General features: G+C 42.3%; 1 protein-coding gene across 3 annotated transcripts; it reads right to left on the reverse strand.

Moving 5' to 3' along the window:
* Window positions 1–12,064: 12,064 nt before the first annotated feature.
* KCNJ16 (potassium inwardly rectifying channel subfamily J member 16) lies at window positions 12,065–46,064 on the reverse strand. Of its 3 annotated transcripts, XR_009820007.1 has the most exons (4): window positions 45,970–46,064; window positions 45,819–45,888; window positions 12,996–16,523; window positions 12,065–12,662 (listed from the first exon to the last, which is right to left on the reverse strand). XR_009820007.1 is itself a non-coding variant. In XM_062011050.1 (3 exons), exon 3 carries the CDS (start codon window positions 16,444–16,446, stop codon window positions 15,157–15,159), a length of 1,290 nt encoding a protein of 429 aa, XP_061867034.1. In that variant the 5' UTR covers window positions 16,447–16,523; window positions 45,819–45,888; window positions 45,970–46,064; the 3' UTR covers window positions 12,065–15,156. The 3 variants fall into 3 exon arrangements, 2 of the variants coding, with proteins under 2 accessions (XP_061867034.1, XP_061867033.1); XM_062011050.1 differs by having other exon boundaries at window positions 12,065–16,523; XM_062011049.1 differs by lacking the exons at window positions 45,819–45,888; window positions 45,970–46,064 and adding an exon at window positions 33,374–33,464 and having other exon boundaries at window positions 12,065–16,523.
* Between the last annotated feature and the right edge of the window lie 26,025 nt (window positions 46,065–72,089).

The raw sequence follows: 72,089 nt of genomic DNA on the forward strand, positions 1-72,089 counted from the left end.
TGAAATGTCTGGCTGGGAGCCTTGCAGGAACAAAACCAGCCTTGTAAGCACACTCTGAAGTTTGCCAGACTGCGGCTCTGATGGACAGTGCAAGGGTGGTGGTTTCCGAGGCAGGTGCCCACTGCTGCGAGGCTCTCCTGATCCCCAGACCCCCAGCACTAACAGCTGAGATGCACCAAGGAGCCCAGTGTGGTGTGCTGGCAAACTAGGAGCGACAGTGACGGCTGAGTGCAAGAGCTGCAGACCACACAAGGCTTCAAAAATTGACATGAACTCCTTGAATTGCACCCAGGACTGCAACTGCAGCCTCTGCAACACCCAGAGAACGGGTGCTGGGGATGCTTCTGGGAGAGGACAGTGTTAATGAGCCATCAGGTCTTCTACCTGTACCTGCTGAGGGATAGACTGGTCCAAGTAAGTCGACCTCTCTCCTCTGGGCTTCCTTCTCATCTCCAGACCAGGCTCTAAATGTGATTCCCTGCTTTCCTCAGCAATGCCAGTGCCTGCCGTCACTTGTAGCTGCTGAAACGCTCCTCCTCCTCCTCATTCGTTTTGTAAGTTTACACCTCTGACATTCGCTGCCTTTAAATACTCAGCGAAAATGCTTTGCCCAAATGCTTTCTCCTGGAGTACAGGCTTTAAGAACACGCTCCTCATATTGCTGCTGAACTATTTGCACCGACTGCTATTGCTGTCACTTACAGCATTTGACGAGTTCCCCATCCTCTGAATGAGGAAGCGCCGCATTGTTGCAGCAACAAACACAATGGCCACATGCAGCTGGTTTTAAAAGTGTTATGTGTGCAGGATACGCCAAATCGACACGATGGGGAGAGAGGAAGAGAAGACAAGTGCTTGTGTATATTGAGCAATCTGGTATGTTGGGCAATTGTAGTGTTTATGAGTTGTACTGGGGTGATTCTGTTCATTTTGGAGTGGAAGAAAAGCCCTGTAACAGGGAAGTTTCTTATGAATGATGAACCTGGGAAAAAGAAATCCCTAAGAGGGAATGACTGCAATTATTTTATTCATTCAGTAAGACAGAGATCATGAAACCCACAGGATCCAAAAGCCATAGGCACAAAATCTACACAGGTCATGTATATCAGAGAAAAAGAAATCCCTCGTTCCTCTGAGTGTGTGTGTGCTTCCTACAAAGAGCTAAAACAGCAACAATTCGACCCACCTTGTAGTGATTGCTGAGAGATGCTCTGCTGAGAATACACAGTGTGCTGCAGGCTGGGTCTGACAAATCTCTGCACAGTAACCACAAGATATTGCAGATCACAGCCTGACCTCGTAGACTCTTACTCAGCCTTTACTCATGCAAACCGATAGAGACTAAAGACCAGTAGACCCAGAGATCTGCTGATATGAGTAAGGCTTATTCACAGCAGCACAGACTTGCAAGTCAAGCCATTTAGCATTTCACACTGAGGAAGGGTAGAGTGTGCACATCACGACTGGTTAACAGCTTGCTTAAAGCCAGAGCAGCTCTGCCCAGAAAGCTCCCCTTAAAATGAAACATCAATTCTCATCTATCATACAGATAATGAAACCTGTAACAAAGCCACTTCTCATCTTTGGTAAGAGAAGTCCTTCCAAACTCCCCAAACAGGGAAGTTGAAGTTACAAGAAAAGTTTCTAAAAAACCCTTTCCTGTTGCAACAAACCAGGACAAAGAGGGTGAGAAACAGCTGAAAACTTAACCCTCGAGCGTGAGTGAGGGTTCCTTTCCCTCCTCTCAATGAATGCTTTTCTAATTTGACGTAGTTTAGCTGCAGAGGGCTCTCACTGTCTCACAACACAACCTCCTGGCTGAAATATTAGAAGAGTTGTGTGAAACAGACGTAGTCTGAGGAGTTTTCAAGACAAGGTCTGCTATCTGCAGAAGAAAGGGTGTCAAGAAGGGCTCTGGGCAGGCAGAACATTCATATTTCATACCAGTGTAGGAGGCAGAAGAAAAGGAGCCAACAATAAAGCAAGATGCTTTGCTCAGACAAATTTCAGCCAGGCCATATCAGTGAAAGAAAGAGCTTTTTCTCCTCATGATTTCTGTTCTCTGGCATCATCCCACCTTTGCCCACCACAGCCAACCTGTCCCTCAGTCTTGCAGAGATCTGCAGATGACCTGTGGAAGGAAATCTGAGAGGGATGTTGCAGGCACGGTGCTTGCCAGCTGGGAGCAGAGGCTTTAGCCCCTCTCACTGCACGGGGGATGTTATTAAATTGCTTTTTCTGTCTTGGCGGTGAAATGACCTAATTATCAGATTGCATTAGTCTTCATCTCTTAAAGTGGCCAAATCTGCTTTGGTTCTCAAGGATTTTCTTATTGCCAGATGAAAATAGCTTAATGGTATTGTACTTGCAAAGAAAACACGGTCTGGTAGAATCAAAGCAGTCGGTTTCCACCAGATGAAGAGAAATGCCATAAATAACACGTGGGGCTTTTTTTCTGCTGGGTCTCACCATTTCCATGCATGTAAACTGGCATAAGTTAGCCTTTCTTCTCTAACCGTTGAGTCAACTGGAAAAAATTCATCAGGAAAAGGTGGTTTCCCCATTCACAGCAAACCCCTGGGGTTTAGACATTAACTGGATCTTTATAGGTCTAATGCTTGGGATCTCCAAGGGAAAATGAAGCCACGTTGGTAAGAGAAGGAGTGGGTAAATCCAATGAGATTCCACAGAGAGACCATTACATGTTTGATAAGACTTGAGAGAGCAAATAAACGTGTTTTGTACTTTGCAAGCAAATAGGATACACAGATGTGCAGTCAGTGACACGGTTGTGTTGGATAATACCCTGTTTGTTCACAGAAAGGGTGAAAGATGACATAGGACATTGAATTGTTCTATATACCTGAGAAGAGTGGAGCTCGTGCCTCATTCACCATTTTTTCCTCTTCCATTCCCAAATACTTTGTGTCCAAAATCTTTGCTTAAGATTCCAGGCTGCCTCATTTAGTCTTATTCTGAAGACAGCCCCCCAGCCAGTGACCAAGTTCTGAAAGAACCTTCAGTACATGCTTTCAGTCTTTGCTACTGCAGATGATGGATGTGAGGAGCAAGGTGAAGAAATCCTGAAGCAATGAACTGCAAACAGCCATCCATAGCTAACAGGAACTGTGTATAACTAACAATCCAACGGCAACCCAAAAAGTTCTGCCAAAGAAAACTCATTTCCAGCACCATACTCCACGTGTCTCAACTCTCAGCAAATTAAGATGCCTAATTTAAAGGCTCTTTAATTTCCAGCTCGACTTTCAGATCCAACAAAATTGGCTGTGAGTGAAAGGTGAGCTCTCTCAGCTCTCAACCCATGCAGGGACAAAAGCCCTAAAATGATTAGGAGTCATTAATCTGTTTTTTAACATCCACCTTTCACATGTAGCAAGACATTTGTATCACCATGTTGTGATCTACTTTCACCATTTAGGATTGTGGATAACCTTTCAGAAATGCAGCAAACTTAAGAGGCATCTGTCATTGTGACATGGCAGTGTTCTGCTGTGGCAATTTGTCCTCAAAGGTGGCAGTGGGGACTGTGTGTTTGGGTTAATGAGGAAGACATCAGTGTAAGGGAGATAAAACTGACCAAGTAATTGCAGATTAATAAGGGTAATATTTTCTTATTGATCCCAAAGTTATCTAGTGATCTTCCACAGTTCCCATTCTTTGGATATCTCAAGGGAAAGGGAGTTAATGGTTAATAAAACTTGTCAGAGTGGTGAGAACATGCCCATGGAGTTGACATAGGGAACTTGACAATTCCTGGAAGGAAAAGGGTTAAGAGCCAGCAACTTACACATACAAAACTGTGTGACTACACTTTCATTCTCTTCCTTAGAGCTTCAGTTGTTAGTGTTACTAGCCTGCCAGATTTTCTAAGATGGGGATAGGCTCCCACTCAGCTGAACAGAGCAGGGTAAGAATGTCTTTGTATGTCTCTGGTTTGCAAACTTTTGGTTATGTAACTGTTGGATGTAAGCAGGAGGGCTCTCAGGGGAGCAGGTGTTCACAGGGTTTTCAATGAGTACCCTACTGTGGGCAGTCACTACTCAAGTCACCTACTTGTTGAAAAGCACACATGGTGCTCAGCCAACTTTGCAGCTTCCTTCTGCAGAGTCCACTGTGCTCAGAGACAGCAGCCACGTCCCTCCCCTTCAGGCAGGAATGAAACCTCAGCCTCCTTGCTTGGAGGTTAGCAGAGTCTGATGAGCTGATCTTTAGAAATGGTTGTTAGGCAAGGTGTGAAGGTGAGGAGAGCTGCAAATGATAAAGATGTGTTTCTGGTCTGCTTCTCTGCCCTTGGAGCATCTTGCCACCAGCCTTCCTGGCACAGCAGCATTCTGGCTATCAAGTAAGAAAGTGATAAGCTACCTTCTGGTGTTGTGTGCAGGATGAGGAAGGGGGTATCGATTACAGACTTGTGTTTCTTCTAATTTCACCATGGCTATAAGAGGGGAGATGAAGCAGAGACCTGCTTTGGCCTTTGACACAGCCCATGTTCCACCATGGGTAGCAATGTGGAAAACTCCCAATGGGAAAGGAAGTGGTAAGAAAGAGTAAAAAGTCAGTTGCAATAGGAAGAGCTAGAAAGCTTTCACCTTTTCTAAGCAAAATGAATACAAAGTACACAGCTCTTCAGCTTTCCTGCTGCCCTGTGTGTATTACACAACTTGGATCACCAAAGGGATTCAAATTGGGCAGCTTCACTTTCTCAGGTGATGTCTGGTAGTTCCTGAGAGGGAGATGATGTGAAATATGTGGGTACACTATGAAACCTCAGTCCAACAGCAGAATACTGTACCCAGAAGTGATTCAGAGAAGCTCTGTTAAAATCCTACATGGTTCTCCTGCATTGCACTGTGCATACTGCATTTCTGCCAGTCATCGTTTATTATCACTGTGCTTTGTTACCTATCAGTGTGTCTGCTACAGTGACAACTGCATTTATAAACTCAGAAGCATCTGATTCCCACTACCACCACACAAGCTACTGCTCTCCTTGCTTTCTCACAGTTTTTGCTTCACTGTGTTAGCTCAGATGAAAATGTCCTCAGTGCCTTCTATCAGCTTGTACCAGAACCTAAGAATTTGCCTGGAATCCATGCCCACAATGTAAAGGACAATATCAGAGTTTATTTTCTCTCCAGGAAAGCAAATAAACTTTGTTAAAAGCAGAGAGTTAGATCATTGACCATTGTGGAAGGAAAAACACGGTAGAAACCAAGTTTAAGCTTCCCAAGAAGCCAACACTGCCTGTTCACATCAATGGTGACCCTCTGTGTTGATGGCAGGGATGCAGACACTCCCTGATAGGAGACTGGCTCATTGTACCATGCTCACGCTGTTTCTCAGCACTCTCAGCAATGTTTGAACTCAGTAATTCCCATCCTGGATGTGTGGATGCACTAAAGAGGGTCCTTGAGCTGCTGGAGCTGGTGTCGTGCTGCCCCACCTTGACTGGGAGAGCCTCAAGACCTTTCATAGGGATCACAGCATCTCTTCTCCTCCATGCCTGCATTTCCTCAGTCAGGAAGCCAAGCTGAGCAAGGAGAGCCTGGCCCAGAGGCACGTTGCCCGGGCAATCAGAGGAGTAGATGGCTGGCACAGAATGGCAGCCCAGCCCCGCTCGTAACTCCTGTGGGCCTGGGGAGGAGGCAGACTAATTAAATTAGCTGGCACCTTCCTAAATTTCCCTCAAAACTAAAATTGAACAGATGAGTAAAACCAAACTGAGCTCAAATTGTTGGTTAAACTTCCTGATATTGTTTTTGACTGATTATTTGGAGCAGCCCTCCAAGGCCCACCCACTGAAACACCTCTGTGGCTTGAGAAATCTGTCGTCACAGAGGAAATAATCTCCAGCAAGCAAAAGCCACGGCTTCCTTTCTTCTGCTAGCATGATCTTGTGCTGCTTAGTTGCTTTTCTGATGCCATTTTGTGCCTCCAGGCTAAATTCTGCCTTTCATTTGTGCAGATGGAAAAGGGAAGAGGGACTCCTCACCCACCCTCAGGCATCCTGCATTAAAATTGAGGCCAAACTGCATGTCCTGTGCTCTGGTTTGGCCTGATTGAGATGCACAGAGGGAAAGGATGGCTGCAGAAGGAGGCTCTCCCCTGTTTTGCACTAGGAAATGTTGCACCTCAGTAGGCATGAGCCATGTGCTTCTTTGTAATCACCCTAATACTTCAAAAGTTGGCTTTGATCCTCTGATATTATTTGAGCTAATGCCCAAACCTTATTAAGCAACCTTGTGACAGAGATCCGAGGGGAAAGGATTGTGCCATTTCCCATCAAGCATTAAAAATAATCATCATGGAAAGTCATAAAGTACCAAAGTTGCTGCAGCCCACAGCATCTGTGAGACCTGGTGATACCCTGGGCTGTCAGTGACATCGTGGCTCCCTGCACACGGAGGTTTCCCAGGGCTGCTCTTGCTTTTCACAGCTGGGAGAGGGTGCTGCAGGGAGCAGGTTTCTGGTAGGAGGCAGGGCTGGCTGCTGGTCCCTTCCCTGCCTCAGATCAGGCTGGCATGGGGTCACATTTGCTGTTTTGCAGAGATGTGCTGCCAGCCTGTAGCTCCTGAGAAAGACAGGCTGGTTACGAGAAGTTCACATTCCTCCTCAGACCAGAAACCCTTTTCTTCAGGGCAGCACTTTGATATATATTTGACTTGAATCTAAACACACCCTGAATCTGGGAGCCAAATGCCTACTGAAGCCATCAGTAATAAGCTCTGGCAGAGAGAACATTCAGCACCCAGGTTCTGACTATCTTGGTTTGACAAAGGCCAGAGATCACATGTAGAGGCAATCAGTGGCAAAGAGTAAAGAGTGAGAGAGCCAGCATGAGAGACAAAGAGAGAAAGAGAATGAACAGAGGCTCATCATGTCGCTTGCTACTGTACTGGAAGGTGCTTGTGCTCTCTGATAGCAAAGGGGACATCAAAACCCTTTGCAGAACAGAGCAGAGCAGAGCACAACGGGTTGGCTTTCCTGAGGGGGGTGACTCCAGTGCTCAGCATCAAGTACCAGCAATGCCAATCACATCTGGGTCTTTTGTTGCCAAAAAAACCCCCACAAAACAACCCTCCAAATTTACAGAGCTTAGAAATCACCAACCAGCTCATCTTTCCTTAGTCACTCTCTGTGATGTTGGTCACTAGAACCTCCAGGTGAAGCCAAGATGGGTGCACAGCTAAGGTGAGCACACTTGAAAGCACAAGCAAATGCTGCAGTGAGCTGTTTGCTTTGCACTATTCACACTCTTCAAGCTCTGGCAAACTGCTTTTCCTATGAGTATGTCTCACTGTAATTTTTTCAAGATGAACTGGTTTGGATAGAGTAAGTGTCTGTTCTGAATCTTCATTAGAAATGTCAATTGACTTTGAATCTTTTTGGAAGGTCCAGAAAGAAATAGAAGACTTTCAAGCATCTTTGTGCTCTTGGTGTCTGGAAGTGGCTTCTCTCACAGGAGAGAAAAGAAAAGATGCAGATCTATCTGAGTAATTTAGTCTGTGTAAGGTAATTTACTACAAGGTAACACTACAGTACTCAAAGCTTTTGTTTTCCAGCACACAAGTATCCCTTGACCCCGCTCTTCTCCAGCCTCAGTTGTGCTTCAGCTAACTTTTGTAAGAAGAAGCCTCCCTAAGGAGCAAATCCTACAAGTCAAAGTCATGACTTCCTTTGCTCATAAAAAAAAGAGACCCAGAAGACTGGATCAGCTGTCTCTGTCTCCTCCCTTTATATGGTCAGGCTGTTCCAGTGCTTTCATCATCTCAGGTAAAATTAGCCCTGTAGTAATTACCCTGGGCCAAACACACAGCTGGTGAAAGTGCACATATTTCAGAGGGGTGAAACCAGAGATGGAATTGGCAGGCACCATCCCCTTTTATAAGGTTAATGTAAGGAAAGCGATGGGACCTATTTCAGTCTCACATCCACACCTGCAGACATACATGTGATGCTTCCACTGTGCTGGTGATTTTTCACTGCTAGAGCTTTGCACCCAACTTCCTGAGGATTGCTGATGCCAGTGTAAGGTTTTCCAAACCATTCCTCCACATCTTTGGAACACAGCAAGGTCTATGGGGTTTGGTCTTCTCTACTATCAAGCCATAGGTTTTGTGGGAGGGAGCTGGGAAACAGTTTGTGGCTGGTGGTGTGTAAAGGTGTGCAGGGCTGATGCTTTGTGTGATTGTGAAGAGCTGGATGGCTTTACCTGGCACTTCTCCAGAAAGAAAGATAAAATGGGAGGAAAGAGAAAGAAGATCCAATGAGACAAAGTGTTATGGGCCCTCTAACAGTTGCCAACTCAGGAGTGCCACTCTGCTCTACCCTCTCAGATGAAACAAGTGGCAAAAGAGAGGTGGGTTGGGTTTTTTCTTGGCCTATGGAAAAAGTGATCCCTGAAGAGGTGTTGATCAGAATATACAGTGAGTCATTCCGAGAACTGCTGTGAAGTACTTACCACATTTTGTTTCCCGACTCACATCCTACCTCAGGTCACTCTGGAAAGCTCCCATTGAAATTGGCGGGGTCACAGCTACTTGACATGAGTAAGGCCCTTGACCTGGGTGGGCAGGGAAGGTTTCCCCTTGGTACACTCACTGGGGTCTTTATGGATTTCAACTTGGAGACCTGAAGAGAGCCCTACCCATTTATGCCTAGTTGCTATTTGTCAAGACACATTTGTAGCATGACTACCACATGTATCAGTCAAAACTTGTTCTAAAGACACCCAATATGGACATTTAACCAAGAGAAGTGTTACTGGGGAGGCTTTGGGACAGTCTCCTCTCTTCTGCACAACAGTCCCATAAAGGCTGTCAGCTGATTTTGGCACCTAGACCAAGCAGGAATCGTGTCGAATGAACATCAGACCAAAAATAGCCCCTCCCCTGTCAGGCAAGTTTGAGAGACACCCTGTGATCAAAGATGGGGAAACACAAGGAACAAATACAATGCCCAGTAGTCGCAGCAGAGCAGCTGCCTGACAGTTGTGGAGCTTCCTACACACGCCTCTGCGAAGGAGAGGCTGAGAAAGGATGTGAAGAAGGATGATGATATAGATGGTTCAGCAGATGTTTCATTGGAGCTACTCTCGTGCGTGAGAGAACACACAAAGCTGCTCAACGGAAAACGTGCATTCGGAAGTGGACATGGCACTGAATGTGAGATAATTATTAAGGCATTTCTATTTTGGAGCCCTTCTGTGTGTAGTTTTACATAATAAACGTTGGAGTTGCCTTTCTACATGCACATATGTCCCCTGGCCCAAACAAACAAGCAGCTTTTTGCTTCTTGTCACTGATACCTCTTGAAGTAAGTATCTTTGGCTACAAATAGATCATTGCCCCATTTGAAAAGTTCCTGGTGGAGTGTAGCCAGCTTTGACTGGCTATATATACCTAAGCTGGCAAATCGAGTAACCTCTCAGCTTTTGCTTCTATATATAAAGAGGAATGATATAGAATAAATCAGCTGGGTGGAGCAAATGTCAAAGGAATTTTTATACCAAAATAATTTCCTTTCTGAGTTTGATTTACTCTACTGAGTCAGAAGAGGCAGCTACAGGAAGCCCTAAGCTCTGGTCCTGTTTGCCTAGGATGGTCAGAGTTTGCTGACAACGGGTTCTCTGCTTATGTCGTGGTTATAACACTGTGCTGCTTAAGAACGGCCGGAGAACCCCTCGAATCCGTCATCAGGGACAGCACATCGTTGCCTCCCCGACCACGGCGATGGCAAAGCTGACCGCTGAGAGCGAGAAGCAGAGATGGGGACTGGATGTAAGGGGGTCAGTCGAACGTATGGGGCTTTTCTCCCAACAGATGCTGTCGGGAAGGCTCTGGGAGCCCGGCGAGTGTCTGCAGAGCAGGGCAGCTCCCGGCCGGCGATGCGGGATGCTGGGGGCGGCGCGGCATCTCCGCGAGCGGCCACCAGGTGGCGCCAAAACGCGTCCGCGGCGGCGCGGCCGGGAGGCGGGAGCGTGCGGCGGGGCTGCGGGGGCGCGCCGGCGGGATGGGTATGTGCCGGACCCAGAACGACGCTGGGCTTCGGGGACACAGCTGAGGAGCAGGTTCTACGGCCTCCCGGGTGACTTTGTGCTGTGGGACATGGAGCAAACCTCGACTGACTGGTGGCAATGGAGCAAACTTCGACTGATGGGTGGCAATGGAGCAAACTTCGACTGATGGGTGGCAATGGAGCAAACCTCAACTGGTGGGTGGCAATGGAGCAAACCTCAACTGATGGGTGGCAATGGAGCAAACTCCGACTGATGGGTGGCAGTGGAGCAAACTTCGACTGATGGGTGGCAATAGAGCAAACTTCGACTGATGGGTGGCAATAGAGCAAACTTCAACTGATGGGTGGCAATAGAGCAAACCTCAACTGATGGGTGGCAATGGAGCAAACTTCGACTGATGGGTGGCAATGGAGCAAACTTCGACTGATGGGTGGCAGTGGAGCAAACTCCGACTGATGGGTGGCAGTGGAGCAAACTTCGACTGATGGGTGGCAGTGGAGCAAACTTCGACTGATGGGTGGCAATGGAGCAAACTTTGACTGATGGGTGGCAATTCCACAGCTTAAAAAAAATCCCATCTTTCTCAGGAGCAATGTGAACCCCAAACCACATTATCCAACTTCATACCGGTTTTACCTGATGTTTATCTGATTCCTCCATCATCTCCTCTGCCACACGGGGACTGAGCCCAAGAAAAGCTTTAAGTGATGTGTTGTGATTTTAAGCTCCATGAAACATTGATCCACGCTCCTCATCCCAGACTAAAGCTGTAACTACTCTTCGTTTCAGTCTGGTTTCATTTCTGTCACGCTTCCTCTTGTCTGCTTGGGAGTGAATTTGTTGTCAAATGCTTCCCTAAATGGGCCTCTTAGGCCCACCACAGAGACACCAGCTCATTCTGTTTGCAGGTTCCCAGCTCAAAACCAGCAAAGATTTAAGAGCTAAATAAAGCTTACGAGCAATTTTTTCTTCCCACGCAAACACTTCCGACGCCCTGAAAGGTACCTGTTTATTCCTGTTGAGAGTGTAACTGTGTAATGCCCCAGGTTCAGTAGGCAGCTGAGGTCAGACCTCCTGCACAGTGTGTGAGAAACACAGGGTAAACCGAGGGATAAATATGCCCCACATCTGAAAATCAGCTTCACAGAAAATATGCTCTAAATGACACATGATAACGGGGAAGGAGATGCCAGCTGCCCTAATGAACTGTGGTAGGCAAAGCTGGAAAAATAAGTTATATAATAATCTCTTATTATATTCCCTTTGCCATAAACTAATCATGACCCAGAACAATAGTGCTGCTCTCCAAGAGAAAATAACCAAGATGCAGCTATAATCATGATACAGGAGTCCAAAGCAGAGTGGTTTATATTTTCTCTTTGCTGCTAAACTTTTGCTTCATCTGGTAAATTCTGTGGAGAAGAGGGGAACAGGGGAAGCAAGTTCCATCTGAAGCATCAAGAAATGCCAGTTGCTGCTTCTTGGTGGCTGAGAAGCTGCTGAACTTCAACCCATTGGCTTGCTGAAGACTCAAGGAGCACGTGCGATGCTCTGGGAGAGTGTGAGGGTACTTGCATTTCACTTCAGCTCCCCGGACAGCCCAGAATGCAGCCAGCCAGTTACTTTTGGACTCATGTGTCCTTTCAGCCGTCTCACAAGGGCTGACTGATGGGTTAGGTCTGCATTTCTGCTGTGAGGATACCTGTGTTACTGCTTTTGTTGGGTTTCTGAGAGGTTTGCTAGCTTTTGCATGGCTCAGCTCTGCAAAGGGGATGAATAAATGAAAAAAGCCAAATGGAAGTCCTTGGGAAACATCCTCGTCTAGAAAAGAGCAGATGGGTGAGGAAGATTCTCCCTCCTACTTACCAAATCACTTGCTTGTGACTTAATATCTTCCAAAGTCCAATGACTACCCTGCACCTTATAAATCTTCATGTGACCTCTTAGTGCATAAGACATGGAAGCTGAATGTGGCTGGAGGGAACAAAAGTCAAATGTGCTGTCACAAGGTGTGTGGAGGGGGCATGTTCTTTATTGCTGTGTCTTTATCCATAAAAATGCAATGCATGCTTCACTCTACATTACTATACATAGTTTTTATACTGTGATAAATAGAATTAAAACATCAGAGAAACCCAGGAAAAAAAAGCCAGACTGGTTGAGACCTGTGGTTCCACCAGTATCCTGTCTCCAGCACTGGCTGGTATCAGATGCTGTAGATAAAAGTAGAAGAAACTGTATAGTAGCCTGTTATGAATTAACATGCCCAGGAGAGAAGTTTCTTCCTGACCCTCATCAGTTAGTGGTTGACTCCCATGCCAAAGCATACATTACTCTACATGCTCACGTGTTTTTATCTATCTATACCAAGAAGCACGTGACAAAAGGCTCAATCAGACTCCTGGTACTTTCACTTACAGGAAAGTCATTCCAAGGAAAGAATTTCTTCACCGCAAGAGGCTCACTCAGTACAGAACCGGGAGAGGGAAAGGCAGCTGAGATTCACAGCTTGATAGGGGAGACTCCTTTTACAAACAGCACCTGAAAGAAGCACCTTTGGAAAACATTTGTGGGGTTTTGATTACGTATGTCAGTAGCATCCCGTCTCTCTGAGTAGCTTTGCCTATGTGAATAAGCAAATAAACGCATGTAAGTACTTGTAAAGTGACCAGTTGAGGTTTTATGTCTGATATAAACCCTTTTTCTGAAAGTCATAGGATTACAGAAAAAAACAGGGTTGGAATGTTCACAGCAAGGTTGGCCACCACCTCCCAAGAGCCAGCACCACAGAGGTCACATACCCCATACCCCCCCACTTGTCAGTGCTTTGCCTGCCTTAGGGCAGTGTTTCCTAATACACTTCAATCTCTTTGGCTTCAGTTTAAGCCCGTGTTGTCCTGTCCTACCCACCAGATACACAAGAACTGTATTGTTTGAGAACTGCTTATTTCCTTACCTTTTTTTCCCCAGACTGAAACACCTTCAGTTATTTCCCTTCTTCCTCACTGACATGTTTTCTAGGTCTCCAGATTCTCTTCAAGTTGCTTATTCCCAAAGTGTGGCACCCAACATCGAACAGAGTAACCCAGCCAAGGTCTCTCAAAGACAGAGAAGTGTGGAAAGATACTTCACATGTCTTGGAGGTTATATTCTCCTTTATACAATCCGGATGGAGACTTTTCCAACACCACATAAGTACTGAGCCCCATATACATTTTCCTACATTCCTTCCCCTACATTCAGGGGTTTTTTCAAACTGTTTCCCCAATGCCTGCCAGTGCTCAAATCCAGGGTACAGTAAGATGTTTTCTACTGCAGTTATAGATGGATGCTGCTGATGATTCAGCATATAAAACAGGCTAATTAATGAGCTTCAGAATAACCACCTCCCTCCAGGCTTATTACTGGGCTGGGGTTTACCTAAAGGGATCACATACACCCAAAGACAAGTGCTAGCAAAATGGGAATGCAAGAGACATTAAAATAATGCAGCAATACTACTATAGAGAGTAAATTTCAGGAAATTAAGGTTCAGCACGCTGGTTTCTTCATTAAATGTGATGAGCTCATAAAAACTTGTAGTTAGTCAGAATGATGTGAATGACTCGTCAGACCTAATTTTAGCAGCCTAAAGTTAGCATTTCCACAACAGTCATCTCATCTCCTTCAACAGTAAGCGGGGAGGGATGAGCATTTCCAGGATAAACACATCTCGTTGCCTTCAGCCCCCTGAGAAGCCGGAGTAAGATGGGATCAACCTCCCACTGAAGAGTTCCAGTAACCACAGAGAGCCTTGACCAGTGGGCACACGCTGTATTTCTTGACGACTGAAGTCAGGTGAGATAAATCCCATTTCTGGCAACCACGAATTCAGAGATAATGATTTTTACATCAGCACAGCAATTAAACACAGTGCAAATCAACTGCAATCATCAGGGGGAAAAAAAAAAGCATGATGAGATGTGTTGAGTACCGACAGAGATGTGCAGAGCGTGGAACTTCCATGTCACAGGCACTTCAAAACCTTAACATTTTCCATCGTTCTTTTTCCCCCCCAAATCAAGCTGACAGCTGAGGATGTTGAATTTCTCTGTGAAGGATCATTTCTACACAGTCATTTCAGATGAATGAAAATATTTCATGTTGACAAAAATCACTCTGCTCGGTCTCCAATTGATTTTTGTCTTTTTAAAGCAGCATAATATGCTGAAAGGGAAAGTGAGGCTGACATTCTGCAATGAAAGGCGTTCTTATTTAAGATATCACAGTGCTCACTCTAAAAACATGATCTTCTCTCTGAGGCTCAACCTGATTTTGCTGATTTGGGTTGGAAACTTGAGGTCTCGTTTTGATTTCAGAGCAGCTCAACTGAGACAGTTTGGAGCCAGATTGAGCCAGTCAGAGCCACGTAACAAAACCTTCATGCAGCCCCAAACCAGCTGATATACCACATGGCACTTGGGAGAGTGAGAAAAGCTCTCCAGGAACCCACTGTGGATCCCACAGGACCAGGCAGAGTATAAATAGGTTTCCAAAGCTCCTCAGTAACACTGGGTACAGTAGCTCTTACCAGTTCACTCCCTTCTACAAAGGACAGCCCCATAGACTCGCCAGTGTTACCCTGGGGTGAAGGCTTCATTTGAACTGCTAGAGAGGTGCAAGGAAAGAGTCATTGCCTGTTGTGATGGTGGGGGAGTTTTAGAGCTTCCTAGGAAGACTGGGAACCAGCTTTCCAAATTAATTAGGCAGCTTTGAAAAGTCTGACCTAGAGGGCACACTACATTGGTTTTGCTCCCTGCCTGGATCATTATCTATCCCTGGCTATGTCCAGCATCGATCCCTGCAGGGTAATAAAGTTTACAATAAGTTTGCTTAAGTACAGTAGCTGTCTAGTCACCTCAAATCTAAACTGTGTTCTTGTGCCTGTGTTAATCTGTTATTGATACCCACACTAACCAGCATGAAGCTCCTTCTAACAGCTCAGCAATGTGTTACAATGTGGACATGCTGTCAGCAAGGTTTGCAATATAAATACTCGTGCAAATGAGTTCATTGTTTATATTCTAAAAGCTATGATGGGAGAATTTGTTGGAAGTGATTCTAATTGCAGTAAGAGGCTAGATTTGGGACTCTATTGAGAGCCTACTTAAGGTCACAGCTGCTTTCTGATAAGAAGCTTCTTCGGAAGGCTGATTGGCAGTTGTCACTGGGTCTTCTGGATCTTCACAGCTGGTGATGAGGGCAACTGCACTGAATGACTTTGGGCTAGTACTGAATGACTTGATCTCCAGCGCTGATGTCTCTGTTTCTTTTTCCCGTGTCTTCTCGGTTCGGTTCCACTCTTGCTCCTTCCGATCCAGTTGCATGGCACTGCAGTGAGGAGCATAAACTTCTGTGGTTTCCTCAAACTGCAAGCAATCCACCTTATAGTATTTTTTCTTTACATGTAAGACATCATTAAACCTATGTCCCCAAAGAATCTCTCTGGGGACATATGAGCTTCTTGACTGATGTGAAGTTCCCGTCGAATCACCCGTGTAGACAAACGTGACCAAGATTTCAAAGTTGTCCTTGGCCAGAGCTTTCCGGTCTAAACCATACAAGGGACTCTCGCTATCAATTTCATGTACGACTGTCACTGGTGTAACAAGTATGATCTGGTCGTTTAGCAGCTTCAGGTCCTTGTATTCCATCGTCATTCTCCCCTCCTTGTCTTCCTTGTAGCGCAGGAGCTGAGCTCGTACCGAGCCCTCGACCATGTGATTGGGGCGGAAATCACCGATGCGCCACATGAGGCAAAACTTGTCATCCCTTAAGCCAACGACAGCATAGTAGCTGAAACGAATGGTCTGAGCTCTTTTTCGAGCTGTGGCCATTTTAGCCAAAGCTGCTCCGATGATGAAGGTGTCAATAATGCAGCTTAATACTGACTGTAGGATAACCATGAGGATTGCAACGGAGCACTCCTCCGTCACGCAGCGGTAACCGTAACCGATGGTGGTTTGGGTTTCAAGGGAGAACAGGAATGCTCCCGTGAAGCTGTGGACATTTGCAACACAGGGTGTTATTTCTTCATCATTGAATAAATCTCCGTGCTGGATTGCTATCAGCCAGAAGATTAGTCCAAACAACAGCCACGAAAGGACATAAGACAAGGAGAATATCACAAACATATGGCGCCACTTGATGTCCACCAGTGTGGTGAATATGTCCACTACGTAGCTCTCCCACTCGCCAAAGATGTGTTTGAAGTACACATTGCAGCTGCCATCCTTGTGGAGAAATCGCTTCTGCAGTCTTTTCATCCCCTTCTCAGGGCTCTCTTGACAAGTGCCGTGGTAACTGATCTTATTTCCCTGTATGTTTACAGGCCTGTAGCAACCACTCTTTTCAGTCATCTTTCCCATATCTGCCTCGTGGCATCAGTTTTCAGAACACACTTGCAGTTCCAAGGGCTATTTCTTTTTCTTTGTTCGTTGGAAATCTATGAAATAAAAGAAAAGGTTTATTTTTGTTTTAATTTCGTGTGCCAGAACTGTGTAACACCAAATCTAAATACATTCGCTCTGGGGCCATCATGAGCAATTTTCTGAGGAGTGCAGACTCTGACATTCATTATACAACATGGCTCAAAAACTTAGGCCTGGAAATATGAGGCAGCAAGAAATCCAACTAGTTAGGAATGTCCATGTCAATGCTAAAATTTGATATCCAGATGAAAACAGAAGTGAAAAACCTTTGTGGTGACCCCACAGTGATTATCTCTTGAACATGAGCTTCATGTCCTGGCAAAATAACATTCATGAGCAGTCACTGGAATGACATGAACCCTCTTAGAGTTAGATAAATATTTGAGGTAGTTTATTATTTGTTTGTTAGATGTGTGTTTGTTGAAATTCCTGGGAAAACACCCTCATTTAGACCTAAGACTTCGGTAGCATGAGCAGGCGAGCTCGATGCTGGTGTGTTTTAACCAGAAAATGTAACAAACACACAATCATTCTTCATTATTTCTGTTACAGTAGTGCCCAGAAAAACCTGGTCTTGGAATTGAATTTTACTGGGCTAGTGCTACAGAGACATGGTTGTTCAATTTGTAGAAAAGCATTTACATTGCAGATGGAAAAGAAACCTCTCTGAGGTCCTGGAAACCCTCTCAAATCATTCCTTAAAGCAAACAAAAATCCAGCTGTCAAAAAGTGTTTACATTTTTATTAATGAGTTTGAAACAAACATGCAGTATGTTGGTAAAGTCTGTGGCTGACACAGATCTAGGAAATGATGTGAATTAGGAGATTCCTCTGTCAGAGCAGAGGAAAAAATGGGTGTCTGCAGGTTGCAACCATAAGAGCTTCAACAGTACAAAGGGCTAGGCTGTACATCTAGTGACTAATAACAAGAACTTCTGTTAGAAACTGAGGCCTCATCAACTGGGATCCAATAAAAAGGGAAAGACTTAGCTGAAGAAATCACAGGATGCTTCTGACTTGTAGGATACAGCACTGAAAAAGGCAAATGCCTTTTCCTGCAGGTCTCCAGCTCATTATATCACATCACTAACACAAAACCCGTTGCCAAGTCCAAAGTGGTAGGGTACAAGCTAGAACAATTCCATTTTTGTGCCACATGTCATGTTTCACTGATCTTTCTGAAGAAAAAATACCAAAAAAACGAATATTTTTGAGGTAAACCTGTCATTATTCTTCCAAAAATTGTAAGTTTTCGATGGAAAAGCGACAGGAGCTCTTCCCATTTTGAAGCATTCAGCTGACTGAAGTTCAGCTGTAGGTTTACAAGGAAGCCAACACACTCATGGAAACTTCAGTTAAAAAAAAAGGAGTTTCCTAGCAGTAGTCTTTTTCCTCAGCTCTTCATTCACTTTGCCTGAGTATAAATGACTGCACACACTTCAAGGCAGAAGAGAGTCAGTCAGAGTGTAATATATATTGGATGGACTAGATTAACAGACTGAGGACTCTTCTCTCATCCAAGGAACAATGACAAGCATGCACAGACACTATTCCAAAAACACTTAAAAGCCAAACATAGTTTCCATTTCTTTTTTCTTTTCTTTTTTTTTCTTCCTCCTCTTTTTACAGTACAGAAATGAATGTGACATATGGTGTCACAGCCTCAGAATGTGGCCTTCATTAAAAAACACAACATTAATGTTTCCAAAAATACTTCTTGGAATACAGTCTTTGGAAAGATTCATAGGAATCGCTTTACTCATGGCTTTAAACAAACAGTGCAGCCTAGTATGTTGAGGACTCTTGACCTAACGTTTGATAAGTCATCTTTAACAACAAACAAAAACTGGAAATGGTTATTTTTGTAAGAAGCTCATAACGTGAGGTGTGAAAATGAAGCAAATTGTAATCAGGACATAAAATAATCTCAAATAAAAACCATCCTTAGGCTTACACTGGTTTTTCTTATTGACTGATTCAAACTAGAGTTCCTTGAAAACACTCACGAACATCCTGAGATACTGAAAGGGACTAAACGGCTCATGAATCAAAGACTTCTGCATTGATTCCACCCTCTGCTGTTGCCATTAGGAAATCATCATATTTCAAAACTGGCAATTGCTGGCACCAGCTTTATATTTTGTTGGTGCTGGCAGGAGTCATGGACTGTCACACATGTAGCTATGTGGCAACATCCACTCTGATGTTACCGTGCTCTGTCATACACAGGAGATAGCTCTGATTGAGGCATCTTCATTAGATATTCTTGACTCTATTTAGGATCTCTCCTAAACCCAGGCTATAGCTATTTATACATATATGCTCATGGATGTCTGTGGTTTCTGACTGGTACAAATGAAGCCATGTTGTAAGATGCTAGATTGGATTCTGCAAAACAATCAAATGTATGTCTGTAAGAAGAATGGGAACATGATACGGAGCTTCCTAAACCAGAACCAAATCATCTAACCCTGAAGCTGGATGGAGTAAAAAAAGAGTCATTACAGAGCAACACTAACAGACATCTATTGCTCTCAGGATCTGAGTTAATCTTTGTCCGTTGTGTTGAAAATTGGATTGCTCAGAGCCATTTGGCATTGCACAGTGGAGACGTGCCCCAGATGACCTAGAATCCCAAATGTGCTTCAAAGACTTAGGAAACAGCCTCCTCAGACACTCAAAAACAGAGAAAAATATTGCCCAGTATTTTGGGTGTGCTTAAAGGTAAGCCAAGTCTGAACTTTTCCAGGCTACCTCTTAAAGTCTCTCGAGTGCAGTAATAGCCATGTGTCATAATTAATAAGCCTTTCACTTTGTGTGATGTTGCTCAGAGCATTTGAGGCTGAAAATAAACCCATCCTTCAAGGTTTCTGAATTATGCAAGTCTGTTACAATCTGTGCTTCATTCATGGGGACACTTTTAAACAGGCACGTGGTTTTCCCATTGCAAATGAGAGGCAGCAAGGCTGTGGATGTGTTCATCCCCCCCCTCTACTGAGACCCGCTGCCTTTCACACAACAGTCTGAAGACTGGTGTTTCTTACCAAGTTTTAAAGGGGAGAAGACCACAGACTCACAACCAACCTTATGAACTCCAGCCTTAGAGCCATTTCCGAAATCTTACTTTTCAAAATGGAAGTTTTTTGCCCATCTCTGAGAAGACCATAATTATGTTAAAGGTCCTACTACTTGCTAAAGATTAACAAAGCGGGTGGGAGAGGATTTAAAAACATTCTTTACTCAGTAAAGCTCATGGATCAGTTGCTGCAAATGATTCTCAGATGTTGCCAGGAAGCATTTTCACCTTCCTCTAATAGTAACATACAAGCCCTCGCCCTTTTTTTGCCTTGCTTTTACTTTCTGTGCATTCTTTTCCCTGTACTTCTGGGCGTGTTTGTGCACATCATGAGCCTCTTGTTCTGTTTGCCTACGGTTCTCTCCTTCAGAGGAGGAAGTGTGCTGAAATTTGCTAACCATTCTTATAAATGTATTTCCTCCCCAAATAAAACCTTATCAGAGATAAAAGTGGGACAATGAAGATAGACAGGATAGCAGGGAAACAGAAATAGTTTAATCTCAAAGACTTAATTAAAGCTAATGGCAGAGAGGGTTTGGAAGTTTGTCTAAGGCTTGTGTGTGTCAGACTCAGAGTTGTGGAAACCAGCATGTATTCTCAATTATCTAAGTCAAGGCTAGGATCTTACTGTGTTGGATACTGAAACATACTGAGAGAGATACAGAACAACTCTAGAGACCTGTGCTCATGGGAGCAGCATATTGATCCCTCCAACTGGTCTCTTTGGAAATTCCACCCCAATTAGATGTGGGAGAAAGGTAAGGAAATTCCTCTATTTCAAAGCTCATAAAGCAGCTCAGTGGCAGAAATAGGAACAAACCCAACAGTGAAGAACTACCACAAAGCAAACCCTAGCAGAAGCAAGCCTTTTGGTCGTGTTTATCATTTTCATCTAGTTCCTCTGGAACATCTGTACCAGATGAACTTAAACTCTTGATTTTCATCGACTCAGAATAACAGTAACATAAAAGTCATTACTAAAAGTAATTGCCAATTTAATCTTCTATTTTCACTTTAGAGCCCAGTGTTTTATGAGGATAATCCCTGTATTGCACCTTAACCTAATACCTAATGACTTGTTGCTATGACTATATTTTCCCATTATGTAAACAAGTAGGGGCAAATTTTTGTTCAGTGACAACTTCAGTCAACAGCCTGTGTGTAAAACATTAAGCAAAACAATGTGAAGATCTTGGTTCCAGAATAATTCTCTCCTGAGATTAAATCAAAAAGAAAACAACTCAAAACCTCCCAATGAAATTGGGTGCTCTCACTCTAACCCCACACACATGGAAGTGGATCTCTCACTACCATCAGTTTAGCAATCACCTCAGTTTCCTGATTCGCTTTGGAAACGGTCTGAAAGGTTTCCAGTTTTAGTCATTGTTGTGTAACCTTGGAAGACTTTCAGCTCAGAGACCAGAAATGTGACAAGTAGAAATCTTTTGAGCTGCTTTGTAATTGACTCAAATATTTGTTCCTTTAAAAAAAACCCTACCACCCACAAAACACAAATAAATGTGCTACAGGACAGCACTGAGGCTCTTCCTTCCTTCTTTCTTCCCTTCCCGCCTTCCTTCCTGTCACTCTTCTTTGCAAACCAGTCTTTCTGCTTCTTGTACATAATCCCTAGAGCAGGGTTGGCACACAACAATGTTCACCATTTGTCTGTCTCTTACCATACACCCTGTGCCGATGCCTGTGGGCAGACCCCAACAGATACGCTTCAGGACACATGAAACTGCTCATAAATCTGTGCCTGCTTGGCTCCTAAGTCTGATTACCCTTAGCCCACAAAGTAGACTTACCTTTATGGTGCAAAAGCTTTGACTCATTTCCTCTGCCAGAGCAAAAAGCTCAGTGATGTTTGCAGTTTCAGAAGGTGTCTGATGCTCTTGGTCTCTAACAGGCCAGGCCTGAGAGCTTGATCAGCAATGCTCAAAGTGAGTTTTTTAACGCTCTTCACCTCAGCTCAGATCCCCACAAATGACAAAAGGGCATCTCTGTAGGGGAAAGGGAAATGCAAAGTCCCCTAAACTGAACCCAGAGCCAGACCTCTAGGAAACAAGGCTGTAGGAGATGGTCACCACAGAGCATGACCCAGAGCACTCTCAGATCCATCTGTGCTTTGGTGCTGCTGACTGGAGCCCACTCCAGCTGCAGCTTTGATCACAGAACTTTCTTACACCCACACCAGTGTTTTTGAGGCCACTGGAATGAAGCTTTTATAAGGTTTAACTTTCCCTTTCAAAGCTTTGTTGTTCACATCACTTCAGCTCAGGTGACTGAGCACAGCAGAGATTGATAGAGTTGTGACTGACCAACTGGCAAAGGGACTCTGTCAAACTGTAACACACAGTTCTGCAAGCATCACCCTACAGGTAACACCTTTCCTCTCAGTCATTTTGTGTATAGAGGTCTTTCAACAGCAGTTGAGAAGATTGTAAACACAGAAATAAAGCTTTGGATAGGCTAAGCTCAGAGTTGGAGAAGAAGGTTATTTCTTAGGCTTCTTTTTCAATACCTCCACACAGACAGGACCTAATACCAGTATAAAAGTGCTCATTTCTTAAACATTTCAAAATAAGAGAGACATAAATAGCACAGGGCAGCAGACCTTTGCACAGATTGTAAAGTCATGCAATAGTGCTATAATCTACACTGGAACAACTCACAGGAACACATATATTACCATTTAATTCACCTAAGTGAAACCAGATCTCCTTCAAACAAAACACAAAACAACACCAAAAAAAAAGAAGTTTGACCCCTTAAGTTTGAGAGGACGGATTCTGAAAGCTGATGAAGGCTGGTTGCCTGTTTCAGAGCCACAGGACAGGTTAGAAGTGAACCAGCCCCTTGCTTACCACTTCAGAGCGATTCCCAAAATCTGTAGAGAGCTGAAAACGTCTGCTTTAATTTGTTTGCACTTTATGCACTGCATGGTTTTAGCCAGGAACAAGCAGTGGAAACACTGAAATACCATGAGAAATGGAAAGTGCTGGCAACTTGAAACTCTTGATTTTGGGCCTTGCTGCCATTCTTTGTCTCAGATAATTTGGCAGGGGTGAAACCTAAAACTGTTGACTCCCTGGACTCTCTTCCTCTTTTTAACCCTCAGCAGCCCCTGTAGAAGGTGACTGGACACAGACATCATGATCCCCACATCAGCATCCCCAATGCAAATGTGGGTGGCTACTCATGGCCCCACAGGCTGGCTGAGCAGCCCCAGGGCACCAGCAGCAGCTGGGACTGAGCTGGGATGGCCCAGGGCTGCCTTGATAAGCCGAGTTCCCAACCACAACAGTGAAGGAAGGTAATTGGTAGCACCTGAGCCAACCCTCAAAGATGACTTTTCTATGTGTGGAGCAAAGCAGTGGGGCAGCTGGATCCACACACTGCCATTGTCATCTCCTCCTTCCTGAAAATTCCTCCTTCTGGTTCTTTTCCCATCAGCTATGAGCCATTTTGGACCAGAGAGTCTCTGTTTCTGGTCAAACCAGAAACTGGTTCATATAACTGGTTCACATCCTAGACCTGAAAATCTACCAGACACAGAGCAGCTTAAAAGATGTATTTTACATCCAATCTTCTTCCTCTAGAAATCAGTAGCCAACCCATTCCTTACTTCAGCAGGCAGAATCCCCTGGGCTTTAACACAAGCTAGCTGTGAGGCAATCAAATACAAGTGTTAGCACTAATTACCATTTCCTCCTGCCCTGCCACACTGGTTGCTGCACTGATGCACAGTGAAGGTTCATTCCCATAGCTCTGCAGATGTGTGCAGTGGGATTTCTCCACACCTTGAACCTTATGGATTCCATTCTGCCTACAGAGGCACACAAAAATTCTTCGAGGAACTTTTCCACCAGACCTTGTTGGCAGAGAACAGTGGAACAGTTTGTTGCAGCTCTTAATAGACATGATGTAATATAATAATGTATTCAACAATAGGTAAGTGGCAGGTCATGAACAATGCTAGAATCAGATTAGATAATGCTGACCACTTTCATTTAACAGGGCCAACACCCTTGGCTCTGCTATGTGCTGCAGTTCAGTGCTGTTATATCTCTTCTCAAAACACAACAGGCTGTTAATAATGTAGAACTTTGGGGGTGGGCAAGAGCTGATATTCTCAAAGGGTTCTTGGAGTCTCAGGGGCCGTTTCCTTTACGTCACGCTGTGCAGTTCTGCACAGTCCCTCAGGCAGAACGTGTACTCCTTTTTTTCCTGTTTTTTGGAGTACAGGGTAAAGTGAATACCCAGGGAAGTGCACTGTGACATAAGAACATGGAGTCACAATCTTTCCAGTTGTGCTGTTTATTCAAATGTGTGTAAAATATGAAAGCTAAGGAGATAGAGGGCTGTGCCTCTTGCAGCACTGCAGTTAGCTCCTGCACTCCTACACACTTCAGTGCTCTCTGGCCCTGCAGCTCGCTGTGTGCACACATAGACCAAACAACTGAGAGAAGAGAAGGTTATGTGGCTTTAACCAAAGGGTGAAGTGAAGATCAGAAAACTCCTGACATCATCTGTGCAAGTTTTAATGCTGAAGACTCAAAAAGCTGCAGCTTTGACAATGCAAAACCTGGTGTTGGTGTCAGTGGAGCCTGGATCAGGTGCCTTGCTATTGTATTTCGTACCAAGACTAGAATAGAAGAAATCGGGGTCCCAAGTTAACAGCATGAGTGAGCTCTGTTCAGCAGATGAGAGAAGGAAGCCTGAAGATCTCTGACTTTCATTTTCTTGATTTTTTTTCCCAACTCTAGTAGGAAGTTCCCCAAGATACAGCTTGACACCAGTTATTCACTTCTAAGGGCTGTCCAAGGAAGATAGGAACAACTTTCTACTGATATCCACTTTGAGCTACTGACCTCAGCAGGATTTCCACTGCAATACTCCAAAGCTCCCTCATCCCACCTAATAAAATATCCCAAAAGCCAATTAAATCATCACAGCCTTTACATTTTAAAACTAAAGTAAGGTCTAACAGTGACTATATTATTTTGCTTTACTTCTTTGAGGAAATGGGAGAAGGAAAACCAACATGTAAATAAAATTAATCATGTCCACTATGACCTAGTTTTTTTAGGAAAAACACAAAAAACCCTGCTGTGTCAGCCTTCTAGGCTGATTCCCAAATCAAAGAGGCTGAGGTAAGTATTAGCTAAGGATCTGGTCAAATAATATAGCAGTGCTTTTTTCATTTTAGGAGAAGCACCAGAAAATTCTGTGACTGGCATTGACACAGACTCAAGCAAATACAGTGCTTTGAGATTACTAGGCTCAGGAATCACCATTTGCTTTTCTGAGTAGCTTTGAATGACTATCCTCTCATTTGTGAATATACATATAGCAGAAGTCCACTTCTGATATGCCTCAATATGATTTTCTCTGTAGTCTGGTGGAGGGTGTCATGCAGCTCTCATGACTGGAGCTCAGCCAAGATCCATAGTCCTACACAGCATCCCGAGTTTCAGGTTCTTTGTCCACACTTCCACATTTGTTGGACTACATATGTCACCACTTTTTAAAAGCCTGTGAAAGATATTAAATGGTTTCAGAGATTAGAGGCTTGATCCAAATCCTACTGAAGCCAGCAAAGGGTTTGCCTTTGATTTCTTGTTTTGGATCAGATCTAGCTGTTGGGTTTCTCAGTATCACCACAGGCAGTATCCCTCGTTGTTCTTCAGAATTGGCTTGGCTGGCTGGAATTCCAGCAGTACTTTCTAAGGAACCAGGGCTTTTTTAAACCTTCCTTTTCTTTGGTTCACAGGTTTTGGCAGAGTGTTGACTTTCTGTATGGTTACTTAACTCTACTGAGGTCTGTAGGAAATTTGGGAATGCAATGCTTCTTTTGGAGGTGACTTTCAACACCTCGTAGAGCAGATGGCTCAACCTCTGTGTGTACATCCTCATGAGCCTCTGCCTCAGCATGGCTGTGTGTGATCTGGAAAGGCAGGTTACTCTGAAACTCAGGAGATATATTTTCCAGGGCTTACACTTAGCATAGTGTTGGCCACTCTTGTTTTCAGCTGTCATTCTCTTCCTGACTTCAGCAGTCTAATTTACAGTACGTTGGTGCTTCACAAGTCAGATAATTAGAATAATGTGGAGGTGGAAGATCGTGTTTGTGTGTGTGTTTGTGTGTGTTTGGGTCATAAGCTTAAGAATTTTATTTTTACCTCACTGTGTGGGTTGCATAACTTCATTTCTGGTCTCTTGAAGCTGTCCCACAGTTTATTCCTGATCACTCAAACCAGATTCTGGACACAGTGATTACTATTTTAAGAAATATGAAGATAAGCACAATCTCTTTTTAAAGCTTGTCTCTTCTCCCCCACCTTTAAAACATCATTACATAAGTCACTCATTCCTCTAAAGATGGGAACATTCATCTTGAATCAGAGCTGAGTTTCATTTATGCCAGTGCCTACTCTTTAACAGTGGTCAAATATTCAATGGGGTAAACTTTATTCATCATTTACGACTCCTTACACAAAGTTTCTCCTCTCCACTACATCCAAAACCATGTCTAGCAGACAGATTTAGTGCTTAATTCTTAAGATCCTTTACAATACCTGCACCAGTACTAACTGTGACACCCTGATAAGTCATTACCCATAGCAGTCTCCCATTCTTTTGGATTAAGAGCTGATGTATTAGCTTTAAATCTAAGCAAACATTCATGCATATGTTTAACTATAAGCACATAATAAGAATGAACGTAAGTTTGCTTCAGCTCTTCCTGAGACTGGAGCCAGAGAGGTACAACACTTGTTGAAGGCTTTACAATGAACCACTGGAGGAATGTAACTGGTTTCATAGTCCCATCATCATTAATTTATTCAATCAGCAAATCCTTCAGCTTCTTCAGGGAAAGTTAATACAGTGGGTTTTGTTCAAAATATGCAACTGTTTCAGAAAATAAATATATAGGAGTTGCTTTTCATTAAAAAAGAAAGAAGGGAATTTAGGTTTGGGGGGTATTAATAAGATTGTTGTCTTCCAGTGATTTGCATAGAGGCTGTGTGTCTCTCACTGTGACCTGTGCTTCTATAGCTGCCCTCAGCATGCAAGATTTACACTCAGCAGCACCACCAACCAAACAAGCTGCTATGGGAGGTTCAGCTCATTTCAAGATGTTTGTCATGAACCTGTTCAGTCAGCCCTTTTTTTTTCCTGTTTTACTTTGCAAAGGCAAACACTGTGAACAAGCAAGCAGATCTTATCAAGAAGTTGTTAACAAAACTACATCAAATAAAAATCTGTTATATCACAGATGTCAACACTCACAAAATAAAAGCTATCTAAACTGCAGTAGAGTTCATTTTATTGCCAAAGCAATTCCTAAAAACTGTTTTGAGAAACAACTTTTCTGTTTTCCCTCACAGGTGCCACGGACCTGTAAAACAAATGTCTCCTTCATTTATTACACACTCACTTTACAGAGGCAGCAGCCTTCCTAAACAGAATCTCAGTCTCTGGTTTGAAATTCACCCCTGATCCACTCCAAATTAGTTGGGACTTAGATAAATTAGTCAGTGAGATTATATTCAAGATTGATATACTCAGCCTAAGTGGGAGATACTTTATCCCTTATCCTCCCTGGGTCATTTTTATTCCTATTTTACTGAGCAAAACTGAGTAAAAAGCAACACTTTCTCCTGCCACAGAGTCAACCAGAAGTCACACAAATCTTAAGGTGATTAATTAAACCCCAAATTGCTATAGAGGTCTGACAAGCTCCAAATCACATGAGCTTGGATTGGTGGCATTCTTCCTCAGGAACATTTTGTATAGTGCTAAGCTGTATTCACTTCATGCTGAAAAGATCTTCAGAGAGTGCAGTCTGTGAAAAACATAAAGCGGTGTTTCCCACAGAAAAAGCAAGCCACACCACTTGGGTGAATTAGTCTGGGAGCAACTGCAATGCTGATTATGCTCAAGAGAGAAAGTGGAGATTAAGGAGACTAAAAAGTAACCAAAAAAAAGGTTCTGGAAGGAAGCCAGAAGCACTGTAACAAAGGGAAAGAGATTTGAAAACAATAATGTCACAAAACATCCCACGGAAAGAAGCAAGGATGAATCTCCAGTCCATAAGAATGCCAGGTAGATGAAGTTATCTCCCAGCTGCTGCCAGCAACACAAACAGTATTTACAAGTTTGACAGCTGCCCAGCAATTAGGAGAGGAGCTGGTGTTTACTCGTGTTTAGAGGCAGAAGCAGCGAGTGGGTTCCAGCAGCGTTGTGACGCGTGTTGATAATTATGATATTATGCCATTGGTTTGGTCTTCGGGTGTTTTTCAAATCAGGACTCGAGATCTCTTTGTTCTCCTGTGTAAAACTCAGCTTTGAGGTCACTCTTCTCCTTACACACCCTTGGCTGTTTATGAATATTCTCACAAAACTCCAAGCTCATTTCCCATTGAGGAAGACAAGAAACAGGTTGTGTCATTGTCTGGCTCAATTGTTCTTCATAACTACATAATCATTCCAAAGAGAGAAATACTTGCTAGCTTGAAGTTTGATTGTTGTAAAAGCCTCGTACCAACAATGAAAGGATACATTTGGTGCTGGACAAATGACTGAGGAGAATCTGCTTTTCATATTAAAGGAAAATAAATGAGAATGACATCCATCAAAGGAAAACTGGTAAAAGGTTCAATGGGGTAATCTCATCCACAATGAGGGTTAGGGGCCATTTCTGCTATCTTGTCACCAAAGTAGATGACTATAGACACCTGTGTGTGACGGAGGTTCCCTGCTGACATCCCAAAGGATGCCACACCAAGCCTTTTAAGCTTTTGGCTTCCAGTCAGAGGAGCAGACTTTGGCACCCTAACCTGATATTTCCTTAAAGCTGCAGACAGCATACTCTCCTATCCTGATCTTATGCATTGTTGCTCCTAAATGTGGCTGCACTTTATTAGTTTAGACAGAACTCTGGGATCTTTTCGAATAAAAGGATCGTTATTGCAGAAGTTGGAAACATGTCAGCAGAAGGGATGAAATATTGCCCCATGCCCTTGCCATACTGAACAGGGAATCTTTTCTTCCAATGTTGGTTTAGGACTTAATCCTGCAAGGTCCATCTGTCAGCAAATACAATCAGGTTTAAGAGAATGAATAACCATCCTAGAAATCACTGGAAACTATTTTGTTAGTGTAAGATTTTCAAGTGCGGAAGTTCTCCAATAGACTTGGACCACAGCACTCAGCACCCTGCAGAAAGGAGCCTTTAGTTCTTAGAACCAGTTATTGTGTCCAGAACAGCCATTCATTAGGGCTTTGTGCAGAGAGGTTGAATTTCACTCACTTGGAAGATATTCTTTCTAACCCCGTGAGACACACAGACTCTTTGGTTGATTTGGAAAACAAAATGATTAATGGCATTTTACAAGTTTTTCCACTAAACAGATTTCAGTTGAAGTCTGTCACAAGCTAAAGAATTTGCAGGAATAGTGTCAATCTGATGATACAGTGGCAATAAATCCTATTGTACTGGATTACTTTTTTACCCATGAAAATGCTCTGACCTATTGTCATCCAAGTAGAACCACATTCCTCTGGCTGTTCAAAAGGTTCTGATTTCACTCTTGATTGTTACCAGGGCAACTAACTGCACCTCAATCCAAAATCCTGCCACACCAATCATTTAGCTCCATTTGAACAGACTTGTGGAGATAAAGCAAAGCACTAATTACTTATTCCCATTCAAAAAGCCTAAATCAAATCTTTCTGAGACCTGAATAATAGAAACTTAGAGAAGTTGTTTGAGGGTTACTTGGTGTTTTGCATGAGGCACCAATTGCCTCATTTCTTTGGGGAACAGCTAACTGTGGCAACAAAATACCATGAAAAGATTAATCTTAGTCTATCCAGTGCAAGAGTGCACTACAAATCTCACCACAGGCCACTCCTGGAAAGGCTTCTCTCTCAGTTGTGGAAAACTAAAAGGATTTTCATTAAGAGTCAAACAGCTGGTTAAGGCTTGTGAGTGGAAATAGAAATACTTGAATTCTCCCACTGAGATTTCTGGTGGAAAGTAGGCTACGTTTTATGGCATCTGCTTTCATATGTATTGTGAATATCATCCCAGTTGTTCAGGTTTGTCTTAGTTTGAGCCATCTTTGAGTGGGGAAATGCCAGTTAGAAAACTTGCACGTTCTTCCATAGCTCCTGAGGATCAGCATTTCCTGGAGAGCAAAATGGGCCAATTGGTCATGTCAGGAATCAGGTTGGTAAAATCAGTGCAGGTCTAACCACTGACAGGGTGCAGGCTTGCAAGGAGACAACAAAATGATGCTGCTACTGCAACACAGAGCGTTTAAGAAAGAACTGAAGAGCCTTCGTGTTTGAAGTTGTCTCAGGAATGGTACATGGAAATACCTACATGGAAAACACCTACATGGGAAATCCCCAGCTAGTTTTACTCTTTCACCCTGATAAGTCTTTATTTCACAGTGCCTAATGAATCCCTGTCTTGGTTCTCCTTTAGAGTGTGGAAAACCTTTGTCTGAAAATGGTTGTTGACTGAAATTACCTCTATTCAATTTGTTTCCCAGGCTGCTGATTTTTATTAAATGTCAATTCTTAGGTATTCTCAGGTTAGTATTGACCTACTATCCTCTACAATGTTGACAGCAAAGAGAAACCAAAAATTCCATGCTTCCTCAGCTGAATCTTTCCACAGGAAATTAAGGGCTGAAACACTCTCCACTCTTCCAGTTCTCCAACCCAGCATGTCACCACAAATAACATGTGACTTGTTGAAGCATATTCTCCCCTGTCTGCACTCTCAGAATACAAATTTAACTGCTTTAAAAACAGGAACCAGTGCTACTATCATGACTGCAAACTACAACAAAATGGAACAGCTTCTTGTGAAAAGCAGCACAGTGGCTTCTTGGGTTACAGCATTGTTTCCTGCCAGGCAGGACACACAGCTGGTCTGCTTTTACAATATCAGCTGAAAAGATGAAGAATCAAGTCTAGCACTTAGGTCAATTTAAAAAGCAAACAGAAAAGAAATCTGTATTTATCATAATGGCATTTTAATTCCACAATAGGCTCCTGGAAATGGATGTTCTGTAGCAAAGCTTTCTCACCAAAAGTTCATGGTGAGAATACTGGACAAGGAAGGTAATTCACAAAAGAAAGAAGGGCAAGGCATCAGTCAGTCTAAAGAATCTTAGTCATGGAGAACACAGAGCGAGGTGAATTAGAGTGTCCTGTTGAAAGGCAGAAAGGCTTCATACTTGTCAGTATAAAGTATTTTCCACCTGATCTTTCCAAAAACTATTCAGAACCTCTTCTGGCAGAAGCTTTTCTCAGACTGCAACCTTTTTCTCTGGTAACACTTTCTTTGCAAAAGCTGATGTCTTTAGAAACGATTTCCTGAACAAATCATGGATATATCAGTCCCTGCTCTTTGTGCCTCCAGAATGACAGGCATAGAAACCTTGGGCAGAACTTGAATTTCTGGCATTTCTTCCTTTCCATTGCAATGCCACACTAATGAAGTGCATCTAAAATATGGATTGCTTGGCCATTGTCTGAATTTAGCAAGTTTGCAGCTGGTTAGCTCTGATTGATCAACTGACATTTGCTAAGCAGCGCTAAACCATTTATCAACACTTACTATAACCTTGTGTTTGACAGTACCTAGATCAATTGCCTGAACCCTAGGGAGCTTGGCTGACTTAGTAGCGCCAATCTTGTCACTTTGGTACATTCACACCCTTTCAAGAGCAATAAGGCAACAAGTGCATCAGAATGTTTGCCCTCTTTTTAAAACTGCCTGTCAGCATTGTAGGACGTGTCAGGTGGATGTCCCAAGCCTTCCCTGCTTTGCTTTAAATCAGGTACAAAAATAAAGAGATGAGTAAAAAGAAGATATAAAAGTTGTAAGAGGCTAGTTAGCCAAGTCTTTGCACATAATGAAAGCTAAAGACTTTTCTTCCTTTCCTTCTTCCAGTGAGTAATTTCTGTTACTGTAACTAGCAGTAGGAATGTTTATCCCCACCAAAACTGAAGCATTCACTTCCTCTTCTCCATCTCCTACGGTCACTTGAAAAAGCACTTCCCTCTCCATTCTGCTTCTGGCAGGAAAGCTTATAATAGCACTACAAAGAACATAATCTATAAAATGATTTCTTTTGTGAATTAAAATCGTATAGTCTCATTCTGTATCACCATCCCCACGGGGAATGAGTCAGGGGTAATAAAAAACACCAGCTCAAAGTTCCCAGGAGACCACAGTACCAGAAGAAAGGAGAGTGATGTAATGCAAGGACATTGCAAACATTGTTAGTGGAACCTCTGTCCATATGGACAGACCATCTCTCTCTAATCTGGATCACCTCTGTCTTCTTCCCAGGCTCACAGCTCTGGTGTGGCCACAGCCATGGGAGGAGACCTTCAGTCGTAAACTGACACAGGAGCAGATATTCGAGGAATTTTAACAACAAGGAAGATGTAGAAGCCAGTACTATGTAATCAAACCCCTGGCAAGGGTGTTGCAACCCACACAGTGAGCAGCATGATGATTGTATTGTCTTTTTTCCTTCATCTTTCAACTTGTTCTGTCTGCCAGGTTAGTATCACTAGACAGATTATCTTCAGCAGGCACACCTTGGCAGTAGGAGTGAAAACCCTAAATATACAGCAAGGAAAGGAAATCCTGCTCACCAGTTTGCCTTCTGTATGACATTTCCAGAGCCTCAGCTTACTCAGAAAGACATTACAGAGTTTTCAGTACAGTTTAAGATATTTGTTCAGGATTCAGAAACGTAGAAATAGGGGTAACTGTAAGGAGGATTAACATAGTTCTTCCTTTCTTCCCTTTGTTTGTGGATTTTCATGGCTTACTAAGGTCAGAATCTCACAGCAGACTCTTTACACATATATTTTTGTGCATAAGTACATGTTCACACAGGTCCTCACACACAGACACCCAGATCTAACAGAACTGGCTCCATTCTTGCAATTTAGGCCTTCACTACCAGGTCCCCTCTACTACAATCATTCCAACAAACTAGTTGCCCAGATCAGACTCATAAGGCAAGCTCTGGGGCTGAATGATTCTTCTGACTCACACTTATTTCAGCCAACATTTCTCACAGTCTGTAACCTTCAATTTCCTCTGGTATGAGCTGAAAGTGCCTCTGCTGCTCTGCCCTCCTAGCTCAAGAATTCATGCAGGCAGTTTTGCTGCACCTTAGCTTTGTTCCTCCTCTGGTAATGACAAGTGGAATAAACCCCACCAGAAATGGACAGACAGGAATGGAGGAATGGAGGAACTGCCAAACTGGATCAGACCCACAGTCTGTCTAGTCTTGTATCCTGTCTCCACCAGCACCTAATACCAAATGCTCCAAGAGATGTAGGAGCCCTGCAATAGGCAGCTTTGGAAGAATTTCCCTCCTCTAACGAGCTCTTACCCTGATCTTCAGTAATTAGAGGCCAGCTTCAGCCCTGAAATTACACAGCTTAATAGCTTTCCCAAACATGTATTCATGCAAGCACTAAAGCTCTGCCTCCTTTTAATATTCAAATGAACACCAGCTCTCCTTCTGAATTTCAGTGAGAGAAACTCTGTTTCCAAACAACAACTAACAAGCTGCCAGGTTACATGCAAAACACACTTCCAGCTGAACAAGATAAACAGTTTATTCCCATGCAGGTTGTTTAGTTCCTTTAACACTCTCTAAGGTAACAGAATTTCTGTTTACATGTACACACACAGAGGCAAGCATGGGTAAGGAAATGAGAAATGGGCTTTACCTTAAAGTCTGCTGAGATCTGAAAGAATCTCTGCTTCACTCCCTCCTTTCTTTTTCTCTGTCTCTCTCCCTCTCTCTTGCATGGCTGGACTGACAGGTTGGCAGAACTGAGAACGACAGGTTGGGTTTGTTTTTTTAGGCACAACTCCTCCCCCTCTCAAAGAGAGAAAAAAATGCAAGACTGTTTGGGAAAAGTTCACAGAAAATCCCATCCTTTCAGCACATTAGAACTGACGAGAAATATGCTACATTTGGGAGCCTGGCAGTTTGCTGATTGTGGGTTTTTTTCTCCAAAAGGCTCAAGGTCTACTTTGCAGTAAGTGTGAAGCAACCAGAGGATTTACACCAGGAGCTAATGTGACCCCAAACCTTTCTCAGTTCTCTGATAAGCGATCCAACAGATAACTATAGCCCATTTAAGGCAACCTTGATGAGTTTGAAGTGGAGAAGGCTTTTTGCATGCAGCACAAATATCTTTGGGACTTGCATTTTACCCTTGCATCCCACCACCACTATGTGTAATAAAAGTCACCAGTAGATATCTGAAGTCTTCATTTTCCCCCCAGAAGCCTCTGCTGCTGCTAACCTGCCTGCACTCACAGCAGAAAGCAGGTTATTTTAAACTCCTCTTCTACTCCAGCCTCTGACTTGGTTACACAGAGACCAGCTCACCTTCTGTCAGAGGCATATGCTGTACAGCACAGTGCTCTCAGCTGTGTGCTTCCATTGGCCTGCCCAGTTGTGCTGGCTCACCTGGACAAAATGCATCCCTGGAAACTCCTGCTACCACAAAGTTTTTAAGCTCAGCCCATTAGAGAGTGTTGCAGACAAGATGCAGGCAGTGGCCTCATCTTGAGCCACTTAATAGGGTGTCTAGATTAAGGCTGTGTCTGCTTCTGCTGCCCTGCTGCTGCTTGTGCCTGTGCCCACCTGGCACAGAGCTTTGCTTCTGGGGACTCATGGGCAGAAACATTTGTTAATAAATACCAAGAAAGAGGAGCTGAGAGGTTGGTGATGAAACAGCTTTTACATCTCCACTTTCCTGCAATCTATCAAAAGCACTGAGGGACAGGTCTCTTGTGCTCTTACACTTGTCCTAAGATGGCACTTTGGGCACAAATCTGCTATTTGTCTGGTCTGTTCTCTGCAAAGCAGCAGTCTCTTCCTTACCCTGCTGTTTCAGGCAAACATATAGTAGACTAATGACAGTCATCTGCATAAATTTGCATCACAGGCTCCTTGAATAGAATCCATATCTCCTCTGGGGCAGGTTTGCAGCGGGTTTATAACAGCGGTGTTTCAGAGACTTCCTTTGCTTGCATCACTGCAGCTGAGGTGTGGTGTTCAGCATGCTGATAAGCCAACAGCTCTGCAAAGCCATCACTGTCCCAAGAACTTCTGGAAAAAACCCCAGCCAGTTGAAGTTAAAGCTGAACTAGATTAGAGGTGAGTTGAATGGGTATCACACAAAGTCAGTGTGACATCATACACGATGATGCCCAGTTCCACCTCTTGCTAGCTCAGCTGCTTCTCTCACACCAGGCCAGGGCCATGTCTGTCTACTCCAAGACCGATTTCCATTCCTCCCTAATCTCCTGCAGAATGCATTTTCTTTCTGTCTCTTCTATCAGGTGACTGTTCTCAATCATTTTGAGCTCCCTACTTAAGATTTCCAGAGAGATAATACAAATGCTCAGCAATCTTTCCTGCTAGTGGAACAAGTTATCTGAATCCAGCCAAAACTGGCCATGGCCAGCCCCAAAGTGATAATGAATCATGGCTGAATGCACTAGTGACTGCTGAGAGCCTCTATGAAGTGAGAAGTTGCTCTTAATGTTACAGTCTGGTAACAGCCTTCATCTTTCTGTCTTAATTTCTTATACAGATGGGATGGGGATGTATTATCATCAAGTTTATGCCAGTCTCAGCATCACAGTATCAGAGGTAGATTTACTAGCTGAGAGATCCAACTATAGCTTGCTTTGACACTGATATATAACAGACTTCTCAGTCTTCACTCCTCAGCATTATGAGGCTGGAGATCCAGAGCCCTCTAAAGATTTGCAACTTGCAGGATCCTTAAGGAGACAGAGTAGATCCAAAGGGATTTATTCTCTTTGCTGGCTTCTGTTACCTGGCCCAACACCAAGGAGCCAGGAATTAAAACATACTCAGTGCAACCCTCGTGCATTACCCCTGGCATAGTGACCTCACATGGGCTAGCTGGTCTGTGGGCTCCTGGAGGAGAGAAGCTGAGCAGTAGCAGTGAAACAAAGGCAAATGCACCAACCTCCAACTATAGCTTCCTGCTCAGTCCCAGACCAACCCTGTGGTGTAAGCCTGGACACATGTTTGTACGGCTGTGCCCACCCCAGAGCTGAGGGTCCATATGAGCCAAGAGCTGGCCCATAGTTCTTAGCAAACACAGTTGCTAAACTCTGATTTTAAAGCTTCAAATCAGTCAATAAATGCACTTCAATTAAGTACTACAGTGAGGTCAGATTTCTTGTTTTACCTGTTTAACTAGCAAGTTTCAAGAGGGTTTAATAACGAACTCTCGGAGCACAGCTTATTACAGCGTCAGAAAGGTTGCAAAATTGCATTCAACTTTGGTTTGTTACATTTCAATTAGTTACACTCCCTTTAAAAGAAAAAAAAATAGAGGAAGGAACATGTCATAATGTAGGAACTTGATCCAAAATGTCTTGATGCCAATGACAAGATTCCCATGGCTTTCAGTCGACTATGGATAAGTACAACTACCATGAATCTGGGATTTTCATGTGTTGTCATTGATGGTAGACCAGTGTTTCCCATCCATCTGCCCTTCCCCTGTCCTGCTTTGGAAACATCTTCAGTGAATACAAACGGTCCCTGGGCAGGGATAGCTGAGCAGGTACCAATCACAGGGGAGTCATCTGTGGATTGCAAAGGGAGAAAGGGGAAAAACACCCTAATCCACATCTCAGATCCCTGCTCTTAGCCTTTGGGATCCCACAAACAGCCTTGCAGTGGTCACTGATCCACACCCATTACCTCAAACTCCAGCAGCAACATGCACAGGCCAGGCTGTCATTTTTTAACTGTCTGGGTCTGTTGCTCTAAATTCCCACCCATTCAAAGTTCAAACTCTCTTTTTACTACCTATAAACTACAGGCACTTAAAAGTTTGATAGGGAGGTGAGAGGCCTCCTGCAGTGAAGAGCAGCAAATAGGATAAGCTGTGCTATCTTCAGTGCTTACAGATTGCTGGTGCCATGAAAATCAGCACAAAAGTTTCTGTTAACTTAGAGGGCACAGATGAGCCCTGTGGGTGTCACAGACCCTCTGGCATGTCTGACAAGATATTCAGACTTTCAGGAGCTACAGAAGGGCTCTAGCCCTTTCTCATGTGCTGTTGCACAGGGAGGATATTTCAGTCTGGGGACTGAATAATTCACCAAGAAATCAGCTGGCCAGTGTGGAAATAATTTCAAATGAAGTGAGCCCTTAGGTATTACATTAACTGGATCTCTAGGGAAGGATGTGGATTATTGCAGCTGAATAGAGCCCTTATTTATCAGATGGAAAAGGTTAATGTCATTTCCTTTCCTTTCCTCCATGGTTTTTCTTACCACATCACCATTTATGGATAGCATGAGGTGCAGACAGTGTAGAACATGTGCTTGATTGTTTAAATGACCAGAGCTGTTACTTTAATAGGGGGAAGGGGGGTAAGAAATTAAGGTTTCTTCTGGTTTCCTGGGGGGGAATTACAAGGCTAGGAAACATAAAACACTGAAGAAAGGAAATGGGCTTGTGGAGCACCTGGTCTTTGGTTTGACATCCAAGAGCATCTAACTGAATGAGGGAATTTTTTGCATTCTCATCTACTGTGTGTGCATAATAAGAACCAGGATCAAACTAATCTAATATCCTTATTTCATACTTTATAAAGAAGAAGTGCATTAAGAAAGGTCATTGTTTTTTGCTCCTTAATGAAGTTTAAATACAGTTAAACTAAGTTCTACTAATAAAGAGTCTATGCTTTTTCTTCTAATTTGCCTCTGGAGTCTCAACAGCTGTTGACCTAAAGATAACTACAGAGTAGTTCAGCTATCTATTGTATGCTTTACTAATGATGGCAACAAGGCAGTTCTAATACCAGCTATGGAGACAATTTCTATGACAATAAGACTGAGAGCAGTGAAAGCTGCAATTAAGAGAATAAAACTCTTTTTGTGGTAAAAGACTCAAGAGATCTACGTTTCTTTCCCTGTCTCTAGCACAGTACACCCTTAGGTAAGCCACTTGGTGATATCCTCATAATGTAGTAACAAAGATGGACCTAAACCACAGTTCAAGAGAAGGATGATCTCTTCTACCATTTGGGAATTTAAGGATCCCCTGAATCTGACTCCATGTTGGAGCAACTATCCCTGGAAAGAAATCCAGACTGAAGGGATGTTGAGTCTCAGGAACTCTGTGTACATGGTGGATGATTCTGAGCTAACCTTTCTGGCCCCAGATTCCCTTCTGTGTAACTGAGTCAGTAGCATTACCTTACCTTGCAAAGGTGTCTTGAGGACAAAAAAGTTAATATCTGGAGGCACTGCAGCAGGGATAGCTAATTCCACCTCTGAATGAAATGAGGAAAGAGATGCCCATTGACTTATGTGGGATTTAGAATGAGCCCTTATTCATTTAACATTAGGCACTGAACAGCAATCTGAGGATAGCAGTGAATAACTATTAATACTTGTGCAGTTAAACAATCAGCATCTAAGTTATAATGGAGTAAATTAATGTATATGTCTGTCATGGTTTAACCTCAGCCAGTAACTAAGCACCAGGCAGCTGCTCACTCAGTTCTGGTGGGATGAGGAGGAGAGCTGGGAAAAAAAGTAGAACTCACAGGTTGAGATAAGGACAGATTCATAATTGAAATAAAATGTAATAATAATATTCATAGAAATAATAATAATTGTAATGGAAAGGAAGATAACAAAAAGAGGAGAAACAAAACCCAAGAAAGGCAAGTGATGTCTAATGCAATTGCTCACCAGCTGCTGACCAAGGCTCAGCCAGTCCCTGGGCAGTGATCAGCCTCTCCTGGCTAACTCTCCCCAGTTTATATACTGGGCATGATGCCCTAGGGTATGCAATAGCCCTTTGGCTAGTTTCAGTCAGCTGTCTTGGCCATACTCCCTGCCAGCTTCTTGTGTACTTTCTGACAGAGCATGGGAAACTGAAAAATCCTTGACTCAGGATGAGCTCTAAGCAACTAAAGCAACTTTAGCAGCAACTAAAACATCGGTATGCTACCAACACTATTCTCGTGCTAAATACAAAACCAAGCCCTGTGCCAGCTACTAGGAAGAAAGTTAATTCTGCCCCAGATGAAACCAGGACAGTAACTAAGGCAACCATAATGTGGCTACTGAGTTGGCTTCATGAAAGGAGTATTTGCAGAATAAGAAAAGAGGTACATGTAAAAGCTGACTGTTCTGATGGTTTTTTCCCTTGGCTGTAAAGGAACAACTTTTCTGGACAACCAAGCAGCAAGGTATTACAGCAAATAGTCTTTCACTTAAAGCCAACCTTGAGTTTGTTATAATTGCTATGTAAATATAATCCTACTCATCAATTAAATGTAACTCTCCTGAGCTGGAACATTATACATGTTCATTGAGATGGAATCCCTGTCAATTCAGTTTGCTAACTCAGTATTCATGTGCATTAGCCTTGGAAAAGAGAATGTGATTGCTTGAATAAATGCAGCCACTACCTCCTGCATCCCTGTATCAGTTGACACCGTCAGTCTGACTGTAATGTGGGTTCAGAAACTGGTTGCCATGGAAATCCTAAATATTCAGTTCTTGGAAGGGCAATTCAAATGGGATACTTGATAAATAGAAATAGCCCAGGCCTTGGCAGCTACATAGCTAACCCCTAGGTCCTAAGATACTACCAACAATCAGGAAATCATTTGTTTCCAAAGTACCTGAAGAACTTTTACTTTTCTCTAACATTTGTACTTCCAGGTTCCAGATTCCTTAGTAAAAAAACTCCCAGAACTTCCCTTTGAGTAAGTGCAGTCTCTCCAGGGGAGCTACATTATTTTTGAGCTGTCTGGATCCAGACAGTTCCACAGGCCAGAGGCTAATTGTTAATGGTCTCTGACTGCTTAGATATTGCCACTCAGTAGTAGCCCTTGCACTCAGATGACCTATGCTTCCCGTCCCTGTACACCACCCACGTGGGGCCAGCCAGTGTCTGACCCCTGGTTATTGTTCTGTGTGACTGAACATTCCTAATAATTCAGCATGGTTCTATAGCTTTGCTGTTTCCTAAGCATAGTTGCAAATTTTACAACCCATAAATAGACTTCCCTCTCGGGCAGAATCCAGCAGCTGTTTAACAACACACAACATCCCCCTGCAGCAGTTTAGCACAAGAAGTAATGTGTGTCATACCTAATTAAGCCGTAGGCAATTCAGGCTGGAGACAAATTCTTTCACTCTGTGTTGATAAAACAGCACAACAGACCATTACTGGGGGCATTAAGCCCTACTGTGGTATTTGAAATCTCAGTAATTGTTACTAGGGAGAAGAAATTAAGTTCCATGGACAGTCATGGACATTATCCATAGACACTGATGTGCTGGAGTGTGTACAAAGAAGAGCCACAAAGTTGATCAAGAGGTTTAGAGAACAAGTCTTATGAAGTGTGGCTGAGGCAACTGGGGGTGTTCAGCCTGGAGAAAACGAGGCTGAGGGGACACCTCTCTCTCTACAACTACTTGAAAGGAGGTTGTAGCAAGGTGGAGGTTGATCTCTTCTCCCAAGTAACAAGTGATATGGTGACAGGAAATGGACTCAAGTTGTTCCAGGAGGATTTAAATTGGATATTAGGAAAAATTTCTTCACTGAAAGGGTTGTCAAGCATTGGAATAGGCTGTCCAGAGAAGTGGTGAAGTCCACATCCCTGAAAGTATTTAAAAGGTGTGTAGATGTTGCACTGGAGGACATAGTTTAATAGTGAACTTGGCAGTGTGAGGTTTATGGTTGGACTCCATGATCTTAAAGATCTTTTCCAACCTCAATAATTCTACGAGTCTATCATAAAGCAAGCTTCGAGCCGGAACACCGCTGCCAACAACTTTCTTCCAGACAGTGCTGCAGAAGCAGTTCGACGCCACTTGCCTTTGTACCAAATGCCCACAGAGCAGGGCAGAGAGGGGCCGTGCGGGGCAGCCGCGGCGGGCGGCGGGGGCGGGCGCTATCCCTTCAGCACCACGGCGGCGGCGCAGCCCCGGGGCGCGGGGGCGGCTCCCGCCAGCCCGGGACGGAGAAGCCGGGAGCGGGACGGCTGAGAAATGAAGCCACTCCGCAAACTACCGAGCAGCTTTACACTCGGCCCCTTCCAGCTACGGTCTGAACGCTTCCACGCGAGAGCCCTTCGCGGGGCGGGATCGGCCGCATGATGCGTGAGTGGGATCCTCCCGCCCTGCGGTGGGGAGGGAGGAGGGAAATGCCTTTCTCGAGTTTTAGGTTTCATACGATCTTTTTTTTTTTCGCTGGAAAACAAATTCAACCTAGGAGGATTTTCTGAATTTGAGCTAGGAACAAAATACAAAGTGATAGTGTCTGAATTTTGGAAACGTTCCCAAGTCCCACATGGGCAAATCCTTATTCTGAATGTTGTCTGAGACCTTCCACCTGCACTAAAAGAATGTAAAGAAAAGGTGCTTTTTCATTCTAGTTAACAGAAAAGAATATAAAAAACTAGTCTCAGTAAAACATTGGTTGTCTTTCCTCCTCAAAAACTGTTTTCTCTACTTAGAATTATGCTCAAAGAAGACTGGGTAGCCATGCAATCTGCAGGTCTGATCTGGCTGTTTGAATAAAGCTGTCACTGGGTTAGAACTTCTTTTGTCTAGGACATATGTCTCTGCCATTATCTGAAACATTAGTAATTACATTTTTGGCTGAAGCTGTTTTATACTCCACCACTGCAAAATAAACTGCCTACCAACTAAATCAACTTGGTTCACTGGATGCTTGTTCACCACGTCCCGTTGGGTCTGGAGGGGGGAAACCACTGTTTTCAGAACAAATACTTGGGAATTTTATAGCTTCCCATGACCCAAAAACTATTTGCTACACTTATTTTTGGGTGAGAATTTTTCCTTTGAAGACAGATAATTTTAAGTTTTGGTTCAAAACCAGTACCCCCATAGCATCCCAGGTGTCTGTGGTGTTTATTTAAAACGTAGTCATAGGTGGCCAGAAGAAATAATGAGAAGAAATGTTTCAGCTTCTCTTGAGAGAGCAAATTTCTAAACACTGGTGGAAAAGTTTGCTTAAAGGACTGGATTTGTCATTTACATTTGGCAACTTTCATGCCTTTGTGCTGAACAAAGCAAAGAGTTGTGCAGAGCAGAATGTAAAGAAAAATCTACATCAAAACAGGAGCAGGGAAATATTCTTGTCAGACAAACCGCTCTCACATCATGCACACACACAAGCTAAGCATGGCTGATACAAGCCTCCAACCCTCCTGCACGTTACAAAGTGTGATGTTGAAGATCTGTTAACGTGTGACACTGCAGAGCACGGGCTGCCCCAGTGCTGTCTGTTCTGTAAACGGCAGTGGCTTTCAAAAGCGTGTGAAAGTACCTTATCTGCAGCCACTGGTTTGGATGTTATTTATTTTGTGTTTCAACATACAAGAACAATATAATGCTTTGTTGGCTTAATGGTGGAAATTGATTTGGGTTATCAAATGAAGAATGGTAAAAGCCTAAGGTGCCCTTACTGCATGTTTGCTCCTGATGTTTGAACCAGGAACATTCTCTTCCTGACCCCGTGTTACCAATCACACTCTGTGTGCTTGGTTCCAGTTACTGTAACAAGTTAAGATTGCAGAATCTACCTGCCCTTCCCTAGCAGCTATTACTTCAGTTTTCCACTGCTCCAGTGTTTTCTTAGGTGCTTCACCCTTTGACTCATAGGACAAGTGCTGCTGTATTGCCTTCTTAGAGGACTTATTGCAAAGCTCAGGGATCCTATGCAGCTCTGACAGCAAGAACCGAATTGCCAGCAGAGGGGGAGAGTTACAGGGACACTGTGATTTGATCTAACATCCACTGAAGTCAGTGGAAGCTCACAGACTGTGTCAATAAGAAGGAAAAACCTTCCACCAGAGATTTTTGTGTGATATTTTCTATAATTCATGTTTTTAAGGTCCTATCCATAGTAACAATTTTCCTTGCTGTTTATAGTAAAGGGAGTTCTTTGCTGGGTTTTTTCTGTGCAATTAAAAAGCTGAGGAAAATACAAGGCCACATATGGTCTCATGAATAATGATTAAGAAGAAAGAAACAATCCTCCCAGATCAGAATGAAAAGGCACTGAGCAGCTTTGAGCAGAGAATGCCATATGCCAACCCCTCATGCCCCTAATAAATCTGCATTTGATCGTGCTCTCTGAGTCCTTAAGCACATTGTAGAAATGGGGCAAATCCTCTTTCGGAATTTACTGACTTAAAAAAATGAAAAGCAACATAATTCCATTTATTTTAACATTGTTAGATTCTGAAAAAGAAACCCTGATTATATCATGGGATAGTGTTATTGTTATTTCTATGATTAGCACTACATTTTAACACTTGACACTGTGTATTGCTGCTGGCCAATTGAGCCTTTTGCTGTGGAGTTACACAGGAGACAGGAAGCAGAGTAAGAGCCTGAGTGAGACATAAAAAGCAGTTATTACTTTGCACAGTGGTGCTCAAAAGTGATGCTTTTCTGCTTTCTGTTCATATGTCTCTGAAGCGTGATAAGGTGGTATCCTGTAATGTGGAACTCACTCCTAGCAGTGCACTAAAACCCCAACGAAACAACCACCAACAACAAAAAGGAAACCACAAAAAAACCCACCAAAAAAACCCAAAACTAAAAAGCAATCAGCCAATGAACCAAAACCCCTTCAGGGCTCACAGTCAGTCCTCTTGGGCTGGGAATCTCACTGGTGGCTCTGTCACACTAGAGGAGCCAAAAGTTAACTCAGGTGCAAGAACTTCTCCAGCTTTAATACAGTCCATATAGAATTTAGCCACTTCTCATTTCCAACCACCTCCTCTGGAACAGCTCTCAACTAAGTTCCTTATTCACTTCTTTGTTTAACCACTTCAGTTGTGAAGCAGAGTTAAGACAGCTCTACTGGCCTCAGCAATCAGCTAGGAGAAAGCAAAGAAGATCTCTGGTTCCTTTCTGATATGTGTTTGCTTGTACCACAGTCAGTGTGTCCTGTAAGTCCCATAGGAATTCCAGTTCTCACTGGTCCACTGGCTCCTTGGCTCTTTGTCAAGCCCTTCATCTTCAAAGCACTCCATCCCCTTTTGATGCCAGCATTTTTATTTGCATTTTGCAGCACCCAGAACAAGCCAGGCAAATACATTTAAAGTCCAACATATGCTTTGTAGAATTGCCAGACTGGGGAAAAAAAGTGCTAAGGAAATGGAGAAATCCATGGAACCTTAACAAACATTAAACTCCTAACAAAATAACAAAGACAAATCCATCCTCTGCTGACCTAGGTCACCTTTGAACAGATGCAAGGTTCTTTATCAACTTGCCAGTTCTCTCATTCTTCTAGAAAACAAGTTTGTGGTTTATGTTTTCTTTGCTTGTTTATCTCTTAATCTTTGAGTAAATTATAAAACCTGAATTTGGCCATTGTAGAAACAGGTTCAAAGTTTCAGAACTGGCTTTGCCCTTCCTCCATAACCAACATGTCAGGCTCTCGAAATTCATACAACTATATACTGATATATTCCACCAATACTCTCACTCACTTCAGTGTTCTTAAGTGGGAGTAAAGTGACAGAATCTAGCTGTAATGATAGATGTCTTCCAATATCTGTTTGCCATATTATCATCCCTGCATTATCCCTTGCTTATGGTTGCAATGATCTTTAGGATGAAATAAGTAGTTGCATCTGATCAAAACACAAAATACCAGAGTCTTCCTCTTAATCTAACAGGCTTACAAGAACCACAGATCTGTGAACAACTCCAATTATTTATAATTTCTTTTCAGGATCTATGAAGGTGATGTGTCTTCACAGCACTTGGTGACTACTTTTACACTTCATAGAGTGCCTGCAAACATTTTCTCAAGCCAAAGACTTCAATTGTCAAAACAGATTAAAGGTAATGTAAAGGAACTGTTTTACTCTCAGAGCAGTACATACCATGCTGCAGGTGCTGCTGTGATATAAATCAGAATGCAAACAGTGTAGCTGCAGTGCCTTTAGAAAGATCCACTCCAGTAGCACTCTGTAGTTCTGGATGTGTTTGTCCTCACAAGGCAGCACACACACAGAAGTACAGAGAGGAGATTGCACCTGGGTCTTCTTAAAGAATGTATTGGGGCTGAGATGGCTTAGGTGGAGATCACACCTGAGTCACAGGATTTACTCATGGAGTAAAATGATATTCTGAGCAGCTGGAAGCAGGAGCAATGTGGTTCTTTTACTGAAGTTTGTAAAACATATTTCTATTAAAATGGTTCTAAAAATGTGTTGTATTTATCCACTATGTAATTACACAACACCTTGCAGTTACTTTTTTATGTCTTTATGTTCTTGTTTTAACTTCCACCCTTGATCTCCACTGACATGTCCTTTAATGCATTACAATGGCTGAAGTTCAGTTGTATCATTTTCCATGTAAATTTATGTCACAGCAATTAAAAAATAAGAGTTGAAGAAGTGAATCCTTCTCTTTGCAAACTAATTCTGAGCCACCATACAGCATACACAGATATTTAACATTATTTCCAAGCAAGTATTCACACCGTATGGACACAGCAAGCAGAACAACCATGGGACAAGTGTCCTAGGCATTTCTGTAGTGTGCTGGCAGCTGCCTGCCTCAACAAGAAAATGTCTTCTAAAGTTCACAGCTTAACCAAGACAAAAAACTCAAGGGTGCAAGATGAATGTAAAACAAATGTTGCTAGTTTTTAGTGAGCTTAGTGAAAGGAGTGATGTAAATTCAGGTCTTCATAGAGCAATCACACCTCTCCACAGGGAGAAGATGAGGCAGACCTTTTCAGACCTGAGCAGTGGGGAAAAGTGGTTACAAAGATAAGGCTATTGGTATGAAGAAAAAAGCAATGGAAAGCAAGCAGTGAGCTTGTAGCTGTGAGGATGTGAATGTCTGAAGAAATTCACAGTGCATACTCTTATACTATGTATATAGGCACTTTTTCACTTTGTGTCAAATTAGGATGAAGTTAGCTAGGTGTATCTAGTGATTTAGTTTAAAAAACACACAATTAAGCAACATCTCTTATTGACAGGTTGTTCTGCCCTAATGCAGCAGCAATGCAGAACACAGTAATGTGCAACTGCTTTCCCGTGTATAGGTATGGAAACAAAACAAAAGGTACTTTACCTTTGTTCATGCCTCCATGAGGAAGTTACTTCAAGGCTTCTTTGTTTCTTCTGTGCCAGCAGCCGTGTAACTGTAAAGAAAAACAGAGGTTGGGTTAATAATAAAGAAAGAGACAAGTTGTAGACTCCAAAGACTCAAGTTAAACATTTACCCCAGTTTGTTCCTGTGAGCAAACTCAGAGGGTCTGCTTTGCTAACTGCTGGCATCTTGAGACACAGATGACAGCCAATCTGCTGCTTGCCAACTACTTCCCTGTCTGCAGCTCCAACACACACAGGAGAAAACTGAAGTCACCTGTGCACATCTAGGCTAGGACTGAAGGAAAAAAAAAGAGGCAAGGAATTCTCCCATGTAAGAAAAGTCCTTCACAATTCAAATGGTACTTCAAATATTTACACACGAGATTGGATTTGGAATTTCCCACTGATATACCAGTTTAGAACAAACTAGTTTGAGTTTATAATTACATTCTATTTTGTTTATTCAGATTTCTTTTTTTTCCATGGAGAGCCTTTTGTTTCTATCTTAGCATGACACTAAAGTAAAGACTTCTAGTCTACACAAGAATTATAATCTCCCTTTCTATGAGAGACAAGGGGCAGGCAGCATTACATGTCAGCTCCTGCTAGGTAGATACCTGGAAAAAAAGGTGAGAGTGGAAAGCAGCCTTCAGCCCTGCTCAGATTGCTGCTTTAGGACCTTTCAAAGAGTGTACTAGCTACTACTTTTCACAACATTATGTTCAGGCTGTTCATTTAGGCACTTAAAGTTGGATTTAAGCCACCTGAACTTCTAGATATGGTTCTGTACTATGCAAGGTCAGGAACAGACCAGAATGCAATCTCTACACAGAGACCCTGCCCATTTCTAGACCTTAAATACAAAATGAACCTGAAACAGAAAGATAAACCAACAGCAAATCCTAAGACCTAAACAAAGGAATGAGTTGGTTCGAGGTGGGTTGAGGTTTCTCCAGATCAAACAGCCAGCCATCAAGGGAGTCAGTTATTCTAGCTGACATTAACCTTGGTTTTGCTGAATTAACCTCTCCCTGTCTTGTGTTTGGGTACAAGAAGGCAGACTCACTTTATCTCATGACAGTTCTGTTCTCCAGAACTGAACTCCAGTAGGTGAGGTACCAGGCTATGACTCAGGAGAGATAAGTATCATTCCTTGTTCAGCTGCTGAGCAGATACACAACTTAAGGCAAAATGTCCTTTGTCTGTCTGGTCTGTTTAGACTACAGGCCCTTTGAGGTAAGCCCATTCTCTGGCTGGATATTTGTACAGCACCTAATACAATGGAAATCCACTCTGGGTTTGGTAGTTCTGTAATACAAATTAATAACCATAACTAGACTTGACTGCTTGACAAAAAGCAAATAGTTTGGAAAAAGCTGTCTTAAATCTTTCTATCCCACTTCCCCAGACCAAAAAAAATCTACAAATGTTATTTCTTTTGGCAGCTGAAATCTAATCCTACCTTGGTTAGCATAACAGAGAGAACAGGAAGCACTGTGAAGGAATTTTTCATTCCCTGGGATGCCTTTGATCCCCTTCCCCTCCCTTTTCCTATCAGGTAATTTTCAAATCTCGATGTTTCCAGTTAGTCTACGTATCTTCTTGTTTTGTCTACTTCAGTCAAGCGTTATTTAACTTCCATTTCATGGATTAAAAACTGGTCTGCATTTAGACTTTGCTGTTGTGTAAGCTGGAACCCGAGAACTTCAGAATCCCAAAAGGGAATACAGCTAAAATTCACAGCCCTTGCTGGTGGAAAACCAATCATGACTTTGCTTTAACACAGACAAGGTGCATTCATACATTACATGAACCCTAAACAAGTCAGTTAATCATTTTCTGTTGCAGCCACCACTTTTTGTCACTCAGAGTTAGTGTCTCTGTTCAACTTTCCAACATATGGAGGAAATTTTTTCACCATTATCCATCTTGATTTATGCTCATCTAAAATGTGCAAAGCTCAAAACAAATAAATGTCTGTTTAATATCTGGGGTTCTGAAGGAATGTGTTGACCCTTATTTTAGTCCCACATGGAATGCAAGACTGCATCTCATGTGGGCAAGCTTTTGACAATAAAACAAGTAATAATTAAAACATGCATGACCCTCAAGGAGCTTAATTAGCACACACTGCTGAGTGCAGCCTCATGCTTGTAGGAAAGACAAGTCTGTGGCACTACAAAGCAGGAGATGACAACACAACGCACGGTAAAAACCAAAACAAGATCATCTTGGAGCAGATAACACAACATCCCCTTGGCCTGCACACAAGTGTTCCCATCACACAAACTGAAGCTTCAGTAGCATGTACAAAGCACACCTCTTGAAACTGGAGCAGCTACATCCTCACTGGCTTTTTTGCCTCAGCTCTTCTTTCTTTGAGCCAATCACTGTTTGCCCTGCCTGGTGATTATAGCATGCTGCATTTCTTTTAGCCTGGATCTGTTCAGATGGTCCTTCTTTTCCTACTTACTGTTTTCCTTACTTCAGTTGCCACAGGCATCATCTGCACCTTCAAGTTACCAGTCAGAAGTTCCTTAGGAGTCAAGAGGAGGGAAGGAAATAGTCTGCTGTAGAAATTACCACCTTGCAGCTGCTCCTGGTCAAATACACAGCTGTGGCAGTGATGAGGTTAGCAGCAGAGCATCTGATGGAAGATGTCATCTGCTGTCTACTTCAAGGTAGACTCAATAAATACCTGTTCCCTAGGAGGGCTTTAGATTTTGATTAACAAAACATCTTAAAGTCCCTCAACTCCATGTATCTCACTCTGTATTTAGAACATTTGGTCTAATTTTACAGCTAAGAAACTGGTTTGCAGGGATAACACATGATTTCAATTCATTTAATTCTACTTCTTCTTTTTCTTCTTTACCTGGAGATGGTCAACACTGCTCCTTTCTTCTCAAAGTTACAATAAAAGCTACAAAACCTGACTAGAAGGCAGAGTAGATATATAATTTCCCTTCTCTTTATGGCTTGAACCTGTGAAAAAACAGGAACATTTTATTATTATTCCATGTTGTAACAACCTGCACATGTAGGTGGATTCTAGGCCATTATTGACTTCACTGTTCCTGAAACAAGGACATTGCTTAGAGCTCCATTTACAAAATGTGTATACCACTGTTCTGCACTCTTGCTTCCAGCTATTTATAACCCCCCAGTGCCTTGGAGCAAACAGCTGGGGAATGAGTTAGAGACTCAATGGCACTCTTAGGACTCAATGGCACTAAGCTTTTCTTTTCCATTTTTTCCCTTTTAAAGTTGAATTCATTTCAGCATTAGCAGAACAAGACAGGCAAACAAAGTGTGCACAGAATGAGACGTTACAAAGGCAGCTGATATGACCGGCCTGATGGTGCTTGTTTTATCATCGCCTGCAAGTACAGATGCTGTCAAGATGCATGGCCTAAATAGGAGCTTGTGCCTCGAGGATCAATGTGCACTGGCTATGCACCAACCTTTAAGTGTGTGTAATGGGCTGTGCCTGGCAATGACCCACCCTTTTTCAAGTCCTTCTGGGGTAGTGGTTGCTAAAGGGAACGTACACAGGCTGGAATTGCTCTTAACTTTATGTGGGCAACTCTGCCCCATCAACCTGTGCAAGGGTCAAGGACACATTAGGTTCCTCTCTACTTATCTACCAGAAGGACAGAAAAAGAAATTATAGACTCCCATTGTTGCAGGATGTAATAAAAGAAGGATGGACTTATCTTCCTGAGAACAGAGGAAACTAAATGGAGATGTGTGCCCTTTTTTTTTCATATTAAAGAGTTAATTTACAACAGTCTTAGAAACATTTTATCCCATTCCCAAACACAGACCTCTTCTTAGGCTTTCCAAGATGTGAGGGAAAGGAAGGAGAAGAAAAGGAAGAAGTAGAAATAGATTTTTTTACTATTTTGAAGTGAAGTGATGAGCCTGGAAAATATAAACACTTATTTTTTTGCTCTGCAGCATTTCTAGGATAAAAGAGCAGAGCCTTCTGATGCACAGCACCACTGTCCTGCAGGTCCCAGTGTTCCACAGGAGCCTACACACACCATTCTGTGTACATTGAAAAAACATTGAAAGCAAAGGGTGTGTGAGAGGCAGAGCAGCCCTTTGACAGCCTGAGGGGGCTCCAAAGCAAGGCCATGAGGTAGCAGCTGGGAGCCATCTGGGTGATGTCACCTCCATTAGTGAGAGGGTCACTCGGTCGTCTCCAGCCCGTGTTCAGGGTGATGCAGAGTTCGGGAAGGGGCCAAAAGTGGGAGGCTTTGAGTTATTCAAAGTTTAACTTTTCCTATGGCAGGGCCTACTTGTTAGAGAAATGAAATGTTAAAGCAAGTGACACCCTGTCAGGTGCCCAAGCAGGGGCTGCCAGCCTGTGCTCTGAGATTTAAGGTGTCAGTGTGAGGCCGCCGAGTCTCTGCAGAAACCGCTTTGCTTCTGTAACCAGAGACAGGAGCCATCAGCTCCAGCATCCTACAGCTCAGATTCTGATAGATGTTCTTTAAATTATTTGGAGGTCAAGGACTGAAGAGGTGCAGTGCAAACAGCACACCACCAGCAACAGAATGGTTTTTCCAGGGGCTGAACCTGTGTAGGAGTTACTTACAACTCAGAATGCAGTCAGATTGTCATTATTCTAATGCCAGAGAACGTGGTGATTTGACCACTTCCTTTCATCCTTTCCCCTCCTTTCCAGCAGGATTTAAGAGAACACAACTGACAGAAGAAAGAATGTGAGAAGGTCATTGGAAAACAAAAAAAAAAGTTGGCATAGCTGAACAGATAATAAGACTTAATGATTTTTACTTCCAATTTCATCTTTGTGCTTTCTTATGGAAACAGTCTATTTTGGGGTGCTAGTTCTTAAGGAGAAAGAAAAAAGAACAATTAGTGGAATGAAGCTGGAATGACTGACTATGCTGCATTGTCAGATCCTTTTATGCAACTATTCTAGTAGCCTTAATGAGTTGTAAGCATGTTTTGTCTTGCCTGTGTGCCTTCCTGGCTTTCAAAGTGCCAGTATAGGAATTGTTATTTTGAAAAGCAAGGCAATAAAGTTTTATTAGACAGAACAGGCTGGTTCTGTCCTGGTGTGGACCAATTGCAGTGTAGGACAGAGGAAGCGACATGCCAAGCACAATAAGGAGTGAAGCGCTGGAATGTGACGTTGGTATTTGTCTCTGATTGATTCCTCACCTTGGAGGGGAGATTTTACTCTGCAGGAAACTCTTTCCTCTTATTCATTGACAACTGGGAAATAATAGAGCTGTTCATCAAACGGTTGTGGCAAAGGACAAGAATAGCTGCGAACCCCACAACAGCCCCTCGGCAGCCCTAGGAAAGACCTCTCTGCTAATCCTGCTGGCTCCCCTGCCAAGCCAGGACTGTTCTCTGTGCTGCAGTTTCTGGTGCTTTGGTTAAACGTTGTTTCAAATGTTCCAAGAGTTGTGGGCTCTATCATTTCTCTTTGCAGACTGTTGCAGCCGAAGAAATAGTGATTTCAGGATGTTTTCCTTGCTATCTAGGGCGTTAGTTCCCATGACTTTCCTTGACTAGCCCTGTTTTATGTATCCCACTAAGCTATCCCTTTCCAATGCTGATGTTACATTTGATGAAATTAATACTGCTATTTTACTCTCATGAATTGGTGTCTCCAGCTCAAAATCATTATTGCTGATCACTCCTGAGTGCTGCCCAATCCAATGACACTATTTTTGTATGATATTACTGATAATCTCATCTCTTTACAAACAGTTGTAGAGATATTCCCTTCTTTCACCTGCATTCTTTTGAACTTGTTTTTCAAATTCTTTGGCATATATTGTGGGTGGAAAATGCTATATATTTGTAAATTCCTTTTCTGTACAGGGTAATGTTAGACTGAAAAAGCAGGCCTGAAGCTTGGGGTCAGTTCCAGGTTTAACATGACTGTGGCCAACTGCACCTACATATAAAAACACAAATTATATTTACCTGCTTTGAAGAGGTAACACTTAGTAGCTGGATTCCTTCCTGTAAGTATTCATAAATTCTGTTTACATAATACAGCATGATAATCAGATTTTTAGCTGTGACTGTAATATGATCTTGTAAATTGCCTGTTATCTAAAGTTTTGATGTTTTTTTAAACAATGATATAGCACAGTAACTTTCCTCTGGCTGGCAGGTGGCTGGAGCACAGCACAGTGCTCAGGCAGCAGTATCTGCTCTTCACAAGCTGTCTTTCTGCAGCAGACCCCTTTTGATGCCTTTCTCCCCAATGAGTTCCTGGCTGACTGTGCAAGGAGTTCAGATACTTCCCAGAGCAGAAAATTTCAGCAGGTGAGAGCACAATCATGTTTGTCAGAGATACACCACAAGCTTGATACCCACGTTTCACACAAAGAATATCTTAGGACTTTTTCAGACCTTTAAGTGGAGGATACAAACCCCCAAAACTGGATCACTGAATGAGCATGCAAGAATGTCTTTCAGAGACTTGGAGAAGCTGTTTCCTAAATTTAACATCACTTCAGTCATTGTGTTTCTAATAAAAGTAATTAAAACCAACCCAAAACAAAAACTTGTCTAAAAGAGCATATTTATAACATGTCATTTATAGTAACCTCCACTTTAGTGGAAGCCATGGCTGACAAACTAGAAAAGTCCTCATTTACATTTTTCTTTGGAACCAAGTGTGTTTGACTTGACAGTCATAAGCAAACTGCTTTTTCTTATCAAAACAGAATACACCCACAAGCTTGTAAAAGTCAGAGGCAAAAAATGAAACGTGGGTGGGGAAAACAGTTTTCTTGTGACCTGGGGGAGATTATTCAATTGTATTATGGGAATACTCATAACCTGAGTTTCCTCATTGAGGCTGAAATAGCTTCTGTCCGTCCTGAATGAATATTGCTGAGAGGTATGAGCAAGCTGAAGACTGTTGCCCAGGGATGTCGCTTTTGATTAAAGAGTGGGTTAGGCCAAAACCACAGATCCCAAAACCTCTTAAACTTTCCCAAAATGTAACTTCTAATCTGAATTTAACATCTGTCTCTGTAATGAACTGAACTAACGCTTGACCTTCAACACCAATGAACTCTGGAAAAGTTCAGTTTCCTGTTTGAAGCTCCGTTTCCTCCCTCCAGATGAGCTATCCCAGGGAATCAGGAATTTGATACATTGATAAGTCCACAAATAATACTTCTAGGTGTTCTATATACAGGCTATTTGATGCCAAAATGTTATATTCAGCTACCTCCAGCTGATATCTATTTAGAGAATTGACATATGTGAGACCTCATACACCTAAAAGAATTAATAGCAGTGGAAACTATTTGAAGAATTGCAGGTGAGGCATTTCACTGTGCCCAGGGGTATTTATGACCTGATTTTAATAATGCAGATGGTGTTTTCACAAAGTCACTAACAGCATTCAAATCTGTCCCAAGAAATGCAGCTAGCAAATAGTTGGGATGAAGGGAACAAAAAACCAATAGTATACAATATTATTGTACACTTTGCACCACAGACAAAGTAGTTTGGCTTTCCAAATGCAAAAATCCAAGGGATGATTAGGGATCACAGGGATGCAGCATTCCTAGTAGATACGAAACCTTTCTCTCAGGACAGTGAGGTACAACACAAATGTGGTGGGAGGGTTCTCCAGAGAAAGTCAGATCTGTGATGCAGAAGTGGCTTTGTGAAGTGTCTGAGATGTCACTCAGGGTGCTGTCATCTGGAGCTGGTGTTCAGGATGGATGTAGATACCCTGGGCTGCTGCGTGTTTCATGCACCTCCAGCAGCACACAGAAAGCAATGCTCTGCAGCGAAGGAAAATGTTTGTTTTAGCAACCAACTATAAGTGAATAAATAAGTAATATAAACTAAGACAATATGTTCTTATGTTGGCAAACCATTTAATAAGTACAAAGACTTAAGTCTACCATATGTCACTAACATCACTGAATAAAAAAACAAAGCAAAGCAAAGCTTAGCCTCTTTGAGCCCTGAAGTAGCAATTCCTTGTGCCACTAATTAACTGTATAAATACCCTGAGGTGGGCAAAACGACTAACTCATTATCCATGGGTCAGGGAATAAGCTTTACCAGCTCCATTATGTGGGCATAAGCTTTACCAGCTCCATTATGTGCTACCCTGTAGTTAGTCTCTTGTAAAACTGAGTAAGAAGTAAGGCATCCTAAAATGGGAGTGGAGATGGTTCTGTAGATGACTCCAGTTGCAGCACAAGAGAGTCATACCTGTGTTAATGATACACGTGAATAATCCCTAGGTCAGAAATGGAGTACAATACCCATCCCATAATTGCACAATAAGACACAGAGGATTGTGCATTTCTAGAGGATTATTGCACTCCACTAAAATCTGAAGTCAGTCGGCCTTTAGCCTCCCAGAACCACCCAAAGCTCTCAAGAATCTCCAGGGCTCTGCTCCCTGTTGTGTCTTTCTCAGACAAATGGAAAACACATTTTCACTTCAAACTAATCCCCATTAAACCTCACTGAAACCATGCAAACCCTTGAGCTGATTCTAATAAAAAGAGAACATATTTAGAAGCAAATTAGTCTTGTAACTCAGGCACTGTAATATCATTCTGTGAAAACCACTGCTGGACAGCTGTGATTAGCTGCTTTCTGAATGCTTCCCCGGGCCCAAGTGACAACTAGCACATTTCCCTCAAACACAGAGATGATCCAAGATCTCTGCAAGCAGTTTTTAAGTCTTAACCTATGTTGGTGTGAGCTTTTCAGCCCTGTAAAATGACACAGCATTATACTTTTTAATGAAAGGGAGAGCCAATGCTGTGCAAGCAAGCTAATCCAAAGAAGGGAAGTCTACTTTGCTCCCTCATATGCTGCCAGTCATTAAGCACCTTAAATGTAAAGTGGCTGCTGGGATTTGCTTAGGATAGTGAACAAAACATTGTCAGTAGGAATCTCCACTCAGGGTCACTTGTTAGTGAAGCCTCAGTAACATACTTCTACAGGATGGTGTATAAAGCCCTTTCAGCTAAATAACATTTTTCCTTGGCCACCTTCAATATTGCATTGATATGGCCTCAACAAATGATACCTCATGGCCTGTCGAGTCTGTTATCCAGCCACCAGCAACACTCACTGGTTCGAAAAGGTGAAACATTCCTGCAGTGCACCTTGCCAATATCTTATTGTTCTTCAGGGAAATAAATTTCTTCCTGATCCCTGCAGTGCTCACTTCATGCAGTGAACATTTTCAGATTAGTGTCTCCAGCTGTGGAGTTTGCTCACTCTGGAACATGGTGTAAAGCTCATCTTCCTCGCCAAGCATTGTTTTGAACATCACTTGTGAGGGCTGTGTTTTGCTTTGGATTGCTCTTTTTTGTCGCTGTTTTTGTGAGTTAAGGCCTTAGCATGGAAAATTGCTTTGTGACATCTCTGTTATGCTTCCATTTGAATGTGTTGCTTATTTTGAATTCTCATTCTGTACTCCAGTCTCAGTGCACTGGTTAAATCCAGCGACCATTTAAGATGTGCAAATGTCTTAACAGCCTATTCCAAAGCCCACTGAGGCTTTCTGTTCAATAGAATTTGATTGGGCCATAAGTAAATAACCAGAAAAATGTAATTATTTTTACTTTTGTCTTACCTTTCTCTTTCCTGAACCATTTCAATTTCATTTGTTACCTCACATCTATATTTAAAGATACAAATTCTTCAAATTAAGATTCATGCTTTAACTTCTCTCCAATTGATTAGTTCTAACCACCTTAAATGGATTACAGTCAGATCTCCTGTGTAAGTGAAAACACTGCCAGTATTAATTTTTGTCCCTAGGTCTTTGCACAAAACTCATTAAGAATGTGGAGGATAAATCTCTTGAGCGGTTGTGGTATATTTTCCCCTGATTTGTGATGCAGTCACTTCACTCAGACACTGGCTTGGGAGATGGGCAACATAGGCCTCCTCTTTCCCTAGCCTTACGGATTACAGCAGGACAAGATTGCTTTTAAGTCTGTGCTCTCCTTACTGAGGAGATAAGAGAAGAGTAGCCACCTCCTTTGTCCCATGGAAGATGTTCTAGAGGCCATTTGCTGCTGTGTTCTTTGACGTTACACAGTTGGGTCTTCACCTGGTCACGGGTAGCCACTTCCAGTCCCTTTTATCTGCTCCTCTGCCCATTCCCTACTGCTTTGCTGGGCAGCAATTACCAGAATGCTGCTTTGTGCTATAAGGTGCCCAAAGCAATCAGAGGGAAAGGATGAAAAACTGAGAGTTTGGTCTGACTCACCTGCTCTGTTCATCCAGGAGTTCTGGCATTTCCCTCGCTTCCAGTGGGGCAACACTTTGTGTTTTCTGCCCTTTCTACACAGTGTACTTTTCCACTGATTCAAATACCAGGTTGTATTGTCCCATGTATTTTAGTAAATAAGTGCCAGGTATTTCACAGTGTCTTCATTCACCCTGCAAGTGGGAGAATGGATTATGGTGTGTCATGTTACCATCAGACTTTGCTTGGCCTTCCCTGGAGCAAAGAAGAGTACTTTTATTCTTCTAGGCAATCCTGTCTGGAAAAAAAAAAAAGTTTCCATCTCCAAAAAGTCTGTGAGGGTCAAAGTCTTTGCTTTGCAGTGGATATATTCAGATCATACTTAGTGTTATACCCTGCAGCTACATTGAGGCCAGTTACTTGGTATTTAATGGCTTTTATTATGGTCTTAGTTGGCTTGAACAGGAATAGTTAGCAAATAATAGTTAAAATTCAAACAGCCATTAAAGTCTGGTCCTGACAAGATGCAACTACTCTGTTACTAATGGACTTTCCCCCACAAGGACACATTTGTTAAAGGAAACCGTTTGAAATATTTGGCCAGTTGACAGTGGAAAACAAGGCGAGAGCAAATTCTAAAGTTCTTAGGAAGCTGTGGTGGCAGCATCCAGTCTGCACACATCAGCAAGATCCACTGACAAAGCGACACAGCATTGTCCTTAAAAAAGTTTTCCACAAGTTGTCTTCATTTAAACAGATTTGTGCTCACACATCCCCATTAGTTTGGTGGAGAAGGCTCAGAGGAGAAGCTACTTGAACGTCCAGAAATAATGTTTGACCAGTCAATTACCAAAATAAAGCCTTTAGTTGCCACTGAAGCCTGGAGAAGTTCAACACTCCTCTGGTACAACTGTAATACTCTGCATCATCTACATTAAGAGGAGAAGTCAAGGCAGAAAGACTCAGTTTAAGTCCTTCAAGATAACATGTAGAGCTGTCTGTGATGTGCCAAACGTGATATCCAGCATTTGGGACAAGAATTGCAAGGTTTTGCATCAGTTTCAAGGAGGCAGAAGCACCTGCACAGATGCAACCTGTAGGTAAACATAATTTTTGTTTCAGGGGTTGATTTAGGAACACTCAAGCTTTAAGCAGATGGATATTTCACATCAGAACCGTGTTGATTCTTGATTTGACCCTGGGTTATGCTTGGTATACGAACTCATTTGAATGGATTGGCACACAGAGTCCTCCGAATGATGAGCAAAAGGGTTTCACTCATAAGTGTCCCTCACCTAAAACGCCAATAGAAAGGCATATCCCAGAGGTGGTAGTACTCAGTTTTCCATCTGACCTACCCAGCCATTCAGAAGATCTTTCCAGCTGTTCAGAAAGCTTCCTTGCAATAAGTATGCAAAGGACTGGAGGCAGTTGGAGTGAAAGATGTGTTATGTACTGCACGGTCTCACTTTGTGCAAGAGTAAATAACATAAGCAACCTCTTTTAAAATAGCAGTTATGAAAGAGGGGAAAAAAACCTCAACAAGAATAATTACACTTTCTTTTGTTTCTAATTAGATGCAGGGGATAGAAACCACTCCACAGCTACTCTTTACATGGTGTTTGCAAACTCTGTCTACCAAATGGGCTCTTGGAGTGGCAAGAGGAAATGTATGAAACACCCTGACTCTCCTCTGCCTCCATAGTAAATGTACTGTCAATACCTGTGATTTGTTCCTATCTTTTAATGAAGGTTTTTATGTATTGCTCTGGCACTTCCAGATCATCTCTCCAGAGCCCCAAATTCGGATCTTTTGCCTGCCATATCATTTCTGTTTTAACCTCTCAGCAGCTGTCTGCAGAGAATATGAAGCTGCTGTGCGCTGCTTCAGCGGTACAAAATGCTTCAGGCTGTCTCGTGCACATTACACCTCTGTAACATGCCATGTGTTATCTGCAAACACTTATCTAAATGTGTCATGAATAAGCTACTCTTATCCAAATCACCCAAAGTGCTAAGGTCTCTCATCCTTTCTCTTCTATCAATACATTCAAGATATCTCAAAGGAAGCTGAATGTGTCCTTTCAAAATGAGAACTCGTTAGGTACCTGATTTGTACTTGAAGTATTGATCCCTATGTTTGACCAAGTTGAATGCAATTTAAAGCTCATCAGGCAATTTAGTGTCAATATAAAAGAGAACAGGTCTTCCTGTGCTTCACATGATGGCAGCCACGTGCCTATTTCTTCGCTTGAGTGTATTTCTTTATAGATTTCATTTTGCTCAGCAGTGATTAATCCAAAGCTATTTTGCATGCATTTAAATATTTAACAAGATGTTCATAAAGCTGGTCTGGTGAGCCAAGACCACTTTTTTCTTCTATGTTCTGTACTGTGCTTGCCCATATTGCATTCATGTAAGGAATGAATGATAATAAAAACATCTGGTGTGGCTTTATGCGTTTTGTTTTATGTCAGCTGAAGGAATAGAGATAAAATTCAACTATGAAGGACCACACTCATGCTTTGTACTTCTCCTCCCAAGATCACTTTAAACTTTGTCATGACAAAATACACATTAAGAAGAGGGAGAAACCTTCATTCTCACCTATAAAAGTTGCAGCTGTTTTCCTGTTTTTATAGAAAGCAGCAGGCAGATTTACTATAAAAGAGTAAATACTCTACAGCAAAGTACTGTTCACCTTGAGGGATGATGTCAGCACCATAAATAACACTGCAGGAATACAGATATGTCCTTAAAGGCCCATTAAGAATGATGTGAAAAGGAAGTGAAAAATAGGCAAGAGAGTGTGCTGTGCACAGCATGCACATGCTAAACATCACTTTAAGTTGGGTTTGGTCTCAAGTGCAGGAATGGATGGAAACACTGACAGCATATAGAAACATAATAATCGTAATGAAGTCAGATATGTGTGCTTTCAGAGACAGAATAATGGGCACTGGGTGCATGCACAGTTTGGGGGGATGGAGGAAGAAGGCTAGTGGTCCTGTTGCATGTAGTCTATGTGGCCATGCTGTCCTGTCTGTGTGTGTTCCCATTCAAAGTGACTTTAGAATGCCAAGCGCAGTATTCGAAGACTGTTGTTGAAAGACAGATCACATCTAATAACTTGAAGAGTTGTGCTGGTACAAGCCATCAAGGAGTACACAAGGTGCAGTTCTTCAAACAGCAAACTAGATGATTGGTAAGTCTGGAACAGTATCAGATGCTTCTAGTGAATTGTTCTCCCCTTTTTGTCTTCAAAAAGTAATACATTTTGGAAGAACTCAATAGGCTTCTATTTACTGAAATAAACTATAGGAAAGTAGAGACAAAACCCAAGAAAGTTAAGATGCAAGATGAGTTTCAGCAAGCTAATGATATAAAAATCAATTATAAGTTATTCTAAAAATACCAGGAGGGATAAAAAAAGGGAAAAAGGAAATAACATGGTTTCTTCTTTGGAAGTCAGTTGTGCATTCGTAATGCTTTCCAAAGAAACATTTCAAAGTTTCAATAGTTAGTTAAAGAACTAACAATACATCCTCTTTTCAGTGCCACTGTCATGTTTGATGCTCCATTCCACCAAAGAAAAGGAAATATGCAGAATATCAAAGAAATTGTTGGAGATTTAAAACAAACAAACATAGTCCTTCTGTTAAAGAGTACAGAAATCTACAGTAGCACAACAGCAAGACTTTCCTGTCTGCATATGTCTCCTCTGATATATTCTAGTGCTGGATTCATCTTTTTCCTCTGTTCATCTTCCTCTTTCCCCTCTTTTTCTGTGTATTATAGTCTGAATATGTAGCAAAACTTCTTGCTATTACCATTATTCCTTGACACTACACGCCTCTAAATTTCCATCTCACTGCCATTACTCAGTCCCTTGGGGCTGCCTGATTCTTCCCTTCTGGTGTTTCCCTCCTCCAGCATCTACATTTCAACCCCAACTTTATGTGCCCAAGATCCCTGATGAAAATTTTCAAATCACAGCAGTTCCAAGGCGGATCCCAAAGAGCCTCATCGGTGCATTCCTGCCTCACGTGTTAACCTTTGAACAAAACGCCCTCTCCTTCCATCTCTTACGTTAGCCTCGCTCTTCTTCAGTTTAATGAGTATCTTTGTATGTAGCTGTTCACTGGATTTGCATCCACTATCAAGAGAAGATCAGTAAACAGTTAATGGCAAACAGATTAGCAGTTAACAAGAGCAATTGACCTTAGGAGAACCTTTGCTGAGTCTTATTCCCTTCTGTTGGACAATTCTCACTACAGACAGTGCCTGGAAGTGTAACGTGCTGACAAAGTACACTGCATGCTGCATGTGCCTTAGGGAAGAAGGAAAAGATCCTTTTTAGCTGCTCTGAGGTGCAGATTCTCTAGCACAGAAGAAGGTGCTTGCAAAACAAGAGCTCTTTTTTCCTGCATCTATCCCACCACTGGTACCACCCAAGATGGCTGAAGCTGCTCTGCTTCCCATCTTCCTTCAGAGCCAGCCTGTGTTGCCTCTGGTATCTGCAGCTCTGGCAAGATTTGGTTGCTTAGAGAAGTACAAAAGGGAAAGCAGCGGGGAAGAGAGAGGGTAAAAAGCTGAGTTCTGTTCCTAAAAACCAGCGACGTAGTCAGAGGAGGTAAGTTCTCTGAACATGGCTTCCAAATGGCATCATCAGCTCATTCTTGTGGTTTTAGCTTGAAAACGCTTCTGCACTCTGAGCAGAACAGCTGCCTACCAAATGCTCCAAATGCCTCAAATTAGCTACCCAAGAGCACCCATCAGAGGAGAACAGTTGGCACTCAGGAACAGTCAACAGTCCTGCTGGCACTCAGGAACATCAGGCTTTTATGACATGTCATTCTTTTCTCTGTCCTCATTCAACCTCGCATTGTTTCCCAGGCAGGGCATATCTTCTGAATTAGAGCAAGATTCGTTATTGGGAAAATATGGAGACTCTAGTAATTGTACTAGCTTGTGTAACCTTTGCTTAAGTTGGATCAAAATCCTTTAACACCAATGGTGACACAGTTTTCCTCTAAGGCAACGAAAAGACAAGAGTGTCAGGGCAGAAAGAAAAAGGGATTTTCAGTGGTGATTTGACTTTTTTTCCTGTTATATGGTTGGTACAAACTTTTTAACGAGGGAAATAAAAGCAAAAATGTATCCCAAAGTTTTCTCCCACTGTAGCTCTGATGATATCAGTGCAGAAATTGGCTGCAAGTTTCCTGTGACAGCTAAGATTCTGTTTAATGACAAATATATTCAGAATTATATCTTTCCTTCCTTATTAAGTTCCCATGGTAGGTTTTTTGAGCCAAAAAAGATACTGAGGTAGCCTCAATACATACAGCAATTGGGTTATCAGTGAAAAGCACCAAGACACTGCTAATTCTATGTTACCACAGAAATTGTCCCTTGCATGCTAGGCAGCATCTTACTCAGAAGAGTAAGGAGAAGGAGAGCACTTGCCTGTGGTGTTAGCGGCATCAGAAGCATAGCCAGGACATGCAAAGGTCTTCTGAACCTCAGGACAGTTCTGATGCTTCTGTTTGGTTCACCATCTCCTGGCCTCAAAGCATTTGGGGATTTTTGTTTTCTGCTAAAGATAAATGGAGGAATGGCCTCTTCCTTTGGGAGAGGGAGCCAAATGTTCTCCTGGTAAAAAGTGTTCAGGTTACTCAGGTCTCGTATTTATCAAAACAACGGACTGATCTTGTAATTGCCGAGTGTCTGTTATAGAAAGGGCTCCTAAAAATGCTGAAAGCTTCTTCAGTGCTGTTCTCTCTAAAGCATGCTCTTTTGCAGTAGACATCCCACAAGTCTGGAAGTCTTTGCCCTTCTCTTACCTTCTGTTGCATCCCGGTGTTCCCACGGTATCATCAGGCTCAGCAGGGAGTTCTGCTCCTGTGGAACATTTTGCTGTTTCTCATGCCAGCATCTTTAAAATAAAAAAGACAAGCCATGTAAGGGAGATTTTCTTTGCAAGTATAAGTTGATTAGTGGTCAGGTCAAGCCATATGTGATGATTTCTATCTGGCTTAAAAAAATTGTGCCAATATTCTATTTAAAGAGACTCAGTATGCACATGTCATTTTCCTAATCCACTGCATTTGTGATGACAGTGATCACTTACCCTTTTATATGTACAAGGCATAGGAAGAGTCCTTACTCATCATAGCAGCTTATAGGCACTAGATAACAATAATAGCAGTTGTTATTCATGTCTCATGGTAACGAGCTTCATGAGTTGCTTTGTTTTCTAAATGTTCCCTTTTCTTGTTTCTGAACTTTGCTGCCATGAAGTTTGTGGGAGACTTATTTTAATGCCATCACTTAGGGTGAGTAGGAGCTAACTTTTGTACATCAACGCTTCCAGTCTCTCTGTCTTCACTGCCAAAAATTTTGCATCAGTTCAAAATAGACAAAGGCTATATATTAGAAAGATCTGCAATTCAAACTCTTTTTTTTTCTTTGTGGGATAACTGCAAAAGATTTGTTTGCAGATTCAGTGCCCAACTTGTTTGTTCACAGCTTCTTCAGAATATAAAGCCATTGTGACCCGCTGATCTGATGATCTGCAAGACATAGACAAGGGAATGTTGTCCAGTGATTAGTGTATTTAGTTAGTAACTTATGTTTTGGCTGCACAACTTAAGAAATACAGGGAATAATATACTTAAAGGTATATTCAGTACTAATTTATTTCACACTCTTCAGCAGCATTTATAGGGGGAAGTGTTCCCTGTAAAAGTGCTAAAAGAAATGTTTCCTGAGATCCTTGGCTGTAACAAATATTGCCAACTCTTCAGCCATCTAACCAGTGTTTAGGTAACCCCATAGATAAACTGGTGTTGTAATGAATGATCTCATGCACTTTAAACTTGAGCTGGTTGCAATTGAATCTAAAAACTTAAGTGAAGCATTTGTAGAATAAAGAGTTTCTTAGTGCAAAATCCAGACAGCTCCTCGATTCTCAATCAGACAGGTTTTTTTTACTGGTGCTGGTCACTACCCATCTCAGAAATGGTGATGAAAAAGGGGAAAAATCACTGACTCAGGTATATCCATGAACCACTGGCCAAATGAATCCAAGTCTCTTTGCCTTGATGTTCAGTGCTCTATCCATTAGGTAGTGCCACCTCCCAATCATGATGTCATAACCGTATCTACAAGAGGTGCTCCCTCTCATCTCTAATGTAGAGCCTGCAGTGGACAGGTTAGCAAGGCAAAGGAGGAAAAATACTGCTACCCCAGGAAGAAAGTCACTGCTGTTGCTTGCTAAAGGCTGTTATCAGTGCAGTGGGGGGTGGTGCATTGGGTTAGTAGCTGAGTTCCCACGACAGATTTCTGGTAGAAGTAAACATACTTGTGTTTTAGTGCTGGTATGTAAACTGGGATTCCTGATAAACAACTGGTTTGTGTACTTGTTTACTTCTGTGCTTGATTCTTTTCCCAAGGTGATGAGGGTAGATAAGTATCATTTATTCTTCCTCTCACACTGCATGAGGCCGCCCTACACGCTCTTTGAGCTCAGCAGCATTTATGTATGTTCAAGACTCATGCTGTTTCTCCAAGGGAGGCCTACCCACAAGGTCCCTGGGGGTGGCAGCTGTACCTGGGCTGGCTGTCAGTGCAGACACTTCCAGCACAGCCACCTGAGCTTCCCTTATCATCATCCTCACCCTACACAGCCTTCCTCTGCAGGCTGATCAGCTGTTTCTCTCTGCAGGGACTTTAGCAGTAAGTTAACTGTGTGAAGTGTCATTGTAAAGGGCAACTGAGGATTATGTTTTGTCCCTAACACGATTTAACATCCTATGCCACCTTCCTGTCCCTGTTGAAAATATATGCTCCTGTTTTCCTCCCTTTGGCTAAATCATCCCCTTCTGAGCTTCGTTCTCCAACGACGGGTCTCCATTTATCCAGATCAGTGTAGACTAAGCAGGATTATAAAACCAGATTTATTCAGGGCCGTAGTACTTTAGTTACAAGGAGCACTCTCCAGTGGCTGTGAGGTGCTTAATCTTTTAGATTAACTAGAAAGATCTGTGGCTTTAAACTGCTGTTTTGCGTCACGTCCTGAAAGCTGCTTTATGGACTGGACTGAGAAACATTATAACAGTGATTAAAAAATTGTCTCTGATCATGGATTCTGCACAAAAGCTGAAAGGTGAAAGCATCAATTCTTGGCAGTTTAATTCACCTTTGTCCTTCCAGGTAGTCAGACTTATCTGCATGATGTGGATATCAGCACTTTCATGAATACAAAGTATTTCCTGAAGACATGGAAAATGAGAAGGAAGATGTAAGGACACACACTAGTAGGGAACAGTCTTCTCTTGACACTGCCCAGCTTACTCTTTAGCCCAGCACTCATACTGTGCTGTGCTGACCAAGCTCTTCAGAGCCAAATATGAGGGAGAAAATGAAAACAACTCCATAATTAAATAAACCATGTATGCACCATCAGTAAGAGCTTCATTACAGGGCAGCTCTTGACTACAGAACACCTTTTTCTTTCTTCCTCTGCTGACCTGGAGGATTCACATCCTCCTACCTTCTGGCTTTTCCCATTCGTGGCTTTAAACACACTCCCCTCTCCCTACAAACTGGTGGGAAAGTCATCTTCTCTGCCTGCTGGATGCTTGCATGAGACTCTTGATTTTCATGAATTAATAAGATCCCTCATAAGTTCCTGAGACTTTTTATTGCCTATGTAGAAACTGAGATCACCAGGACAGCTATTGAAGCTCTGTCCAGGTAGAAATAGTCTGCAAGTCCTTTTCCTGGTGATAATATTCTAAAAAAGGAAACAACCAAGAGAAAAATAGGTCCATAAACTTGTTTATAGAACATTCAGTGATCATGAACCATGCTATAAATAACCCAGGCTATAAGTTTCAGGGTTTCTTTACCGGATTGGTACAGGGGCTTGTAACAGACCTTGGTAACAGTAGCTTCACGATGGTTGAGATAAACTGCTTTACTCCTTATCTCTCTCTCTATTCCTTCCTTCCAGCTACACCAGACTTTTACCCATAATGTTTATTCCTCACCTCATGGAAAATTTCTGACCGAGAAAAAGATCACTTGTGTTGAAAAACCAAAAATGTCCAGCCAAAACCAACGTTTTCACATTGTTTGGCTGAAAATGAGAGGTTTGCCATTTTAAGCTTAAAGTTTTTGGTTTGGAGCCAAAATACTTTTGCTTTTTGCCCAAAGTCTCCAGTGAAAATTCCCGTTTTGTCAGAGAGACAGACACTTGTTTTCAACAAGAAAGGTTTAAAAACCTGGCTGCTCGCTAAAAGTAGTTTAGACAAAACCAGTTCTACAGAAAAGCCCCTTTTCTTTGAGTAAATATTAAATAGCAAGTGAAACATGTTTCAATTTGCCTCCCTGTTACATGAACGTGGCAGAGCTGAAGGAGAACATTTGCCAAGAAGATTCATGATTGGAACAGAAATGACACCGTGTGATTTCAGTGATTGATGACAACTGGGACAACGTCCACTTGGTCCTTGTCTTGTGCATGGCAAAATACAGCTCAGAATTCATGAGGAACAACACTGGAGAAGGAGCCTGGAGCTGCTGTGGATGCTGAAGGACCAGAGTTCTTATAACAACAGCATCAACCCCAATCTCTAGTGTGAACTTCAGAAAGGAGGTATAGACATGGACTTAGGTTGCATCAGGGTGGCATTTAGCCCACTGCCATTCCTGAAGTGACTCCAGCCACAACAAAGAACTAAATCAGGTAAAGCTGGTTTATTTCTGACACCATATCAAGAAGTCATATAAGAAGTGAGGAGAGGAAGTCATTTGCAACTCACAACACCACATCTCAGTGGGCCCACAGGAAACTATAATGTATATCCAGGTGCACCACTGACTATTGGCTTTCTGCATACAGCTGGCATGCACTTCTGTTTCCAAGGATTTGTCAGTATGTGGAAGGGCTGAAGTAATATCTAAAACCCCATGTGTGTGTTTTTAAATGGAGAAGTGAAGACAGGACTCACAAATGGGTATTATTATTCCTCCCCTCTTCCAGATACCTGGGTGTAGAGCTCCAGGCTCAACAAATGCCATCAGTAGCAGTTTAAGTAGTACTGACCTAAGGAGAAGGGACAACAAGAAGCATACAAATATAAAGAAGTTGTAGGAGCTGGACAGTCAATAAGTGATGATGAATAAATGGTTCAGTAAACCAGGCTATTATTTGATACAAGGGGAGTTCCAGATATCTTCACAACGGTCTCCTTGCTCCTCTGCATGTTTGCAACTGTTTTTCTTGCCAAGTTGCTTTTAAAGATAACCAGTTACTGTGACTTCTGAGATCACTTCTTAGTACAGCTTTCAGCTGACAGAAGGCCACAGGAGTCACTAGGATGGAAAGGGCCATACTAAATCAAAGGAGAATCCCATGTCTCTGAAATCTTTGCTGTGTGTGATGGGGGAACTTAGTGATGTTTTTTAATCCATGTGAATGATATAAATGCTAAGGACCAAGCCAAGGAGTAATTATCCACCATGGGAGAGCTCCAAAGGGAGCTTAAACGCAGTTCTACCCAGAAAGACCAATGCCTTGATGGGAATCAGGTAGAGCACAGCAAGAGTCTGAATGTGACATCTTTGAATGGCAAGAGATGTCGCTGTAACTGGCCAGTTTTGGAGTGGATGCCTTTGTCTTGAACTCCAGACACATTTCAGCAAAACTTCTATCAGGAAATTATACCATGGAAAGTTGGCATTTTCCAACAGTTTCCATAGAGCAGTTTCCAACTAGATAGATATCCCATACAACACTATACCAAAACAAAATGACAAAGCATTGGTTTTCTTAAGAACAGAGACCTATTTGTTACCCTCCACAGAAGTAAGGCCAGCATCTTGGTGGTTGTTGGGTCGTAATTTGTGTGTGTTCCCACAGTATCAAACACCACGCTATTATGCTTGGCTGATACTGGAGGTGAATGGTTCATCAGAGGAGAGAATCAGTACACACCAACAAGAGAACTGGTCAAGTGGTATCTGAGTACACAAGTCACTCTCAAGCAGCACTGCAGAATATACTGACTCCAGCATTGTAGTAAAGGTACAGATTTTAAGTTGATCTTTGGGTATTTCTAGTTCCTGAGTTGAACTTGATGTAAGAGTGATTTCATTTAAACTTCAGGCTTAGTGCTTTGGTTGGGAATTTTAAAGAGGAGCTTAATGATTCCTTTCCCTATCATACTGACATGTGTAAATTAACATCTTAATGATTATCAAATACATTCAGTTTGAAGAAACATCATCACTGGGACCTGATAAAAGAATGGAAAGAAGTAATGATATGTAATTGCTCACTGGTAAGAGCAGTTGGTTTCAGGACATCCATTTCAAGTGTCTTTGCTAGGCACTGTGGCATAGGAGAACTTTAAGACAGGACTCTTTCTTTTTCCCCAGAAAAATTGGTTTAGACATTGGTAGGTTTGGGGTATTTTTTTTTCCTTTCATCCCTCTTTTTCATGCCATCTATTTTTCAATGAAGTAATTTTATCCCTGCCTTCACATATTAAGAAAAGAAAAGAAAAATTAAATCTGTGGGTTCTCATTTGTAGCAAGTTATGGTTTCCTACATGAGTTTTCCATGGAATTTGTTTAGGAAAAAATGTAGAGTGCACCAAAATGAGATAATGACAGGGTTTGGTGTTTATCAAAGCCCTTTTTCCCTCGTCAAACTGCTGACGTTCCACTGTCTGCTGGACAAGAGGATGCTGCACAAGCCAAAATGTGAAACAACTGACCTCTTGTAAGGTTCTCCTTTGCAGAAAGCAGTGCAGAAACCTGGAGCATCATGAGGATCTGTGTATTTCTGCCTCTAGTATTAATTTCAGGTGAAGAAGATGAATATGTGCATGGGCATACAACAGTAAAAGCCCAACAGTAGATTAAATGTCATACAGAAAAGTGAAAAAGAACCCATCCCTGCTACCTAAACACCCTGTGATGTGGATACTTCTAAGTTGGACAAACTGGTGGCTTAGTGTCAGTGTGTTGTACAAATGAGTGGCCCATTGCTGCTGACTGCTTTGGAGTATGGCCAGTCTCATGATCACTAGGCTTCTCTGTGACTCTTTGAAATGCACTCTTTCTTAAACATGGCATTTTTAAATACTGGCAGTTTTACCAGGGTTGTTTTGGATCCTGAATAATCCCATGAAAACTCTGTATATGACTGTATACTTCAGAGCAGTGTTACCATGAGGCTAATAATAAAAGTCACCAAGTCTCTCTTACCTGCACTGGATTTTTTTCCCTTTCTCTTCTATTTTGTCTGGTACTTTTAAAACTTTCAACTTCATGCAAGTGTGCTCTTTAGACATTTTCTCCTTTAAAATCCTGTGGACTTAACAGTCAGGAAAGGCTTTTTTGGGGTTTTTTTTCTTTCTTCCCTCTCAGGAAAAAGCTGAGTGGTTTATGTTTTTTGCCTTTCTTACTGCGGGTGAAATCCTCAAGTGGTATAAACCAACATCATTCCACTGAGGTAGACAGGCTTTACTTCCACCTCTAAGAGTGGAGAAGATCACCTATTGAATTGAGTACTTTTTGCCAATTACAAGAACTTATAAGCATTTCCGATTCTCTTTTATTTCACGGATAAAAACGGGTTTTATGTGTCTAACTCCTAGGGTGATAATAGCAGGGAGTAGTTTTACTGCACACATATAACTTTTCCTCAGGCCAAGAAAAGCAGCCACAACGTTTCATCTCCTCCCAGCAAAAATTAAGTAGGATTAAAATAAAATAAATCTAATTGATGGGGACAGAAAGTGGTGGGAGAAGAGAAGCTGAAGTATGCAAATTAACAACTCCAAGTATAAAGAAATCACTCTAAGTAGTTTGTCCTCTATTTTAAATGGTTTTGAACTCTCTCAAATTAAGCTTTCAATTAAAAGATCATATTTTCAGCCCTTTTTTTTCCTTAATATTATTTTCCCCTACAGCTACATGGGACAAAAATCAAAGGATGAAAAATAGAAACAAGAATATTTAATCTGTGTGTTACTCTTGCTGACTTTTCAAAGGACAGTTTCCCAGCTGCCTGACTGCAGGGTACAACAGCAGCAAAGTCATTCATGAGAGCATCCTGATCCAGGAAAGCTCATAATCTTTACGCTAATAAGATGAATCCAGGAGCTTGTAAATTTGCAGAGGAACTGTCCTGAAAATGAACCTTATTCTGGAAAATAGAGGACAGATGGAAGGTTTGGGTGAAGGAAAGACCAGAAAGACCCCTCACCCTTAGAGCAGCATGCTCATGTATCTGAAGTATTTTGTAGGATTCAAGCTGTGAAAGAAATATAAGCTTAAATAGAAATATTTCCATTAAAACTTGATTCAGAGCAAAAATAGGTTTGCAACAGCATTGCAGACTTCCATGTGAAAGCAAGGAAGAGGATCACATTATATACATATCTCTCTGCCCTTTTCTGCAGAGTCAGTCACACAATGACAGAAAGCAATCAGGTTGTTCAGGCACAATTTGTCCTTGATGAATCGGTGCTGACTTCTGCCGCTTGTCCTGTCCTTCACATGCTTAGAGTTGGCCTCCATGAGGCCCAAGAAAGCTGAAAAAAAAATCACATTATAAATACCCCAGTATTAAGCTACTCAGCTTTTGGAACCTTGTTGTGAAACTTGGGATAGTTGGGCATCAATTAAAGAAACACCCATCAAAAGCTGAAGTTACACTTATGTTTTGATCATCCATTCAGAGGGACATAGATTTCAAGGCAAGTTATTTTCAGGCTGTAACACAGGATGGGCAATGATGCTTTAGCCCTTACTGTGCCTGTTTTAAATGTGAAATGAAATAAGTAGTGGACTAGCAAGGTCCATGAGCAGAGCATTGTTGGTTCCTGTTGAAGCACTGGGACTTGTTGATCCTAATCAACAGCACCAGTAAGCTGTTGTGGCTCACAACATTGTCTTCCCTTTGTGATTATCTCATCTCTTAAATGTGCTATAGGAGCCTGCTGAAGACCACAACTGACCAGTGGACAGACACACGAGGAAGGCACCACATGTACATGCAGATAGGAATTATTTTAGGTTGTCTGTTCAAAAGAAAGCAAACTAGATGGTTTACATAAGCATGCTTCTTCCTGAAAGGCTGAGCTATTTTAACAGTGCATTCCACCAAAATGAATAATATTTGGCTTTTGGAAGCAGATTTTTCTGTGGTTACAACCTCTTTTGCACATCATAAAAGTCCAACCCCATCCTCTTGCTTTTCTTTCATTAATCAGAAAAACAACTAACCTTTAAAAATACCGTATTTGTTGTATGCTTGCTTGGGTTCCATCTGGTGTCATTTCTGTGTCTATCTTCAGAGCAAACAGTCTCATTGAGGAAAATAATCAAGCACACTACACCATAGAAATGAAGTACCTGGGTGAGAGTGGGTCACAGCAGATGGTGCTGCTGAGGATGCGGTCTCCTTAGAGCTGATTTTGCAAAGTGGTCACTGCTTAGGCTGGGCTGTAAGTCCAGGTGGGTTGTGAGTCCAAGCTTTGAACTGGAAAACCACCAATACTTGCAGGTCAACTGAGTATAACCACGTGCTGAGACGTCACTGGAGCACTCCTGCCTTCACACAGGAGTCTCACAGTTATGTTCTGTTACCAAGATGGGCAAAACCTGTCCCTTAAATCCTGAATCCTCCCACATTTAGCAGTGTGTATCATATTAGGAACTTGATTAATTGCTTAATTAGCAATTAGAGCCTGACTGGTCATTAGCACCTTCAATTAGTTGACCAGATTCTGTTCTCAATTGTATCACAAGTGAATCACAAGTTACTCCTGTAAAATTTAAAACCAACCAAACAAGTAGCACTGAAAGAATCTGGCCCAGGATAAAGAATGTTTTCCCTTGACTTAACAATAAAAATTTCCAGCCAGTGCAGATCTCTCCAGTTGTGTTTGAGACCTTGGAGGTATTGCTCTTTACACAAGGAAATGATCAGATCATTTCTGATTTCAGAGCTGGACTTCTACCAAGAAGAGGAAAACTCTTTGAGGAGGGAGTAAATGGCACTGTGTCATTTCAACTGTTCAAAATGTGTTTGGCCAAAGCAACAGGAGAAAGCTGTTAAAAAAAGATTTTAATTGTAAGTCATTTCAGCTTTCCCTGTAAGAAAGCAAGGAAGAAGCAAACACAATGGCTAAAGAACATGAAAAGATCCCAAAGGTTAAGAATGCTCCAAGAAAAATATGCTCTCACTCCGAAATAGTGAGCAATGGAAACATTATTTGCACTGCTTTCAGTGCTGTTGTTGGTTGCAACAGGCAGCAAAGCCTCTGTGATTTCCAAGATCTGTTTTTCCTTGGGAAGGTGCACAAGGAGAGAAACATCAGAGACTGAACCTTTCTGCCTCATTTCCCAGAGAGCTCAGACAGTGCATTCGGCTGCACTGCCGAACTGTGTGTCCTCACGCCACAGAGGATATATTTGCATAGCTCATTTGCAGGGTGAATGAGAAAGCTCAAGTGGCAAATTGGATATTGATAACTTCCAGAAGACTTTTTGGGACTACTGTGTTATTCCACTCATCTGAAAAATCAACAAACATTCGCAGCAAAATAAATCCCTTCTCTGGCAAAAAAATTATGGCTCCAAATGAATTCACATTCAGAACTGATGTTTAGGGATGTTCTATTAGTCTGATGTCTCTTCAAGTCTTTACAGAGCAGTCATGTTGAAAAGCTGTAGACTGTTATAATAAAAGAGACATTATTTGTAATTGTTTCCTCTCAGCATTATCATGTAAGGGTAAAGACAAGTGGAAAAGCACTTTTCAGTGCTCCAACCCATCTCTCTCGTATTCTGAGCTCCTAATGATGGGCTGAGCAGGGAGATATTTGGGTGTCAGAGCTTGTGTTGCATGGACATGCTCTTGGGGATCTCCCTGACGTGGAACAGAGGACAAGAAGACAGCATGAGCACAGTGAGGTCACGTCCCAC

Source organism: Colius striatus, chromosome 18 (genome assembly GCF_028858725.1).
Source record: "Colius striatus isolate bColStr4 chromosome 18, bColStr4.1.hap1, whole genome shotgun sequence".
Lineage (NCBI taxonomy): Eukaryota > Metazoa > Chordata > Aves > Coliiformes > Coliidae > Colius > Colius striatus.

Excerpts from the sequence above, each read along its gene's own strand:
- KCNJ16 (XM_062011050.1), bottom strand. The coding sequence starts at position 16,446 with ATGGGAAAGATGACTGAAAAGAGTGGTTGCTACAGGCCTGTAAACATA.